The sequence below is a fragment of the Myxocyprinus asiaticus genome, chromosome 39 (genome assembly GCF_019703515.2).
Source record: "Myxocyprinus asiaticus isolate MX2 ecotype Aquarium Trade chromosome 39, UBuf_Myxa_2, whole genome shotgun sequence".
Classification (NCBI taxonomy): domain Eukaryota; kingdom Metazoa; phylum Chordata; class Actinopteri; order Cypriniformes; family Catostomidae; genus Myxocyprinus; species Myxocyprinus asiaticus.
Window position 1 is genome coordinate 9,699,307 of NC_059382.1, and position 60,948 is coordinate 9,760,254.

Genomic DNA, 60,948 nt, shown 5'->3' on the forward strand with positions numbered 1-60,948 from the left:
CTGTGCTGCTCTGTGCTTTTTGGAAAAATCGGTTATAGGCAAATGTGTATGCAGATTGTTTTTCTTTTAAATTCCTTTGTGTTCCTCTGTGGCCAGCACTGGAGGATTGTACAGTTAAACGGCATCGTTCTACAATATAACAGCTGCCTGTAGAGTGTGGATTTTGGTTGCACAAGAAACTACATCTGGGATTTTGTTCATTTTGGACACTTGTAGCCTCTATGACTTTGCACATTATAGTAAGGAAATACTAAGATATTTTTTAAACGTTCTATAAATCGATTAAAAACTATCTGCCAAATAATCAGTTATCAGCCTTTTCCACCACTGTAGTTATCTGTATCTGCAAAATAAACTGTCGGTCGAACTCTAGTCCCCAGTATGGGATGCTGGTGTACCTATCAGGTTTCTTTAGCAAGTTTCCCTGATCAACCAGCTTAGAGACAGAAAGATCATGCTGGTCCACCTGCAAGACCCGCACCAAACCAGCCTGGAACAGCATGAATCCAGGTCTAGGCTGTTTATGCTGGTTGGTCTTTTCAGCAGGGATATCACAGCATGCAAAATGCTATCAAACATACATTAGTGAATGGAAACAACATGACCAGTTGACATTTCATTCATCTTCATCATGTTTGACAGTTAATCTGTTTTCCTTACACAGATGAGACTCTAGAGATCACAGAATTGGAGAACGGAGGGCAGTGTGATGTTCGTTATGGCGTCTGCTCCTCTGTTAGGGTTCTCGGTCAAAGCTTCAAAAAATCGTACCAGCTCAGATGTGAAGTTGCGAAGGAAAAGGTGATAAACATTCAATTCTCACATTAGGTGTGTACATTCGTGTATGGGTGTAATTATTGTTCTGTCTGCATAGATAGCAGATGGTGAATGGTTTTTGGATGATGCTCGGTTAGTGCCTGCTTCCTTTCAAAGCTCTTCAATGGAGTGCCAACTTCCTGTAGACGACTCATAATCCTTCACAGCTCCACACCCACCAGTCTCACGCTGGCAAATCAAAGTGCATTGGTCACTCTTTACTTTGTAATTGATTAATACTATTACATAAAAATTAAGTGTATTCAAAATTATTTATGAATCTTATGAAATGGTATAAAATATCACTTTTTTATTTTTTGCTAGGTTTCTAATGATGGACACAGCTTCAGCAATGCAAAAATACTGACTCTTTTTGATGGCTCATGTCAGATTTGTACAGTCAGCACTGAGGTTATCTGCTTCCTCAAGGTCTGTGCATTTTTAGATTTTAATTCAGACTGTTTTTAGTATGTTTATTAAGTTGTTTTGCCCACAATGTAGGCAAAACCTGACTCCCAAACACACAATTATTTAGACTGTATGAGCTGTTTTCTTAATGCTACATTACCTCAAAATTTCTCAAGACATACAGTAGTAAGAAAACAAAGTTGTATTTTCCACTGTGATCTGTTTGAAATTTGTTTAAAATGTGTTTCTCTATACTATTTATCATCACTTGTTACAAACTGAGTACATTTTTTATCTTTAACCCTTCCTTGTTCTTGGAAATTAAATACCACTGTTGCACTTTGAAGGTCAAATTGATCCTGCTGGTTAATTTAAGTTCAACAGTCACAATTTGCAAATTTTTTCATCTATTTTATCATCAATAACTAATCTTTCACTAATTTACAAATGTCAAATTTACTAATTAAAACTAATTATTATACAGTAAATGCTCCAAATTTGCATTAGTGTGTGTGTGTGTGTGTGTGTGTGCGTGCGTGTGTGCGTGCGTGTGTGCGTGTGTGCGTGCGTGTGTGCGTGCGTGCGTGCGTGCGTGCGTGTGTGCAGGTCAGGTCTTGCTTGAACTACAGACACACACATTTGATCCCATATTCCCCATTTGTTTCCATTAACTTACATTGGATTTATACTGAGCTAGTAATATTGTGACAAATTTTCAGGCCAAAAAGTTGATGTGAAGTTTATGTGTATCAGTTTTAAATAACAAAAAGGGTCAAACTGACCCTGACTTCCAAGTAGGAGTTAAGTGTTTACACACACTGTTCATTCTTAATCATTATGTGTACTTAGACTTTTTAAGTATTGGAAACAATTTAGCTAGACACATCATTATGTACAGCAAATTCATTTCAGGTCAACAGCAGTCAAACAAAGCTAGCACTGCAAGTGGTAGATGTCCCTGTGAAAGACAGTGCTAGATGGCAGTATATGTTGCTCCAAATTTGTACATATCTGTCTGCATTCATGGTGTTCTCACAGGTGTGAGAGTTACCCATGCCATGGGAACTGACACACCCCTGGCCCATACAGACACTGGTTTTTAGACCTGATGCTAATAACAGCTTGGATGGTCCTTTTCCTCTTTGGCCCGGATAACACGATGGCTTTGTTTTTCAAAAACTATTTGAAATGTGGACTCATCGGACCAAAAAACACAGTTCCACTGTTCTACTTTTCATCTAAGATGAGACCGAGCCCAGAGAAGTCGGCAGCGCTACTGGACAGTGTTGATGTAGAGTTTCTGCTTTGCATAGTAAAGTCTTAACTTGCATCTGTGGATGCAGCGGTGAGTGGTGTTGACTAACAAAGGTTTACTGAAGTAATCCCAAACCCATGTTCATGATATCCATGACAGATGAACGACGTCTGAGGGATCAGAGATCACACGCATTCAGAAATGGTTTTCGTCTTGCCCTTTACGCACAGAGATTTGACCATATTCCTTGAATCTTTTAACTATATTGTGCACTGTAGAGGGTGAAATGCCCAAAATCCTTCCAATTTGTCTTTGGGGAATATTGTTCCCAAAGTGCTGGATTATTTGCTGAAGCATCTGTTGGCAAATTTACAAGTCTTGAACGATCCTTGTTCTTGAAGGACTAGGCTGTTTTTTGAGGCTCCTTATACAGTATACAGTACTATGACACAATTGCCTCACCTGTTTAACATCTCCTGTTTCACATCGCCTTGTTATTTCAACTCGTCAAATTGTTATTAGTCTTAAATTGCCCCGTCTCAACTTTTCTGGAGCGTGTTGCAATCATCTGATTTGAAATTACTGTACATTTTTTTAAAAAAAACTATGAAATTCAAAAGGTAAAACACATAATGTGGAAAGGGTAAATATAATTTACAAATCACTCCTTTTTGTTTTATTAGCATTTTTCATACTGTCCCAACTTTTTTGGAATCGTGGCTGTATATGCAAAGTACTAAAAGGATAGTTACCCAAAAATGAAAATTCTGTCATCACTGACTCACACTCAGGTTGTTCCAAACCTGTAGGATGTTCTTTCTTCTGTGGAACACAGGAGGACATGTTAGGCAGAATGACAGCCTCAGTCACCATTCACTTGAAAAAAAAAAAAAGATTCAATGACAGTGAATGTGACTGGGGCTAACATCCTGCCTGTTTGTGTTCCACAGAGAAAAGTAAGTCATACGGGCTTGGAACAACATGAGGGTGAGTTAATGACAGAAAATTTATTTTTGGGCGAACTGCACATAATGATGCTTTTGATTTCAGTCAACCGACAGTCCATCAGTGTTTCACATGGATCCGACCGGTCTGAAGACGTTCTACAGAGGGAATTTTGTCAATCAGTTGTTGTCCGCTGACCCAGAGGGCTCTGCGGTTCTCTTCACAGTAGAATCAGGGCCCAGAGACCCTGTTCTCTCTCCGGCTTGTCTGCTCATCTGGAAAGCCCTGTCCACAACTTCAGTGACCTCTGAACTGGCTGTAACCAATGACTATAGTGCACAAACAGCAGCTGTGACGGTGAGTTCTAGAAAAGCTATCTGAGGCTGTATTATACAAACATCCAAGATAGAGGTAGACCAATAAACCGGTTTTACCAATTAATTGGTGCCAATAGTAGCTTTTTGGAACTATCAGTTATCTGCAAAAATCTATGTCAAATGTTGCAGTTTTATTATTATTATTATTATTATTATTATTCCTACTTGTTCCACTGTTGCCAACGATGGAACAAATTGGTTCTACAGCAGCCTCTAGAGGTGAAATATAAACAATCACTGACTGACAACATCCATATTTATATCCTCATTTCGATGCATATTTGGTTATTTTAAATGGATTAATCATGTTCTAAATTGAAGCGAGGGCATGAAGAGAAATATGTGACTTTATGGAAACGTGCCCCATCAGCCCATATACATCGTGTCTCTAACTTCATATCATGTGAATAATAATAATAAACGTAATCTGGTCAGATATATAAACAAAATCCTTAATGTGGTGAATATATAGGCTATAAAAATCTTAACTTGGTAAATACTTAAATATAGCGCATTTTAATGGAGCTAAATCTCTGTCATTTCAAAATAAGAGTCCCGGAATAAGTAAGTGTATTGTTCATAGTCCCGTGTTGCACCAAATCTTGGTTGGTTGAACAATAAACTGCATCTGAGATTTTATTCATTTTGGACTCTTGTTGCCTCTGTGTCTGTGCCTGTCATAGTATGGAAAGTCTAAGAATGTTTTTAACATTCTATAAATCGATTTTAAAAACTGTCGGCCTTTTCACCACCTTAGTTATTAGTAACTGCAAAATCCACTATTGGTCAAGCTCTAATCCAAGAATCAGATCTTCTATTATTTAACTTGAACTTTTAGATTTTAATTTAAAACTTAAGGAGTTTCTATAATACAGTCGCTGGTTAAAATAGAATGAAAGATTTATTAACAAATGAATTGTCACTCTGGAGATGCACTAGAATTAAAGGGATAGTTCACCCAAAAATGAAAATTCTTTCATTATTTACACACCCTCATGCCATCCCAGATGTGTATGACTTTCTTTCTTCAGCATAACAAAAACAAAGATTTTTAGAAGAATATCTCAACTCTGTAGGTCCATACAATGTAAGTGAATGGTGATCAGCCATTTGTAGATCCAGATATCACATAAATGAAACATAGAAGTAATCCATATGACTCTAGTGTTTAAATCCATATCTTTTGAAGAAATATAATAAGTGTGGGTGAGAAACAGATCCAAATGTAAGTCCTTTTTTACTCTAAATCTCCACTTTCATCTGAAAGCCACATGTGATGCCTGTTTAGTTTCACTTTCACATCTTAAAGTGAAAGTTAAAGTGGAGATTTAGAGGAAAAAAGGACTTAAATGTTGATCTGTTTCTCTCCCACACCTATTGTATTTCTTCCAAAGATATGGATTTAAACACTGGAGTCAAATGGATTACTTTTATTTTTCCTTTATTTGATTTTTGGAGCTACAAAGGTCTGATCACCACTTGCTTGCATTGTATGGACCTACACAACTGAGATATTTTTCTAAAATTCTTAGTTTGTGTTCTGCTGAAGAAAGAAAGTCATTCACATCTGGGATGGCATGAGAGTGAGTAAATGATAGGAGAATTTTCATTTTTGGGTGAACTATCCCTTTAAGGAAGACCTTTTACGTGACATTAAAGCGTGTGTTTCTAATGTCGACCACAAGGGGGTGCTAACTGGCTTCCAATAATGTCAGCTTCCTTAGATCAGTGTAACTCTTATCATTTTATTAAATTTGACTTCATTGATCACATAACACAAAGCCACCGGACAACCATAAAATAGAATTCTTATGATAAATTCTTATTGTACATAAATATAAATAAATATGGCAAAATGTGTCTAATTGCAAAAAAAGGATTTCAGTTTGTGCGTAATTTTACAAAAAAAAAGTGGGTTTGAAGAGCATAATTAACATAATAAATGTAATGTCATAATTATTTTGCCTTCATATGAACATTAAAGATATCGTGATTTCACATTGCATTTCGCAGGTCTCAGTTCACCCATGTGACTGTCAGAATGGAGCTTCCTGTGTGACCAACATTAACCCATAACGCAACATTGCTTTTGTTCAGTAGCTGTAACCAGATTAATTTTATTTTAAACATTATAATGTGTATTATTGGTGTTTATTCAGAAAGGGTCACATTACAAAGGGGACCATGATATTTATTTAACCATTACCCTCTCATGTTTAAGGAAAGACAACAGATAATATCGACCAAGTCAATTTTAGAATTACTTCTCAAAGTTAGACAAACATCAGCTCCATCAAACCCAAGCTTGGTCCAGGTGGGAGAATAAAATCAACTCTTGTGCTGTTTTTCCTAAAATGTAGCAGTTGTTCAATCACAGGTATTTGCTTTAAAAGGGGTCATGACACAAGAAATCAAATTTTCCTTGATCTTATAAAATATAAGAGGTAAAAACATACTGTAAGTTTCAGAACTCAAAGCATCCTCCTCGCTTCAAAAAGAGCATTTGTTGAAACCAAGCTGCCAAAACGACTCATATTCTACTTCCTCCACATTTGCATCTGACCACCTCCACAACAACACATCAACACCTACTCTACCTTATTACTTCCGCAGCACGCCCATCAGTGGCGATCATGTTTTACAAGTACTGTATATGATAGAGTAAAAAAAGTTCCTCATATTACAAGAGAACCTTTAAGAACATATTTCAATAATAAAAAAGGTAATTCATGACCCCTTTAAAAGTAACTCTTGAATTCAAGTCGAGTAATCTTGATATATTTATTTTCATGTTGACTGAAAAGTTGTACATACAGTATAAAGAATATAGAAAGTTTTGACAAGGGATTGGCACTTTGTGGTTTTGTTTCATGACTTGTTCCCCTTATTACTTTAAACACCTGACAAAAGCACAATCTGCACTATATTTTATATTTGGGAATAGTCCAAACGCATATTACTTTGTTTCTTCCGTGAAACACAAAATACGTTTTTTTTGTTTGTTTTTTTTTTTTACAAATTTTCCATTCGCTGATTTCCATACAGTGGCAGTTGATAGACACTCACTTTACAGATCCAGTAATGTTTTCCTCATTGAAACTGGCATTTAGCTTTGAAACTGCTAAAAAAAAGTAATAATTTTGAAACATATATATAAAATCATGACCACTCACATGAGATGAAGACTCCAGTCTTATTAGTAACCTTATAAATGCTACTTTATTCTACATGGAGAGGGTCCCCCCATGTTGGGATCACATGACTATCCAAATAGTACTCGCTTAATCTCAGTAACCGCCCTGTTATTGGACTTTTTTAGTCATAGATCAAATTAATCATGGCTGACCATGAATAGTGAGTTTGTACAATGGCATTGTTAACTGAAAACTATTGTTTGAATTAGGGATGTCCCGATACTGATACTGGTATTGGAATCGGGTCTGATACCACATTCATGTGTTTGTAATCATGCTTGTAAAAATGCTTCGACAACAAAAACCGATACAATCTATCAACCGCATGACATTCTGTAAACATTCAGCGTACAAATTAAAATCATGCTATGTCTTAATGAGATTATTTAACTGCTAAAGCTGCGATTTAAAGAGACAAATATATAGTTTGCATGTACAGCTGCCTTTAAATGTGAGCGCTTGTTTAATGTGTGTAGCTTATACACTGAAAACACCATCATGAGCATTGCTCGCTCTGTTTGTAGAAGATGACAGCGAGCAGAGTGCTTATTCATTTTGTAGTGTGAGGCTCATACAGTCTATGAATTTATTTAATTAAATAGCAGCCTTTTGCAGTTTAATATTCACTTTGAGTCACATAGCAACCGGCTTTTCTGGATTGAGAAGCTACCGTCATAACAACACAGAAACACTTCAAAATAAAAGCTCAATTTAATGGAAATTAGTAAGACAGAAATTGATCACTATTGTATAGTTATGTAATATTCACTGTAAAACTACTAAGAGTACTACTACTACTAATAATAAATCAATAGTAACTGTATTATATTTAAGCAAATCTCACATTTGTGATGCTCTGTTATGCAGCACTTTATTTGACAAAATATATCCCCAATGTTGTATTTTGGATTGCGCTGAATTGTATTAAAGCACATAATTTGATAAAAATAATACAATAATTATTTTTAAAACACCATTTTGATGATAAAATTGAAATAAACTGTTGATATGGAATTCAGAAAAAATAAAACAAAAAAAGGTTTTGGACTCAGTATCGGCAAGTACCAAAAAAGGAAGTATCAGTACTCTTACTTGTTGTCAAAAAAATTATATTGGGACATCCTTAGTTTGAATAATATTGCATCCAGGCCCATAGGTGTCACTGTAGGTCCAATACGACATGCATAAAACAGTGCACCTTTAAATCTAAAAAATAAAATAAAATAAAATGTCATACAAATTGTGCATCATATTTCAAGTTTTCTGAAGGCATAAAATGACTTTAAATGATGAACATACTGAAATTAAAGTTGTGATTCACTCTCAAATCAAATCACTCATCAACTTATTTAAACTGAGCACAAATTAAATATGGCAACACAATAACATCAAACCTCACTGGTTCTTGCACATCTTGTGACCAAATGTCATAAAATCATGACACAAGAACCAGTGAGGTTTGATGTTATTGTAATGCCATATTTGATTTGTGCTCAGTTTACATAAGTTGATCAGTAATTTGATTTCATTTGATTTGCGAGTAAATAGCGACTTAAATTTTGGTCTGTTCATCATAGTGATTGTATGCCTTCAGAAAAATTGGAACATGACACACAAGTTGCATTGACTGCTTTTATGTCACTTTCGGGTGCTTTTTAAGCTTTAAAGTGAGTCACTATCAACTGCTATTGTATGGAAATCAGCAATTGCGACATTCTTTAAAATATCTACTTTTATGTTCTGCAAAAGAAAGAAATTCAAAGCAGTTTAGAACATTGTGAGGGTGCATAAAATATGACATAATTTTCATTTTTGGGTGACCTCTTCCTTTAAGTTTGTTAATAAAGAATTTGCAAAGACCTTGTTTAAGATAATGTAATACAAACATGTTTCGCATTAACGTGTTTCCTTTTTTGACCACTGCGCAGTCCAGAAACCATGTTCCAATCAGCCCTGTTACCCTGGAGTCCAGTGTTTTGAGAGCACAGACACGTCTGCTGGATACATATGTGGTCTGTGTCCACCTGGACTCAACGGCAATGGACAAACATGCACATCAAGAATCGTAAACAGCTAGTCAGCATGATGCTTGGGAATCACGTTGTCTCTTTGTACGTTGTGTCATTGTTTTGGCCAATGATCACGTCCCTATGGAGTGTGTGCACGAGTGCGAGCACAAGCAACAGGTAGCTGGCTGCAGTTCACTTAACGGCCACAGGTGTCATTAATAACAAGGGTTTCTGAACTTACATACTGCACCTTTAATGTAAACACAGTTTTCTTGCGCTGTCAGGTTTTTAAGAGCTGATTTGTTTTTATAGTCGTCTGTGTTTTGTTGTACATGTAAATGGACTCAATAGTGTTTGATGACTATTTTAAACCATTTCAAACTTATATCAGTTAAATCTTATCCCCTCAACTGTGTGTCGAACAGACTGCAAGAACAGAGGGAAGTGTGTGAAGCCCAATTTGTGTGAATGTCCTGCAGGGTGCAACAGACCCACTTGTGAGGAAGGTACACTCTCTTATTAGTATCTAACAGCAATCTGACCCTCACAAGTTCATAAGCCTAAAACCAATTACTACACAGCTCCAACTGAAAGCATTTTTAGAGCTTTTAGGAGGAGAACAGTGCATGTAAAGTTACACTTTCTTTGTGATCTTTCCTCTCAGACATCTGTGACCCCCTTGTCAGCATGGCGGCTGCTGTTTGTCCAGAAATCACTTGCCCTTATGGCTACAGTGCATCCGGAAAGTATTCACAGCGCTTCACTTTTTCCACATTTTGTTATGTTACAGCCTTATTCCAAAATGGATTAAATTAATTATTTTCCTCAAAATTCTACAAACAATACCCCATAATGACAATGTAAAAGAAGTTTCTTTGAAATCTTTGCACATTTATTAAAAAAAAAAACGAAAAAATGTGGGTGAACCCATGTGCATGAATAATGGAAAGTGTGTTGGTCTAAACACTTGTTTCTGTCCATCTGGGTGGAGAGGAGGGGTTTGCAACATCCATTAGTACAAAAATCGACCAGATATGCACAATATATAAATGTTCATTTGTAATCAAATAAAACAATGAAATGTTGAATAATTAATCTAATTATAATTATACTATATAGTTACACACACCAAGCACTTTATTAGAAACACCTGTACACCTACATATTCATGCGATTATCTAATCAGCCAGTCGTGTGGCAGCAGTGCATAAAATCATGCAGATAGTTTCTGGAGCTTGAGTTAACGTTCACATCAACCATCAGAATGGGGAAGAAATCTGACCGTGGCATGATTTTTGGTTTGAGTATTTCTGTAACTGCTGATCTCCTGGGATTTTCACATGCAACAGTCTCTAGTGTATAGAAAATGGTGCGAAAAACAAAAAACAACCAGCGAGCGGCAGTTCTGTGGACGAAAACGCCTTGTTGATAAGAGAGGTCAAATGAGAATGGCCAGATTGGTTCAAGCTGACAGAAAAGCTACGGTAACTCAGATAACCTCTCTGTACAATTGTAGTGAGCAGAATAGCATCTCAGAATGCACAACACGTCGAACATTGAGGCGGATGGGCTACAACAGCAGAAGACCATGTCAGGCATTTAGTTCCTAATATCGACCATAGTGTTCCTAATAAAGTGCTCGGTGAGTGTATGTTATTTTCATTTATTATACAGTGTAATGTAATAAATGTAATTCAGTGTTATTTTATGTTGTTTTTTATTATTAGATGTTTCACAATGTAGTTGTACAGCAGTGTGTACCACAGCTTTGTCTGAAATATCAAACATAATTTGCTGTCAGTGTTGTGTGTTTGTGTAGCGGTGTGTTTACAGAAGTGTAAAAATGGCGGAGAGTGTGTTGGTCCAAACACTTGCCACTGTCCAGCTGGTCGGGAGGGTCTGCAGTGCCAAACTGGTAAGTCTTGAAGAATCCTGAATGTACTTTCTGAATTATCACATAGTCTACTGTCTAATGTTGTAGACATACAGTGTATTGAGGTTAATGCCTTTATTAATGGCAAGGTACGTATATGTTGATCTTTGGCTTAAAGAATATTAATTATTATTAAATGTTTAATTTAAAAATAGATGCTAACATCTCAGCAATACTTTTTGCCACTAACAGCAATTTGTAAACAAACATGCCTTAATGGGGGAAGATGTGTGTTCCCAAATTTCTGCCATTGTCGCCAAGGTTACACTGGACCCTCCTGTGCTACTAAAATAAGCATTTCTCAAAGCATTGCCATCAATGATTTCAAAAGCAATTGGAAATTGTGTTCATTTCTCATTAAAATATTACCGTTTCTTAAGTGTTTTATTTTTTTTAATTTTTTTTATTTTTTCTTGACTCAACAATGGAAATCTTTAAATTTTGTGCTTACAGACAAGGTGATGAAGATGTGACATTGAAGACAACAACAATGAAGTGTGTGGGTGTGCTGTTGCGTGTGTGTAAGCATCAGTGCCCTAAAACTCTATACTGTTTTGAGAGTGTAATATTTGTGTATGTGTGTGTGTACTATTCATGTGTATTTCTCAAACAGCTGTGCACACGTGAAAATGACTTGTCATTTTTTATTTGATTTAATTTTGGTGATTTATGTAATACAGTGCGCACATTTTATAAAGTTTGTAAAAATAAATACGTTTCTGTTATTTTTAGGTGAAATTAGTTTTAAGAAATCCAACAATATATTTGTATTTCAATTTGACATAATCAATACTTTTGAAGTTAAAAAATGGAACTTAGTGTCATTTCACACAACAAAGGACTCAACAAGATTTCTCATTTGGAAATAAATCCGCACATAATTTTTATTTTATTTTTTTTATAGTATTTTATTTTTTTACATTGGTGTAATTTTTAAAACATTGAAATATAACAGTTTTCTAAACATACTACAGTACTTAAATGACACAAAATGTCATAAAGTCAATCCGTGTACAATTTTAATGTAAAAAAACACATGCTCAGTGAGGTTCCGCTAATAAACATGAAACTTTAGTACCACTTTGAAGAGTCATCAGTGAGGTCAGCTCATCAGTAGAGCATTCTCCTCTCCTCACACTGCGGGCCTGAGAACGAAGCTCGACAGTGACAGATGTTAGGTGACACACACTTCCCCCCGTTCTGGCATGTTTTTTTACACACAGCTGTAGATGTGAGCAGTCATTTAATGGTTAGCAGATTTTTCCTCTTAAAGGGATAGTTAACCCAAAAATGAAAATTCTGTCATTGTTAGTTCACCCTCATGTTGTTCCAAACCTATACGACTTGCTTTTTTATGTGGAACACAAGCAGATGCTAGGCATGTTAGCATCAGTCACACCATTCACTTTCAATGCATCTTTCATTTTATACAATGAAAGTGGTGACTGAGGCTGTCATTCTGCCTCCTTTTGTGTTCCAAGGAAGAAAGAAAGTCAAACAGGTTTGGAATTTTGGATTTATCCATGTTGGAGGCAAATTGCAACACTAGAGCAGTACAAATACACAACATACAGAAAATAAACAATGTACAGAAAATGTAGTAACCCACCTGTATGGCAGGCTCCACCTATCCATCCATCTGGACAGCTGCAGATTCCAGGAGCCACACAGCTGCCACCATTCCTGCATCCCTGTGGACAGATCGCTACGGAAACACAACCAAAAGACATTATAAAGCTGTGACCCAGATATCTGTTGCACAAACCTCTGGATCAAAAACCCAAGTGTACTATATGTATTCCTAATTCAAGACTGTGGGAAATAACTGCAAAACACCCCACAACAAAAACCAGATGAAGTCAAAAATCACAGAATGGGCTTCAAAAATCAGTTCATATTTCAAATTGGGCCAATATTCACTCAAGGTGTTTATATATGTGGGTTCATACATACTGTATGTTTTGTATATTCTCTTTTAAAACACACAATCATTATGGATTTGATTAATGTAAATAACTGTGTGAGATTAACAAACCGTCTTGGCATCTGGAGCCAGCCCAGCTTGAGGGACAGATGCATTTTGCCTCTCCATTTACAGCAGTGCACTCGCCACCGTTCCAGCAGCCACCATCACACACCACTGTCAATTACAAATACACACACATACATGCTTGTTTTTTTATGTTTTTGTTTTTGTACAAGTTTCTTTGAGGGTTAGGTTTAGGGGTAGGGTTAGGGGATAGAATCTATAGTTTGTACAGTATAAAAATCATTATGTCTGTGGAGAGTCATCATAATGATAGCTGCACCAACGTGTGTGTGTGTGTGTGTGTGTGTGTGTGTGTGTGTGTGTGTGTGTGTGTGTTTAAGTACATTTTCCTTGTGGGGACCATTGACTAGCCTCCACAATGTAGGGAAAACCTATTGTTAATAAAAATTAAAAAAAATTCCCCTATTGGTCATTGTGCAAACAACTCTTAATTCTTCATGGAAGAAGTGAATTCAAGTAGGCTACCTTTATGGCAATATTTCCCTCCAAATTCTGCAGGGCATCTGCATTTTCCAGGTCGAAGACACTCTCCGCCATTTTTACACTTTGGATAACAGTTTGCTGAAATCAACATGCAGGAATAATGTCAGTTTTGACCCTTAAATACAACGGGGTCTGACACCACTTGTAAAAATGCTACTATTTATTTTATTTTTTTTTCATAACAAGTATATTATATTGTGTTATACCATGTTATCCAGCATGATTTGAGAATGTTCCACCTTTCATACAAAGGAGTTAACATGGTCAATATCACAAATTTGCTTATTTGGTAGTGACCTAGAAATAGTGCAGAATCTTAAATATTTCTTATTTGAAGTCACAGAATTTCTTGTTTACATTTTTTTCAAAATCCTAAAGCTTTTTGTTTATTTCCAGGTTTAAATTAGATTTTGAATGCCAGACATGCAATGTGGTCTCAGACATTTGGACCACACTGGATGTACAGCAAGAATATCTCTCAACAAAGAATACATAATTTCCTTGAAATTTTCTTTAAACCCATCTTCACAACTGTTACAGAGTTATTTTAAAGTGTCTGCATGCGCACTCACACCACCAGTTCAATTCCATTGCAGAAGTTCAAGTAATTGGAAACATCACCATGTTGGCAGGTCTCTCCCTCATATCCTCTAGTGCAGAAGCAGGTGTTGTTTCGGATGCAGATGCCAGCATGTTTACAAGGTGGGTCACACGTTGCTTTGGGGTCAAAGACAAAAGGCAGAGCCACCCCACGGGGACCATCGGACCCTCCCAGACAGATCCCAGCCAGAGTGGCCAGTGTAACCAGCAAGAGCTGCATGGATGTACAGCAAAGCACTCCCATTTTCATATCCACTCTCTTACAAGCAACCAGAATGACTGAGACTGCAGGGGAAAGTGTCTTTGGACAGAATGTTGTACCATGCTCACATGTATCCCTGCTGCAGAGACACGGTACTGCAACATACAACAGCTGGGAAAGTACTAAGTGAGGAATGTGTGTTTTTGAGTGGTGTGTGCAGAGGCGGACTGGCCATAGGGAGAACCAGGACTTTTCCCGGTGGGCGGGCCGCGAAAAGGGGCCGAACAGGGCCGAATGCTGAAACGGGCTGCCACGTTATGCCCAATGGGCCGCGACAGGCTGAAGAGGGCTGCAAAACGGCGCAGTGATATGCAGAAGGACAGGGACACCACACATCACAGTTTGAGTTCTGTGTATGTTTTTTATGATGTTTGGAAATGAAAATACATCAGCAAGCATGAAACGGCTCCAAAAAATTTACTTATAGCCCATAGAAAGTCCACTCGTATGACTTTCTTTCTTTTCTGGAACACAAAAAGCTTATGTTAGGTAGAATGACAGTCTTAGTCACCAGTCACTTTTATTGTATGGAAAAAAGCAGAAATGAAAGTGAATGGTGACTGCGGCTAACATATCCCCATGTCTATGCTATTGCTGTTTAAAATAATTGTCCTCACATATATTTTAGTCAATTTGCTGATCCCAAGAAATGTGAGGAAATTGATTCTGCAGATGTCTTGAGAATTTCCCTCCTCCTAAATGAAATAACAGCTCAGTGTTTTCAGACTACAACTAGCATTTCCCCCTCTCATTCACACAATTGTCCATGGATTGAAAAATGAATGCAATACCTAGATGGTTGATGATATCACGGCGATGTTTCAAAACAGCCTGTGCTACAACTTGAAGAAGTCCCTTTGTTTTATATCGGCTAATATCCGTTGCTTGTTCAAGTTTGATTCTAACATACAGCAGATGTCAAACTTACAGGTTTTTTTTTTCTTTCAGGAGAAGGGAAATACTGTACTGTATCTTTATCTGTCTGAAATTGGTTGTTCATTCTTGTTTAATCAGGGCATGAAAAAAAATATCATGCTCAAGTTCTGAGACATGAGAGGAAACAAACATGAGTTTTAATGACATCAACAGATGTGCAGTATTTCCCTAAGAACAAAATGTAAACACTGGCACATACGCAGACTGGTGACCCATTTCAAGGAAATGGTATCATTTTGCTATAAAATTTTAGATTTTATTTATTTATTTATGACATTTATTTACTTGTTAATTTTACATTTAAATAAAATAATTGTTGTATTTCTTTATTTACGACTATTTATAGATACTATATGAGTCAAATGAGGAAAAAATATGCTATTCATTGAAAGTGACATTACATTAAAGAACAAGATCATCTATGCATTCATATTTATAATATGCAATGAATGTATAATTTCTGTGGTCATAATATCTTGTTAATATGATGTAGACTCATGTTTTGTATTGATTGTTGTGTGATTGTGTAAGCATCATCTAATTACACTGTGTATCAAATTATTTTATTTTTTTTCCTGGGTAGTAGGTGTTATTTTCTAATTGCTATGCCTCAAAAGTATAGAAAATGGCTATTATTTCCCACAAACTTTGCTTTTGTGACCAGGACAGTGATATTTTGAAATGTACCTATTTACAGGCAAATTTGTGTCTTTTCGTTCACATAAAGTCAGAAAAAAACAATATATGAATCCAAATTAACATGTATTTATACTAAAGTAATATTCAAAGCCGTGCTGCTCCATAATGGTAACAAGTACCTGTCTCTTCCCCTGGCTCACTCGGTGCACCTCAGAGAGGATTACAACAGCATCAAGACCTTGCTGGACGCCTTGAAGTATGAGTACGGTTAGGAGGTCATAGGAGACTTCAAAATGGTGGCATTCCTGATGGGCCTCCAAGGCGGTTTTACCAAGTTTCCCTGCTATCTTTGCCTTTGGGACAGCAGGGACACCAAGGCGCACTACCACAGGCGGGACTGGCCACAGCGGACCAAGTTCTCTGTGGGGAGGAACAACGTCAAGTGGGAGCCACTGGTGGACCCCCGGAAGGTGCTGATGCCACCACAGCACATCAAATTGGACCTCGTGAAACAATTTGTCAGAGCTCTAGACAAGGAGTCGGCAGCCTTCAAGTACCTTCAAGACTTCTTCCATAAGCTGTCTGAGGCAAAGGTCAAAGCCGGTGTCTTCGTCGGACTACAGATAAAGAAGGATTTTGGATTCATATGTTGTTTTTTTCTGACTTTATGTGAACGAAAAGACACAAATCCGTTTTCTCATTGGAAATAGGTACATTTCAAAATATCACTGTCCTGGTCACAAAAGCAAAGTTTGTGGGGAATAATAGCCATTTTCTATACTTTTGAGGCATAAGCAATTAGGAAATAACACTTACTACCCAGGAACAAAAATTGTTACATAGTGTTATGATATAAGCGCCCTCTTGTGGAATATTGTGACAGTTACACCACTTTTTGCTTAAATATCTATCCATCCATTCATCCATCCATATATATATATATATATACACGTGCAGTATTTCCCTAAGAACAAAATGTAAACACTGGCACATACGCAGACTGGTGACCCATTTCAAGGAAATGGTGTCATTTTGCTGTAATATTGTAGATTTTATTTATATATATATATATATATATATATATATATATATATATATATATACATATATATATATATACTTTCAAAACTTTTTTTATTATTACATTTTAGTTTTATAATTAAATAAATTAATATGGTGGCACAATTATATTTTTGTCTACAAAACTAATTTCAAACATTTAAGCATATGCCTTCAGATCAAAAGGTTTTTAAGATTATGAGAAACATTTCAGTCAAGTGTTTCAAAACTTTTGACTGGTAGTGTATATATATATATATATATATATATATATATATATATATATATATATATATATATATATATATATATATATTAAATATATTTTATTATTAATAGTAAAAACTAATACTAATAGTGTTATTTCAGACTACTCCACAAAGTATTTTTTTTACATGATTACTGTAGGTACGGTATGTTGCTCATTTGTATTGTTCAGAAATTACCAATGTAATTACAGCCTAAAGAACAAAATTGTTTAAAGATGGGAAAAAATATTCGATTGGTCTCATTTTGATGGTATGTTGAAAAGAAAACATGGACACAAATTTCATAAAAGAAATTCTGTTTAATTGATAAATCATTCCCTTACAATTTTAATTAATCCAATCAAAAGAAATAATGTTAAAGACCAATTCCAACATAAACAAGCAAAGTACATTATAAAGTGACAGAAAAACATCTAAGTTTTAAATTGTCAACTTCAATGTCAAGGGAAAAAATAAATAATGGTGGGCATCCAGTGACCCATGAATCATGAGGGACAAAATTACAATAAAGAGAATTTCTTGCAAAGCAACAGGCTGCCCTTGCAAACCATATTAACAAAAAAACAATGATATCAATCAAAATAAGTCTTAATAAAAAACTTCTTTCAAATAATATTTTATTTTTTCCAAATTACTTTTTCCATTCCCCCTTTTTTTCTTGGACTGAGGCTGATATCAGTGTATTAATTTCCCTAATATGGTATTCCTCAGTTCCAATTAAGAGTAAAAAAAATAGTAATTTATTTAATTATGTAACCTGATCCATGTTCCATCTGGTACTGGTGTAAGAATTACCCACTTAAAAAAAAATAGGTGTGGGATTAGGATTCACAGTGTCTTTAATTTTCATAATTTAGAAACGTGTGGTACATCATTCTAGCACACATCTAATTGTTAATCACACAGACCTTCTTTTAGACATCCCTTTGAACAGAAATCCTTTATAGATTTAAAGAAGATTTAAAGCTGAAGTATATAATTTCTGCGCCACCAAATGGAATTGCAAAAATGAACTTTGTTTTCAAAACAGCTTTCCGAATAACAGCCATCAATCAAACGAAGAGATAGTCCCACCCCAAACTCACGCCATTGGTCGAGTCAATGTCATTGTGTTTGTCACTGGTCACTCAAAATAAACAGAGGATTTACATAGCACCACAGAGACCAAGTGTTTACTGTTTTAGAGAAAATTAACCTATGAATGGCTTACTTAAAGTTGTTTCTGCATATTAAGGTTGGATAGGAGAAAGAATTTTTAACACAGAAAATGTTACATACTTCAGCTGTAATCAAAACAAAGAGACCATCTGGGAGGCTGAAAAATCCCCAAAATGAATCTAAGTGAAATTCTCATAACCCTGTGACCTTCTAAATGCTGGAGCCTAAGTTGCCAAGTAACTTCACATCATAAAAAACACTACATCCACTAAATACTCACTTTTAAAAAGGTGAAAAATATAATGATATGTGCATGACTGAAAATTCTGTCATCATTTACTCACCCTCATGTCGTTGCAAACCAGTAAGCTGTTTTACTTGCATCCATGGAATTCAAAAGGAAAATATTTTAAGAATATTGACTAATCTTTCCTATACAATGACAGTCAATGGGAACTAAAACTGTGAGTCTCTAAGATTCTGACTAAAACCTTTTACGTTCCACAGAAGAATGAAAGAAAGTCATACAGGTTTTGAAGAACATCATGGTGAGTAAATAATTCCAGATTTTTTACTTTTTGGTGAACTATCCTTTTAATGAATTAAAAATTACAGCACACGGTTTAAACCTACAACAGTCACAAGAACAAACAAACAAAAAAGAAAGATAAACAAACACAAAATTTTAAAGGAGTCCAAGTGAATCAAGTGTTTGCATCCCTAAAGGGGGCTGTTTACACTTGGTCACTATATGCATTTTTCCTGATCGAATTGCTGTCCGGTTGAATAAGCACATTTAATTTACATTTGGACACATAAATGTGTCTCCGCCAAACAGATATACTGTAAATCCGATCTTTAGTTCCTGCGCTAAATGCAAATATAACGGAGTTCACTTCAGTGATTATGCTAATGCCGGGCAGCGAATTTAAAAGATGCGATTCATATTTAATTCTAAGTGACTTTGCCCCGCACACGGGTATCTGTGTGTATGCGCGCTGTGTATTTTTCCCTCTGGGCTTGTCGTAGTCAAGATATATCCATGTGCATCAGCTACATTTTTGTCAGTGTTTAGTTTGAGTTTCTTCAGCGATCTGCATCAAATAAATGAAGTAAAAAGTTCTGTCTCTCCTACAACATGCATCCGTTTCTTACTTTGTTATTATTTATAGCACGACGCAAGCCCTATGTAAATACTCGGTAACAGCTGTTATGTTTCACATTTTCCTTATGCTGATGTAGCGCTGTTTGAACGGAGTAAAGTTTACAAATGTGTTTTGAACAGCCAGATTAATTTACACTTGACCGAGTTTTGAATAGAATGCGTCTTGAGTGATCATATTTATATCCACCTTGGAGGGCATTTACACTTATTTACAGATAGTAAATCAGCAAATCAGTATGAAATGACCAAGTGTATATACCCCCAAATGAATATTCTGTTGCTTGCCTCCATCCTATATTCTAAAATCAACCAAAGTGCTATCCAAACAAATCCCTCAACGTGGCTCTAAAGAATAAATAATAACAGTGTAATAAGCATCAACTCTCTGGTTTTAAGTTGCTCTGATCAATGCAGACATTGCCATCTTCTGCCACAGTTAATGCTAAGGACATAGCAGGTCGATTCTGTACCACCACGTGAGAAGTCATGGGGAAGATCATCACTGTATTACACTCATTGGTCCACGAGAGGAGGTCGTGTTTGAGCCACAGTCCACGTACAGGTACTTTTCCTGGGAAATCTGCTCAGCGTGGCCAAAGTACACAGTGGTTACAGTCATCCTTAAAGGTAACACATTTTAATTACAGGGTTAGGTGGAGTCAAGATATAGAATGTAAATGTAGTTTTGCTGACCCGATAAAGAATACTTACTGCATCATGACAACAATGTTATGCACTTTAATTGACTGCATGGTACAGTAGTCACTGTAAAAACAGAAAAGCAATCAATCATAACATACACATTTTTGCATACTGTAAGATGAACTGTCTTTATGAGAGTCAATATAGGGATAAGGCCAGATTGGTAAATACTCACAATATGTAGTTCATCTCATTGGCTATGATGGTGGGAACAGTGTAATCAATCTAAAAATGAGACAATGAAATTGATAACAGTTGTTATCTAAAATAAGTCAAATGTAACTGAATAAACTACTACCAGTATATTGGGAGGACAATGGTTATTTCTTTCTATATGTTATCGTAATCTATTGGGCACGGAGAAATCATGTGCTTATCCTCATTATGAGTAAATATTTAAAGGAATAAAAATTCTCTCATCATTTACTTTCCCTCATGTCATCCCAGATGTGTATGACTTTCTTTCTTCTGAAGAACACAAATTAAGATTTTTGAAGAATATCTCAGCTCTTTAGTTCCTCACAATGCAAGTGAATGGGTGCCAAAACTTTGAAGTTCCAAAAAAGCACATAAAGGCAGAAAAAGTAATACATAAAACTCTAGTGGTTAAATCTATATTTTCAGAAGTGATTTAATAGCCGTGGGTGAGAAACAGATAAAAATGTAAGTCCTTTTTTATTATAAATTCTCCTCCTTGCCCAGTAGGTGGCAATATGCACAAAGAATGTAAATCGCCAAAAATAAAAGTAGAACTCTTAGGAGAGAAGTGAGCGCTTGGGAGGGCTGTTTGAAATTGGAGATTTATAGTAAAAAAGGACTTAAATATTGATCTTTTTCTCACCCACACCTATCATATCACTTCTGAAGACGTGGATTTAACCACTGGAGTCATATGTATTAATTTTATGCTGCCTTTATGTGCTTTTTGGAGCTTCAAAGTTTTGGACCCTGTTGACTTTGCATTGTATGGACCTACAGAGCTGAAATACTTTTCTAAAAAAAAAATGTTATTCAGCAGAAGAAAGAAAGTCATACACATCTGGGACGGCATGAGGGTGAGTAAATGATGAGAGAATTTTAATTTAAGTCAAAACCAAAACAGTCAGGCATTTCTTAAAGGGACAGTTCTCCCAAAAATGATATGTTTGCCATAATTTACCCTAATTTTCCAAACCTGTATGACTTTTTTCTAAGCTAAGACTATCCCTTTAAGCTAAAGGTAGCTTTAAGCTACATACAGTTGTATTTTGCACATTTATTTAGTCTATTTTGTAGATGAGCATGCTCAAGTAAACATCATATGACATGCTTGTCCAGAAACGATGACAGACATTTTTTGCTGCTGTGATTTCCTAAAGTTATCGTTACAATGCAATGAACCCAAAAGAACGATTTTACACCAGTTATCTTAGTAAAATAACACACCTGTCGCATATCCAGTGGGATAATAGTGGTTATATTACTGATGAGAGACTTTCCGATGACAGTCTTGTAGAACTGCACCTGTGCTGTGATGTTGGCCACATGTATCGGGTAGTAATTATTGTTGGTGATGTTTAAAGTATTCTGAGGGAGAAAACATGTTGTTATTTAATAGAATTCAATCAAAGCATGACAACAAAACAGAAATAAATCTCTGACTCTGACAGCAGTCTTAGTTAGTTTACATCCAATGTGTTTCTGTCCATCTGCACTGTTTTTTTTTAATTGTTTTTCTATATAAATATGCACTAGATGGACGTCTATGACCCCTGCACCACGTCTTGCTGTTTTTTCAGCATCTGTTTATCAGTGTAGCCGCTGTGTGAAGTTAAAAAGAACGTTCATGTCTCGAGACACTTGCATTCTGCTCTATTCGTTCCTTTTAACCTTACTAACCATATATTTATTAAGTCCAATCTTTCTGTTATATTAAAAGAGAATACATTAGAAAGGGATTTGAGTCCTACTTGGTTAACATATTCAAACAACACTTAAAAAGGGTTTTATAGAAATTACCGTGATATTTAAGTAGATTATTCGTTGGTCTCTATCATAGGTTACATAGGCTGACTTCACGCCAACATAGGAGACATCAATCATCCGGGGGAACAGGAAGAACACGGCCAGACCGGAAAGCAGCAAACACACAAAGACTGACACGAACACATACAGCGTCCTGTCATAGTGCAAGAACAGACAAACAGACAGAGTCAGGCAGAGTCTCTGCAACATGGTTGACCTCTCATGTGTTGAGACCTATACAGTACCTATAGAGCTGTAAAGTCAAAGTCCAGTCCAGAGTCAGCATGATTCCGCTTTAACTAATTTTCCACCTTATAATAATGTACAGTGGTATGAAAAAGTATGTGAACCCTTTGGAATTACCTGCATTTATGAATAAATTTGTCTTACAATCTGGTTTGTTCTTCATCTAAGTAACAATAATGAACAAACACAACCTGTTTTATCTTATAACACACCAATTATTAGTTTTTTCTTGTACATAATAAATACATCATTCAAACATTCACAGTGTAGGTTGGAAAATGTATGTGAACCCCACAGCTAATGATGTCAACAAAAACTTATTAGAGTCAGGAGCTGGCAAAACTGGCATCCAATTAATGAAACGAGATTGGAGGTGTGGGTTAGAGCAACTTTGACTTATAAAAAGCACCAAACATTTTGAGTTTGCTATTCACAAGAAGCATCTGCTGACGTGGACCATGCCTCACAAAATAGATCTCAGAAGACTTACGATCAAGAAATGTTGCTTTGCATAAAGATGGAAAGGGTTATAAAGTTATCTCGAAGAGCTTAGATATTCATCTGCCCACAGTTAGACAAACTGTCTATAAATGGAGACGATCTAGTACTGTGGGTACTCTCCCTAGAAGTGGTCGCCCAGCCAAGATGACTCAAAGGGCACACTGCAGAATGCTCAATGAGGTAAAAAAAGAACCCTAGAGTGACAGCTAAAGACTTAAAGGAATCACTGGAACTGGTTAGCATCTCTGTTCATGAGTCTACTATAAGGAAAACATTAAACAGGCATGGTGCCATGGCAGGACACCACGAAAGCCGCTGCTTTCCAAAAAACAAAAAAAAAACGTTTCCCAAAGACCACCTTGACACTACACAAAATGTTTTGTGGACTGATGAAACTAAGGTTGAATTGTTTGGGAAGGACATGCAGCACTGCATATGGTGTATAAAGGGCACCGCATACCAACATGAAAACATCATCCCAACGGTGAAGTACGATCGAGGTAGCATCATGATTTGGGGCTGCTTCAGGGCCTGGACCGCTTGCCATCATCCAGGGAAAAAATAATTCCCAAGTGTATAGATCTATCTATCCATCCATCCATCCATCCATCTACACAAATGGAAAAGATATTGATTGAAATGCAGAACTTACGTTCGTCTTGGCTTCAGTCTTTGGTCACTGTATGGTATCAAAGCAACCAGCTGGTTTTCTTGGTCTATGAAAATATCCAGGACAGGACATAAAAAATAACTGATTTTATTCTATGAGAGCAATTTATTAATGTCCTTAGCACACTGTTAGATAAATAATGTCTTAAGCATAAATTTTTTTTCTTTCTGATTTAAAGGAAATGGCATTTTGAAGTAAAATACAAATTATATTAATAATAACAATACAAATTGTGTATATATTTTTAAATAACAACTTTTTAACAGTCCTTCAATGGGGCAACTAGATAGATTAGATAGATAGATAGATAGATACATAGATCGATAGACGGATGGACGGACGGACAGACAGATCTGTTCTTACCTCTTGGTATCCTCCCTGTCCCTTGACAAGTTTGACAGGTGACACTGTCCCTGCCTGTGAATTCAACATATGGAAACTGTGACACATCATGTTTATCTTCCTCCGTGTGAGACTCAGAGTCTTCAGTCAGGCTCTTCTGGTCCTCGTTTTGTTTTGGCAGGGAAAAGAGTGACTTTCCCATGGTTGGACCTGCCTTCAAAGACAAATAGCAACATATTTGTAATTAAAAGCATTGTTATGCAAGTCATATCTTGCACATGACTGAAAGTATGAATGTGCAGTTGGTTTTATGATCAAACAATTGATTTAAAAAAACACAGAAAAGCAGACAAATGTTGTACATGAATTTGTTACATTCATCAAGCACTTTCAATTACACAATCAGGGCCCAAGGTCTGTGCATAAATCGTAGCAAATTAATATCTCATTAGCAAGAATTGCTATTACACAGTAAACAATACATTTTCTGTTGATACAATCATGCATGCATATCAACGTATTCTGATTTTCCACTACAACACAATATATTTTCTGAAGACTTTAACCTGGCGAAACTGCTTTCTGTTTTTCTATCTAAACACATTGGCATGCAAATGATAACAGCTGATACGGGAACACCATGTACCATCGACGGCACCGTGTTCTCTTGCTTGATCAGGTGCAGCACTGATGCTATAAAACAATACACACGCAATTGCATTAACTTGATCTCACCTTAATGCAATAAGATCGAGGCTTTTAATCAGCATTAATAACAACACGCACGCGACGCTGCTGCTGTCAATTCAAATAGGACTAAAAAACTGGTAATGTCCCTAATAATATATCTCAAACTTACTTTAAGGTTTCATATGAAAAGATTGTGGAACAATAATTAATTATTTTACCTTCTTTACGGGTCTCTCTTGGCCTCTTGAAACAACCGTCGCAATAATGTCATATACTGTGTCACAACCGTGTTGTTCGCTTCCCCACCCGTTTTCCGACAAGCTCCACCTCCTATCCTAACCAGGGGGCAGTCGCTACGTTTTAGACGTCGTATTATTGGATAAGAGTTCTGTACGTCACTATCACTAGCCAGTTGTGTCGTGGGAGGTGGGACTTGTCGGAAAACGGGTTGGAAATTCACGTAATCTTGAAAGCCACACCTCTCTTGTGTTTATTAGTGGTCGCAAGGCAATAGGGATGGGCGATACCACTTATTTTCTTTTCCATCCGATACCAAGTACTTTTAGGCTAGTATCGCCGATATCGTTACCAATACCGACACCTCTAATAAATATAATTTTTACTAATTCTCTGGATAAAATTAGTAACTTAAATTATTACTTACATTTTTATATATTTATAGGCCTAAGCAGAAAATTATTAGGCTGCTTTGTTTACCTTTTAAAAATTAGTAAGTATAAGCAACATATAAAACCACAAAATTAACCATAGATATTATTGTATGGTTACTATTACTAAAACCAAGTTACAATATGGATACTACAGTAATGCTGTAGCAAAACCATGGTTAATTGTATCAAAACCATGGTTACTGTCAAAACAAAAACAAAAACAAAAAACATGGTTACTACAGTCGTGGTTACTAGTCATGGTTAATACAATATTACTACAGTAAATCCATGGTAAGTTTTCATAAGGGTATCATTTATTAACTAGGATTAAAGATCATTATCAATGTTTTAACACCTCTGAATTTAATTAAACCTGTAAAAATGGTAACACAAGCCCATTATAATACATGTTATGTCTAGGTTTGTCATAGTGTGAATAACTCCAGATGCTGTTTTTCTGTCATTACCTCAGGAAAGCTCTGCTCCCTCTCTGAACGAGTACTATGACTGAAATGGTGAGTGCTGTCTGTGTCTGATGGTGTGTTTTAGCATTTCTGTGCGTCAAGATGAGTGGAAGAAAAAACTGTTCTGATGCCATGCAACTATTAGATTATATAATTATTCTTTTCCACTTCAAAGATTATGAGATGCATTAATATTCATGTTATCTAAAAAAATAAAATAACTAGTTAAAAAAAACTTCAGAATCGATATTTTTATGTGAGGATCGATATTCTTGATATCACATCAGTATCGGAAGTATCGATATTTTAGTTTCCGCCCATCCCTACGAAGCAAGTCCTGCAGTGTTTTCTTTGCGAGATTATGATAATGAAATGTTTAAGCAGTGATGCTACTGTATTTAAGCATTGAAGCAAGTAATGCTTGTGCCTTTTAGACAAAAATGATTCAAACATCAATTTATTCAATCTTTTCAACCATCAGGTGTTCCACAAGTTTCCCAAGCAGGGATAGATCAATACTTGGTTTTATTTTTAACCGATATTTACACCTAATCAGTAATCTGTTCTTTAATATTGTGTTTACTGATAAAGTTAGACACAAATGACTTTACATTTTAAACTATTAACCCTTGTGCGACCTTCGGGACATTTTTGTCTTTTTCATTTTTGTTTTTCGATCATTTTGGTTGTTAATTCCAACAGCATAAATTTTGCCAAAGGTGTGTATTTTGGGGGGAATTTTGATATTTCAACCTCAGTTCCTAAAATACATCTATAATACACTGTGTACACAAAATAGCTACACTCAGGACCTTCAGGACTAAAATGTCCCCATTGAAACCCATTAAAACTGCAATAATTGATCCCAGTGCCATTAAAGCATAAAATCATGAATTCTATTATATTATTACATTCACTGCACTGGCTTCAAAATTAAAAAATTACATATTTTTCACCAGATGGTGCCATTCTTCTCATGTTTAGCCTATGGAGCAAATACATGCTTTTTTCCTATTTTCTGTTTGCTGTATTATAGAGCACTGCAGGCCAATTGAATAAATGATGCAGCTAAAATTTTGTGGGTGTGTTGGTATGGATGTCAGAGTGTGTTTTGTATGCGTGTATTGAGAAATGTGTGTGTATGTGTGTGTGTGTAAAAAACAACAGTGGCATTATGTAAACAAACTGGCATTTAAAGGGTTAAAATCCTGAAAATGAATGAATACTTGGTAGTTATGATCAGGACTGATGTTGGTTAAAAAATCTAAGTCAGTGAAAGTGGAAAATAATATTAATATATAATATTTTTATGGCAGTTTTTTTGACACCGGCATTTTTGTCCTCAAAGGACCTCTGAGTAACTTTTTATGTTAATTGAGTTTGGGGCTTTAATAACTGTACATTGACTAAAAAATATATATATTTGTTGACTTTGCGCAGATTAGTTTTGTAAAGCAATTCACTCAGCAGTTCAAGTTGTTTGTTTTTGCCTAAAATGAGAAAATTAACAAGAATTAAAAATTCTGTTATGTCGGTCATCGGACTCTTAAACAAAAATAATCGGTATTGTTTTGGTCATTAAAAAGCAATATCGGTTGATCTCTATTACCCGCCTTAATCATCTACAAACAATTAGGCATGTACAATCCAGGGGTGTAAGACCCTACAGTATATGTAATAACAGTAGTTATTCATACATTAGCCTCATTATATGATATATTATATTGGTGAGTTGTTTGTGCATTCAAAATGAAAAAAAAAAAAAAGAAAATAGTGTCAAACCACCAAAGCATGTGATTAAGACTTCTAAAAAATGACTTATGATGTTTTAGGCTTTGCAAAGTTGTAATGAAAACTACAAAGTGTCATGTAAAAGAAGGTGAACATGACAGAACAGCAGTCAAGTATATGCCAGACTGTCAAAATGCTACGGTATGCTACTCCCAAAAATAGTACAGAGCAGGTGGCGCAGCTGTAAAAACCTAAAAAACTGAGATCTGGGAATCCCAAAATGTTGAACCAAATCTTCAAAAGATCTCAACACTCCGCTCTCATATAGGTCACCAAGTGTAGTAACCCCCCTCACAATCCACTTTGACCAACAGAAAGGGGACTTATTAATACATGATTTAGGGTTCAGCCATATGCTTGAGGCAACATTTAAATAAATGTCCGAATTAAACATTCTGGACACTTTTGTTCATACTGAGTGCAAATGCGAGATAACGGGGTGTAACTTAACTTCTCCGATTAGTTTGATAGAAAGGCTTTGCAATGGCGAAATAGGGGCAAGAACTTCCTGTTCAATACAAAACCAGGGAGGGGCTCTCTCAGGTGGAAGAGACCAATGACCCAAATGTCTAAGACCGAATGCATAATAATAAAACAAAATCGTGGGTAGGCCTAGCCCACCTTTGTCGATCGGCCTATGTAACTTATTAAAATGTAATCTAGGACGCTTACCATTCCAAATGAAGGACTTCGCTATGCTATCAAATTGCTTGAAATAAGAGAGGGGGACATCTACAGGGAGAGACTGTAGCAGGTAGATGAATTTTGGAATACAATTCATTTTAATATCATTAACCTTACCAATCATCAATAACTGTAATGAAGCCTACCTGCCCACATCGCTCGAAAACCTTTTTATTAAAGGGTCAAAATTAACTAACTAAATCAGACAAATTTTCTGGGAATAAAATACCCAACTACTTAATGCCCTGTTTGGGCCACTGGAAGGCACCCAGCTGGAAGGCCTTTACTGGGCAGTATGCTGTCAGAGCCAAAGATTTGGATTTAGACCAGTTGACTCTGTATCCTGAGAATTTAGAAAAAAATTAATAATTCTGTGGAGGCAAGGCATAGATCTAGTGGGGCTGGAGACGAATAATAAATATCACCTCCTGCCACCACCCCTGGAAAATCATCCTCCTTTCTTATCGCGGCTGCTAATGGTTCCAGGGCAAGACAGAACAATAATGGGGAAAGAGGGCAACCCTTCCGGGTGCCCCTAACCAGAGTAAAATAATCTGAAATTAATCCATTTGTTTGTACCGCCGCTACTGGGTGTCTATAAAGTAACTTAATCCATCCAATAAAAGTATTCCCGAACCCGTATATTTCCAAAATCTTAAAAAGATAATCCCATTCTACCATATCAAGCGCCTTTTCAGTGTCAAGTGAGATGGCAGCAACCGGAGTCTGATCATTCGCCACTGACCACATGATATTGATGAAATGCCTAATGTTATCAGAAGAGCTACAGCCCCGAATAAATCCCACCTGATCTATGTGTATAAGAGACGTCATAACTTTAATTAATCGGTTAGCCAGGATTTTTGACAATATTTTTACGTCTAGCTGGATCAGGGAAATTGGACGGTAACTCTTGCACTCGCTTGGATCTTTGTCCTTTTTAAGAATCAGACTGATCCGGGCTTGTGTCATGGTTGGCGGAAGCTTTCATGAAATCGAAATGTTTAAATCTTTAATTTTGTTGAGTGTATGTACTATTTTAATAAAGATTAGGCCTACATTTGCATGCTGTAGGCCTGTTGTATTAAGCCAAATCCTAAAATAAATAGCTGTCTGGTTAAAATAATTTTAAACAACACGACTATAGCATGTTTTTTAAAAAAGCCATCTACTTACATAATTGTGCTAGGTTGATCAGTCCTTGCATCAAATATGTGAATTAAGAAACAATATGTCATTGTTACATATGTAATTGTTTTGCATGTCTACATATGTCAAATCTTGTCATATTTTATTTTTCTACATAATTTTGAATGAAAGGTATAGTTCACCCAAAAATGAAAATTATCTTATAATTTCCTCAGCCTCATCCCATCCCAGATGTGTATGACTTTCTTTCTTCTGCAGAACACAAACAAAGATTTTTAGAAGAATATCTCAGCACTGTTGGTTCATTCAATGTAAGTGGTGGCCAGAATTTTGAAGCTCCAAATTGGACATAAAGGCAACATAAAATTAATCAATACGGCTCCAGTGGTTTAATCCATGTCTAGTGATATGATAGGTGTTGGTGAGAAACAGATCAATATTTCAATCAATATTACTATAAATCTTAACTTTCACATTCTTCTTTTTTGTTTTTGGCAATTTGCATTCTTCCAGTATATTGCCACCTACTGGGCAAGGAGGAGAATTTCTAGGTAAAATTACTTAAATATTGATCTGTTTCTCACCCACACCCGGGGGGGACAGGGCCGATTTTTCTTCCCAGTCCGCCCCTGTCCAACCTATCATATTGTGAAGACATGGATTTAACCACTGGAGTTGTATGGATAAATTTTATGGTGCCATTATATGCTTTTTGGACCTTCAAAGTTCTGGCCAGGGGCGGACTGGCCGTCGGGAGCACCAGGCGTTTTCCTGGTGGGCCGCTGGGTAATCTGGGCTGGCCCGTTGCAGCACAAGTACCGGCCCGCCCTGGGCTCCAACATGCCCGCACAGATATATACAAAATTAAATCTGTAAACTAATAGAATTACTTTTGTTTTGAAATTACTTACACATCATAGCATATTTCAACGTGACTCCGTACCTTATTATTTGACATACAAATCACAATAATGGTGACAACCAAAGACAACATATTAAGTATAAGATGAGCTCTGAATAATCACAAAATAACAAATGACTGCAAGTTACAACAAATACAATAACAGGAGCATAAATAAAATCAGCAAACAGTGAAACTATGAGCAGTACATAGTCATTTGCATCATTTATTCATACCGCAGGGAGCTGAAGTGCAGCTTGCTGAATAATGCTCACGCCTGATAAAAATGCAGAAAATAAGTCATGAAAAATATATATTTGTGGCTATTTGAGTCTTTGAGGCTTACTTTGTTTAAAGAATAACAGAAACACTGTTTGTCAAAGCATAGGGCTTTTCACTTTTCCTCAAGAATAATCTGAGGAAGGAATTAAAACACTGCAGGTATAAAGATGCAACAAACTCACATAGAGTGAAAATATGAGCAATTAATCTGCATAATATCTGCAGTTCTTTTTTTTAATTTTATATATATATATATATTTATATATATGTACATATTCTGGCCAATTTTGTTTTCATAGATTTTTTTTTTAATATACATTTACAGTTATGTGAGTAATTGAAATGAAATTTTAAGCATTGTCATCAGTGTCCTGCTGTGTGATACTTTCTTCATCTAACTATTTTAAACAACATTTTATGATCTTGTATAGCTATATATACATATATAATATATTATTATTATGCTTGTTGTTTCCACAACCTCATATTAACTAAGACAATAGTTTATTTGCACTTCTAGAAAGAACTTGAAAGGTGATTAAGATCTTTAAAATCTTGTCACAGCACGTAAAATACACACTTTCCTCTGTACTTTCATGTACATTTTAACCTAACATCTGTATGTTAGGAAAAAAGTTTTCAGACATGTTATTTGTCTGATCTATAAAGTACTTATTTTTAGTTCTTTCTCTAATAAAATCCACTCATCACATTTACAGTAGTTTTATATGTTTTAAAGTTATGACCATTTTTGCACTGTGGGGCCAGTTGTCATGACTAGCAATCAATAGAAATGTCTTTTCAAATACAAAATTTGAAATTGAGCCGGAAAATGAAATCAGTAAGCCATTGTGTTATGGTATGGTGTGTTGCGGGCCAAGTTTGTTGGGCTGCTCTGGGCGAGAAAGTCCAGGGCCACTTTTTAGTCCAAGTCCACCCCTGGTTCTGGCCACCATTCACTTGCATTGAGTGGACATACAGAGCTGAGACATTCTTCTAAAAATCTTTATGTTCTGCAGAAGAAAGAAAGTCATACACATCTGGGATGGCATGAGGGTGAGTGAATTATGAGAGGATTTTCATGTTTGGGTGAACTATCCCTTTAAATATAAAATTTTCATGAGAGAGGAACGACATGTGTGTGTGTGTGTGTGTGTGTGTGTGTGTGTGTGTGTGTGTGTGTGTGTGTGTGTGTGTGTGTGTGTGTGTGTGTTGTCTTGTCTTGTGTATTCTATATATACTTTTCTCTTTTCAATATTTATCTTTTTTTATTTATTTTTATTTTTTAATAAATTATTTTTTAAAAGTCTTGTTGCTGTTTTTGTATTGTTGTGTACTGGAAGCTCCTGTCACCAAGACAAATTCCTTGTATGTGTAAGCATACTTGGCAATAAAGCTCATTCTGATTCTGAGTAGGGAAACAGTTAAACAGAGTTTTGAATCTGTACAAACGTTAATGTCAAATAAATGTGATGACCTCGGCGAGTCGGCGATCATTAACCGAGGCCACAGTGGACTAAACCATTTCTCCGTTCAGTGGTGGATGGAAAGGCGTTATGCTATCAGGTGTTTGGGATTAATCTTGTCGGACCTGGAGTTTAGTAACGGATTACTGTTCAACAAGAGTACTGTTGTTGATTAAGAAGCAAAATAAACGTATAACAGGCAATGTTTTTGAACACAAAAGCTATTGTTGTCCACTGGACCCCTATGATTATAAGTGTGTTTGCATTGGCCCTCGTGCTCACCTGAGTTTCGGGTTACACTCTCAAACCTTCCTGCTGCAGGAAATGGAAGTCGCACCTGTCTGAGAAAACAAACCAACATTATCGACACTTTACTCGGACTTTCTTTACATCTTTTCGGCATTTTAATGTTGTATATTTTTATAGCGCTTATGTTGTAAAGGATTTTGGGACAATATGCCGCAGGGTATAATCTTTACGCTGTTCATGCTAACAGGTAGAGGCGTTTTCATGTTTTTCTTCAACAAAGCTCAGGTGTGACTATGAGAGTTTGTGCTGTATTATTTACACTTATTAGTTAATGGATGTACAGGTGTAGGAGAAGCCCAACATTAGATCAATATATTTTATTTGATTATAAGACTGGATCTTAGTAGGCCAGATGTTTGGGGCCTATGAATATTCTAGGAATTGATCTTTCAAAAAACATTTTACCAAAAGCTAGGCCTACGAAAGTAATCTCTTATGCTTTATTATGTTGGCTTGGAAAGAAAGCCAACATGCTGTTTTGCACTTTAGGCTTATTAAGGTTTTTTCAAAATCCTTAAACAAAGGCAAAATTATTAATTGTAATTCCTAGAGCTTTAATCTTACCATTACTAAGGGGTGTAAAGTAATTGAGTAAAAATACTTAAGTGTTATTTTTGGGGATTTGTACTTTACTCGAGTGCAATTTAAAGGAAATACTTTTACTTAATAACATTTCCAAAGAGAAAATAGCCATTTTAAACTTGAAAAGTACTCACTACATTTTTTCAGATAATTTTCTTTCATTTTACTGAACTGAAGCTGCCTTTTCACTGTATCCGACACACAACAGGTCAGTCATTTCGACTGGAGCGTCGATTGGAGGCTGTGTGGATTTCTGACCATCTGCAGAGTTGGAATTTCGGATCTGATTTGAGCTTTGGATACATTGAAATATTTGTGCGACTAGACCGTATCTGACAGCCCAACTGAATGTAATGTACAGTACTGTGCAAAAGTTTTAGGCATTTGTGAAAAATATTGCATAGGATGTCTTCAAAACATAATGAAATAAATAGTGTTCATTTATCACATACAAAGTCCAGTAAACATTAAAAAAAGCTAAATCAATATTTGATGTGATCACTTTTGCCTTCAAAACAGCACCAAATCTCCTAGGTACACCTGGACACAGTTTTTCTTGGTTGTTGGCAGATAGGATGTTCCAAGCTTCTTGGAGAATTTGTCACAGTTCTTCTATCTGTTTCGGCTGTCTCAATCGCTTCTGTCTATTTATGTAATCTCAGACTGACTCGATGTTAATTGGGGGGGCTTTGTGGGGGCCATGACATCTGTTGCAGGGCTCCCTGTTCTTCTATTCTAATCTTCTCTAATTGCAAAATTAATGTTTGGGAGTAACATTTATATTTCCTATTGACACACTAAAGCTGAAGATATAAATAACCATCTTAAGACAAATGCTGTTGTGAAACATCTTATGTGCCTAAGACTTTTGCACTGTACTGTATTTATTAAAAACTATGAACACGAAGTGAGAAACACTAACGGTTTTTGTCCTAAACTTTATTCTAAACGCCTGCTACTTCTACAGATTGGACAGTTATGAAGTCAAAAATGATCATTCACATTGCAAATATATATGTAAACAAAAGGCTTTTGTAATGAAATGTGTACATGTCATTATTTCTACGCTTGCCTTCATATTTAAATCATATCTATACATTTCTACTCCCTATTCGCTGAATTATTGTTGTTTTTGTTAGGGAACTATTCATTATAATATTAAAGGTGCAATATGTAATATATTTACTGTACAAAAGCATAAAATTATCATAATATGTAATCAGAGATTTAGGAAACATGCTATGTTGAAATACTGGCTTCTCCGAAAACAATGCTACAGCCAGTATATTCTACTTTGAAATGTCTGTGGTAAACCATATTTAGTCAATAATATAAGTATTACTTGGTTGCTTGATTACTTAATTTTTAAACAGTTGTTGGAATTTTGCTACAATGGGTCTCTGGATTTATAAATATAACAAATCAAACTAAGTTATTACTAGGCTATAACAACTAAAATAGTTGTTCAACATGACTAAAACGAGATGAAAAAATGAAGTTGTTGTTAGTCTTTATACATCTTTTGTTGCTTTTATGATTGAATGCATGGTCTCTTTAAAGAAAACCATGGTTTTCCTGAACATTCTAAATGTTCACAATTGTTATTTTATAGAATTGCATGTAACATGTTATTTATTTCAGTCTAGCTCATTAAAATCAGTTAGTCTTGAGCTTTTTCAAGGTCTTAGTGATGTCCCAAAACCTTTCATTTGACATTATACTTCCTTTTGTCATGGTTTGGCTCTTTGTTACAACCATAAAAGGAGTTTGAATCCAGTCTGGATTGTTTTCCATCTCCATTTATTCTTAACTGCCATCTTCAAGTTGTTGGGAATGGCTTAAATCACCCTCTGTTGCAAATAATGTTTGTAACGTATTTGTGGATGCCATTATATTCAAATGTGTTTCCTCTCCCACAGGCTTCACCACAGCCATCAATGTAATCTGCCCTTACCCACGCTATGTGGTCATATTATTCCAGCCAGTCACACTCCGTTGTGAATTCACCACCACGTCTACAAGCCCACCACTGATCACCTGGAAGTACAAGTCCTACTGCAAAGACCCGATTCAAGCTGCATTGAACCCCAGCAGTGCTGACAATGCCATTGCTCAATCCAACCCAAACTACAACCCAAACATAGAGTGTGCAGACAGCTTCAGGACCGTACGCATAGTGGCTTCAAAACAGACTGAAGTCACACTTGGCAAGGACTACCAGGGCCGCCAGATCAGCATCACTAATAGTAAGTTGAAATTGGTGGCGTCACTAAATGTCTCGTGGGCTAAATGGACTAAAGATTTTGAGTTAAGTCATAGCTGTCCAAAAAATGTAATTTATGTAATCAGTGACTAAGTTTACATGCACTTAAGAAAACTGTTTATTGTAGTTTTTTTGTGTGCAGAAAGCAGCGTTCTGATCCATCATGTAAATGAGAATGCAGTTTTCCTTACGCCGCTTAAGGGATTAAGAGAAAGCCGTTTAACGCACCTGGGTTTCTCCTCGAACGCGGCTTATGTGGTCATGTAAATGCATATGCGCAATTCTTACATGTTTTCGAGGAGTGCGCATGTGCATAAACAGACCGGATGACAAACGTCACAGGACGGAGCCCAACAACATGTCAACACAGTGGAAAGAATTCAGCATTTCTGGAAGTACAGTGGGAAAAGCACATGCACTATAAACTATATCCATTTATACACACCAATGTAAAAAATCGACTGTCCCTCAGTTCCAGTATATGCGCTAGTACATTGGGGGAATCCCGAAGTTTTACGTAAGAGGGAAACCCCACTATTGCAGCGCAGTTCCTTTGCAGGTTGCAATAGAAATGTAAAGAAACACAGCAAAAACTCTGGAATATCTGGAAATAAAGTGATGCAACGGAGAATGAAATGGCGAAGTCTTCCTCGGATGCCTTGTTTGTTATATATACAAGCTTCACAGGGAAATTATGTTGCTCTGGTGAGCTGCTTAATGACCAAGCCATATATATATATATATAGGGGAGTAAAGAGTACGCTGATTATACAGTGCAAAATGGGAATGTCACATTCTTGCAATAAACCACTTTCTTGCAATAAGCTAATTTCTGGTGTCCATGTAAACATAGCGATTTACTCACCCTCTCATATTGGTTCAGACCCAAAAATGGTTTTTTTTCTTCCGTGGAACACAAAAGGGAGATCTGTTCAAATCTCACTTGTGCACATTCAAATCTGGTGTGTTTTGTGCACAAATGCAAGAACCAGTGATGTTTATGTAATTTATTTCAAACCAGGCATCAACTGCAAAGAAAATTTGAGCAACCTCTTGGTATTTCTGGGGGAAAAAAACATAGGGGTTTGAAACTACAATGGGGCGAATAGCTGAATGATGACAGAATGTTTCAGTTTGGGGTGATCTGGGAATTTAATGGAGAAATTTTTTTTCTTGGTGAATAAAACTTTGCCTGTTCTTTAATTTTAGATGCAGACCTTAATTTTGCTCAGACTGCATGGGGTGACAGTGGCGTATATGTCTGTAGCGTCGCCTCAGCACAGGATCTGTCAGGAAATGGAGAGTGTTTCACAGAGCTCATTGTGCTTGGTAAGTGTTTATCTTTCCACAAACTCCCAAACATTTCATTATGTGGGATTTTTTTTTCTAACACAGGCACACATGATCACTCATTCAGTTTTAATTGGGCTTGGTAGAGCTTTGCTGCTCAAATGAAGGATTGGGTCTAGTTTAATTTTATCTATTTATTTTGCATGATTTTGTCTGATATTTGTTTGTTTTTTGGCTTCGAGGTTGACTTCTGTCTGCTTGTGAAGGATTCAAGAGTGGTCTATATAAGAGTGGTCTATGTTATGGATGTATATAAAACAACAACAAAATAATAATGTATATAGTAATGAAATACCAAAGTATGTCAGATAATATTTAGGCTATTCCTTTTTTCCTTGGGCCAATGCAGTAGGGCCTCTTAGTAATTATGGCTTTATCTTTCTTTCACAGAGAGAAAGTCAAATACTACAGACCTGCTGCCTGGCATTGATTTACTGATCATGGAAGGTAGAATAAGTGCATCTCTCTAAAAGTGTGGTTAAGTTTGGGGCTGAACTTGAATCCTTCACCAGCCTCAGTCAGGTCTTATTAATCTTGTGGTTGTACTTGCACCAGAAAAGTAACAACAAATATAGATCATAATCAAATTAGATGCCATAATTAATTCGATGTGAATAAAAATGAGGCTCTGAAGGACAGGTGTACAGACCTTTAGTTGGTAATTTGCTTACCTGAGTGTCAATCTAAATCAAAAGTTTGTTGCTCATGAGACTCAGTTTATCCTCCATAATTTGGTTAAGGTGATATCAATTACTTTAACTGAACAAATGATGATGTTATTAAGAGAAAAATCCCAGAGATATTTGGATTTGATGGTAAACCCATTTTCTTGTTTGCATCAGATTGTGGAATAGTTTCTAAGGATTATGTCTGTGCATGAGTCATGTTGTATCTGTGCATGTAGAATGTTTTTATTGTTTCATGTTGGAATTGAGCCCTGGCTGAGTATTATGAGGCAAACCTGCCCGGCTGGTTTTTCTTTGTGCGTCAAGTACTTTTTTGTATTATTTTTTATGCGCTAGCCAAAACCACATGTTCACTGACATCTCCGACAGGAATATGACATTTAAATAAGGGTTGTGAAGAGAGAAGTTTGCATTCTAAAAGTTAGTGCAGGCTTTTCCAAACAGTAGAATCAGTGAGAATCAGTAATAATTCAGTGTTTGTTTTTTGCAACCTTTGTCTTCCTCTGTGCTTTCTTTTTAGCTTGTTTTTTGTTTTTTTATGGGTGAGGTGTGTTATAATGGGTTTTAAGTGTTATAAAACTTTCTCCCATCCCTGCTTAATATGTGAGACAACTAAAAGTAATCAACTGATAGGCTGATTTTCACAAAAAGTATAAACTCTGGCTCTGTGGTGTTATCAAAACATTGCTCTGTTCATTTGAGCACCCTGACCTGCCCAACTCAGCGATATTGTCTCAACCAATGACATCAGCCCATGACATCAGGGCCAGGGATATTTTTTTTTTCTTGGCAATGATGTTTGGTGTCGCTAGAGGCACATAAATTGCACGTATTAACTTTAAGTAAGGAACCATTTCAAAATGTTTTAATGAAAGTGATTTTGTTGTTAGTTACACAGGATTCTGTCTCTAGTTTTCAGTTTCATGCCTATTGTGTGCTATGTAGCAACTGATGCAAGTGGTTGGTCTTTTCCACCCAATTCTTTATGGGATTTTTTTTCTCCAGACTGGTTGTTAGTGGTGTTGGTGGTCCTGGGTTTCCTGTTGCTGTTGCTGCTGATCGGGATTTGCTGGTGTCAGTGTTGTCCTCACACCTGCTGCTGTTACGTCAGCTGCCCCTGCTGCCCGGAGCGCTGCTGCTGTCCCCGTGCCCGTGAGTCCTCAATAACTTCACTTCCTTTTCCCCTTTAGGCAGAAATATGGTGTTCCTCATTAAGAGAGGATGAGAGTAAATCAAACTGAATGAGACGCCAGAGAAAAGTGAAGTGGTTAAACAACAAATGGGGACAGTTTTTAAAATGCACTTTTATTATTTCAAGTTTTTTAATGAAAGGTGTCATAGCAAACATTTATTATTTTGGTGTTTTTTTTTCCCCAAGGTCCACTTATTAGTAAAAAAAAGTATTTATTTATTTTTTTTAAGGGATGCACCGATATGAAATTTTTGGCCGATACTGATTTTAACAAAAAAAAAAAAAAAAAACTATATGCAGATACGATATTTTGTAACTCACCTTATTTTGTCATCAGATCACTGTTTTGCTCAGGAATAATACTTTAAAAATGTACAGTTCAAAAATTTACAAAGAGGTACAAAAGCTTTTTTATTGTTCTAACAACAAATAATTCTCATTGAACATGGATTGTATCTGTTGAACACATGACCAAAATTGCAACAATGAAAGATAAATAGAAGATAAAAGATAAAAAGACTAAAAAATAACTAAATATCATAGCATGATGGTTGATGTGAAAGAATGTACTTTTGTACTTCTAATACATTTTTGCACTTGTTTTTGCAGTTCAAAACAACAGAACTCACATTTTACATGTACGTACTATATATGATAGATTACAAATTCATATTATGCATATGTTGGGCAATTCCATGGAAATGTCAACCACATCATGGAAAAATAAAAATAAACAAAACACCCTTTTAAATTCTATCATGGTGTAACAAGGTTCTGGAAAGGAAGAAGCGGGAACCAGATTAACAATTAACAAGACTTTAATCAACACAAACGCTGGTCTGAAAACATAACAGATTGACACACACAGTGGCCACGTGCATCTCTCTCTCTCGCGCGTCCCCGGCTCCTCCTTTATCTCTCTCCCGCTGATTGGGCAGCTCAGCGCTGGGTGTGCATCCTCTCGGCCGGCCATGCCCTCATCATTAATGGATATTGGCGTCGAGACCAGTAGAGGGTGCAGCTTGCTCACATAGCACTCAAACTCATTTTAAAATGCAGCCTTTTAAAGGAATTGTTTACCCCAAAATTTTAATTATATCATCATTGACTCATCCTCATGCCATCCCAGATGAGTATGACTGACTTTCTTCTGCAGAACACTATTGAAGATGTTTAGAAGAATATCTCAGCTCAGTAGGTCCATACAATAAAAGTGAATGAGTACCAACATTTATGAAGCTCTAAAAGTCACATAAAAGTAGCATAAAAGTAATCCAAAAGACTCCAGTGGTTAAATCCATATAGTTAGAAGTTATATGATGAGAAACAGATTCAATATGTTTGCTAGAAATTCATCTCCCTGCCCAGTAGGGGGTGTATGCATGTGAATCACCAAAAACACAAGAGGAAGAATGTGAAAGTGAAAGTTAAAGTGGACACTGACTGAGCAGGGAGGAGAATTTCTAGTAAAAATGTGCTTAAATATTGATCTGTTTCTCACTCGCATCTATCATGTTGCTTCTGAAGACACTGATTTAACCACTGGTGTCATATGGATTACTTTTATGCCAATTTATGTGATTTTCTTTGGAGCTTCAAATTTTTGGCACCCATTGTATGGACCAAAAGAGCTGAGAATTTCTTCTAAAAATCTTCATTTGTATTCTGCTGAAGAAATCTTCATACACATCCGGGATGGCATAATGGTGAGTAAATGAAGGGAGAATTTTCATTTTTGGGTGAACTATTCCTTTAAGGTTTAGTAATTGTGATTTTAATCTTAACTTGATCAATCGTGCAGCCTTAATGGCTACCATACCAATGTCTCAGAAGTCAAAGTGAGTCAAAGCATTTTGTATGGTTTCCCTCATCATGTACAGGTAAATGCCACTTTCAATTCAAGTCATTTTTATTTGTATAGCACCTTTCACAACACACATCGTTTCAATGCATGATTTTCTGTAAAGATGCTTTAACAGAAAATGAAACCGTAATATCTATAAAGTCTTACAGTCATCATTGTGTAGTTTGATTAAATAAGATTGTGAATTGTGTATGAAAATAAGTAATAATTGTATTTAGAAACCCAGTGAGCAAGCTGAAGGCAACTGTGGCAAGGAACACAAAACTCCATAAGATGTTGGTTAATGAAGAAAAATAACATTGGGAGAAACCAGGCTCACTGTGGGGCCAGTTCCCCTCTGGCTAACAGCATGAATATAATGCCAATATTACTTAATTATGTGTAATGCAAGTCATGGTTTAAAATTATTAAACTAAGTAAGTGTTAAGTGTCAGTGTTTAAACAAAGATCTTAAAAGAACTGTAAGATTAATGACTAATGTCTTTTGAATACATCCTGGATTTACTGCAAAAGTTCACATAGATGCATTGTCCTTTGTTAGTTGGCTGATGAAGGTTTTTGTTGGCAATTGATAGTCTATGTATTCCATTTTAAGAGTGTAGTCCATCTAATATTCATGCGCCTAACATTGATGATCAGGGCTTTTTTTTTTTTTTATAGATCTTGAAGGTATGTTGCAAGCTGCTGGCACCCCTCATTATATAATATTGGGAGGAGACTTTAATCTTTTGATGGTCTCAGTCCTTGATCATAGTGAAGAAAAAGTGTGCAAGCCCCCTAGAGCAACATTGACGCTTCACAGGATGTGTAAAAATCTTGGTCTTACAGATATTTTGAGACTTTTGAACCCATCTGGTAGGGACTATACATTTTTTTCATCAGTCCATAAGATTTACTCTAGAATAGTTTTATATATATATATATATATATATATATATATATATATATATATATATATATATATATATATAATATGTCCCTCATTTCATCTGTTGTTGATTGCTCAATTGGAATCATTTTAGTCTCAGATCACGGTGTGTTTAGAGGTGTCGTCACATGGAGAAAAAGAAATCATATAGTTGATGCTTTAATGTATCCCTTTTGTAAAATCCTGAATTCCAACAAATGATAAAGGCTGAAATCAATGTTTATATGGAGACCAACTGGTCATCAGTATTCTCTATAGGCATGGCTTGGGAGGCACTTAAGGCAGTTCTTAGGGGCTGGATCATACAATATGCCTCATTCACCAAAAAATCCAAAGCACAAGAACTTGTGGAATATTAAATATTAAAATGTGAATATTATGAATATTAAAAGTGCCGAGGCAGAGCCTGAAGCGTAGAATGTTGTGTAATGGCCTCAGAGAATTGACCCGATTGAAATACAAATATAATACTATTTTGTCGCAGAAGGTGGAGTTTTGGCTAATCATGGCAAGGCAGTCATACTTTGAGTCAGGGGACAAGGCAGGAAAACTTCTGGCTAGATATATAATACAGAGAGAGTCCTTTTCTACCATTCCCTCTGGTGGTGAAATATTTACCTCAGCCATTGATATTAATATTGCTTTTAAAGAATTCTATCTTGATCTCTATAGTTCCATGTCTTTGTCTACTGATGAGGATATTAGATACTCTGTGGAACCATTAGAACTTCCTAAACTGATGGCTGAGCAAAAAAATTCTCTTGATTCTGAGATAAACTTGGAGGAGCTTGGCGAGTTAATTAAGGCCTTGCCTACAGGCAAGGCTCCGGGGCCAGACGGCTTTGCCGCTGAATTTTCTAGATCTTATGCTACAGAACTGGCTCTACATTTACTAGAAGTTTATATGGAATCATTAAAGAATGGAAAGCTTCCGCCAACCATGACACAAGCCCGGATCAGTCTGATTCTTAAAAAGGACAAAGATCCAAGTGAGTGTGAGAGTTACCATCCAATTTCCCTGATCCAGTTAGACGTTAAAATATTGTCAAAAAGTTTGGCTAACCGATTAAGTTATGAGATCTCTTATACATATAGATCAGGTGGGGTTTATTCGGGGCCGTAACTCTTCTGGTAACATTAGGCATTTCATCAATATCGTGGTCAGTGGCGAATAATCAGACTCCAGTCGCTGCCATCTCACTTGATGGCGAAAAGGCTTTTATATGTAGAATAGGATTATCTTTTTAAGATTTTGGAAATGTATGGGTTCGGGAATACTTCTATTGGGTGGATTAAGTTATTTATAGACACCCGGTTGTGGTGGTTCAAACGAATGGATTAATTTCAGATTATTTTACTCTGGTTAAGGGCACCTGGCAAGGTTGCCCTCTTTCCCCCTTATTGTTCTGTCTTGCCCTGGAACCATTAGCAGCCGCGATAAGAAAGGAGGATGATTTGCTTTACACAGATGATATTTTATTATTTGTCTCCGACCCTACTAGATATATGCCTTGCCTGCACAGAATTATTAAATTCCTTTTCTAAATTCTCAGGATACAGAGTGGATTGGTCTAAATCCGAAGCTTTGTATCTGACAGCATACTGCCCAGTAACTGCTTTTCAGCCACACTACACTACATTTTCTAGTATTTTCGACATAAACAGGAGATTTGAAATCTGTCTATAATTAGCCAATTCTCCAGGATCAAGTTATGGCTTCTTAATCAGTGGTTTGATAACTACCATTTTAAAGTTTCTTGGGACATGCGCTAAGGGTAGCAAGGAGTTAATAATATTAAGAAGAAGTTCTGATGTTACAGGGAATACCTCTTTTAAGTGCTTAGTTGGTTTTGGATCTAACATACATGTTGTGGCTTTTGATGTTTTGATAAGTTTTGTTAGCTCTTCATGACTTATGACAGTGAAGGATTGAAGTTGCACGTGAGGAAAATTATGAGACGCTGTATTCTGAGGTACTGTGACAGATGATTGCATAATTTCAATTTTATTTTTAAAGAAATTAATGAAGTCATTACTATTGTGCTGCTGCGGAATATCTGGTTCAGCTGAGGCTTTATTCCTAACCAGTTTAGCCACAGTACTGAATAAACTGTTGTTGTGGTTATTTTCTATGAGATTGCTCAAATATGCTGACCTGAAGCTTTTAGTGCCTGTCTGTAGCTACAGACACTATACTTCCATGCACCGCTAAATACCTCTGATTTTGTTTTCTTCCACATGTGCTCCATTTTCCGAGCTGCTCTCTTGAGAGCATGAGTGTGATCATTCTACCATGGTGCAGGGCTTTTTTCTTAAATTTTCTTTAATCGAAGGAGGGCGACACTATCAAGAGTGCTAGAGAAGACTGTATTTATATCTTGTTATTTCATCAAGTTCTTCTAGACTTTGTGGCTTACTGAGTGTATGAGATAGATCTGGAAGGTTATTAGTGAAGCTGTCTTTACCTGAACGATAGTGTGGTTTAGATTGAGTAACATTAGCTGATCATAGCATACAAGAGACGAGGTAATGATCTGAGATGCCAACGCTCTGCGGTAAAATTTCTATAGTATCGACATCAATTCCATATGACAGAATTAAATCTAGCGTATGATTATGCCGATAATTTGGTCCTGTCACATTTTGTGTTCAACATTCTTGACTCAAAGAGAGTTGAGAATATTGATAAATGCTAATCCCAATGGGTCATTTTCATTATCTGTGTGAATATTGAAGTCACCAACAATTAAAGCTCTATATACAGTAACTACTAGATCTGATAGGAAATTAGAAAATTCACCAAGGAAATCAGAATAAGGCCCGGGTGATCTATATACTTTAGCAAGGGCAAAAGATGACAGGTTGTTTATTTATATCTGACGGTGTCACCTTAAGCATTATTAGTTCAAAAGACTTAAACTTATATCCTGTCCGCTGAGTAACACCAACAACTTCACCGTAAATTGTAGCAACACCTCCTCCTCGACACTTAAGACGAGGCTCATGTTTATAACAATAACCTGAGTAGATTCATTTAAGCAAATATATTCATCCAGTTTAAGCCAGGTTTCAGTCACACAGAGCTCATCCAAACTGTGATCTGTAAAACTTAATTTACAATTAGTGCTTTGGTTGAAAGAGATCTAATGTTTAGTAGCCCTGCCTTTTATATGGTGTTTGTCTTCAGATTTTTTTTTTTTTTTTTCCAAGTTTGACCTTAATCAGATTTTTTCTAGATGATTTAGTGAGGGGTATGTGTTTGGTAGTTCAGGGAACAGACACAGTCTCTATATGATATCTAGGTGATACAGTCTCTATGTGTTGTAGTTTATGTGACCTGTGTGACATCTCAAGGCAGCTAGCAGACGTTCAGTTAGCCAGTTTGTCTGCATCCTGACCTGGGCCCCAGTTAGTCAGATACTATCACTATTATGACTATGAGCCAATTTACTAGAGAGGAGAGCGGCATCTTCCCTGGAGGGATGGAGTCCATCTCTCTTTATCAGGTCAGGTCTACCCCAAAAAGTCTTCCAGTTGTCTATGAATCCTATGCTATTCTCCAGACACCACTCAGACATCCAGCCATTCAGTGACACTAATCTACTATAAACCTCGTCACCATGATGAGCAGGGAGGGGGCCTGAGCATATTACAGTGTCTGACATCATTTTTGCAAGTTCACACATCTCTTTAACATTATCTTTAGTGATCGCCGACTGGCGAAGCCAGACACCATTAGTGCCAAAATGAATAACAATTATAGAAAATCTACGTTAACAATTGTGGATGGAGTCTCTATTTCCACGTTCTTTACAATAGAGTCACCAATAACAAGGGCTCTTTCAACATGATTCTCACTGGGTGCATCACTGAGGGGGGAGAACCGATTGAAAACCCTAACAGGAATGGGAGAGTGGTGTCGCTTTTCTGAGCGAGTATGCTGCCGAGATGTCACCCAGACGCCTTGCAGCGGGGACTCTAGAACCGGAACCAAAGTGTGTGTTGCTCGCTGTACTATCTGCATCCGAAACAGTATCTATTGGCTTCTCTTTCTCACTGACCTCCACTAGCGTTCATATGTGACTAACTCATTAACCTTCTCCGTCAGCCTGACTAATTCCTTACATTTATCACATGTGAATCCCTCACTGCTGACGGAAGAAGCTGTAGTAACACCAACATGCAACATTGCATGTGACGTGCAACGCAGGAAGCAATAACGAGCATATGCCATGACTTACCGCAATTGTTTGTAGTTGCTGGTTGTTCCTGAGTGGCGAGGGTTTGAGATCGATGTGATACCCTCACGCATTTGTATTTTTTTTTTTATAGTTGTTCTTCATAAGCGGTGCTTTGAGATCGATGCAATAATCCGTGTAACACAGAGGAGAAAACGGGTGTGCACTGTAAAATGCACGCAGTTTAATTGTGATAAAAATAGAAAGCGGATGCATGAGGAAAATGCACGCAGTTGTATCACGATAAGAGGATAATGCGGGGGGGATAACCACTCACAACTGTCACATCTGTAACGCCGGTTTGTCCTCATTAATGTGAGAGAGAATAAAAATTCAGGGCTCAACGCTAAGGATTTTTTCTACTGGCCCGGATGGGCCAGTGCTTCCGAATTTTACTGGCCCTGCCAAAATTTTCACTGGCCCCAACACAAAAATGACAAATAGCTTTTTTTACCATCATGGCTTTAAAAAAATATGTCCGAAGATAAATATTTTTTACATATCTTATATTTTTAATACAATGTACCCCAGGGGCCTGGGTAGCTCAGCAAGTAAAGATGCTGACTACCACCCCTGGAGTCTCAAGTTCGAATCCAGGGCGTGCTGAGTGACTCCAGCCAGGTCTCCTAAGCAACCTAATTGGCCTGGTTGCTAGGGAGGGGAGAGTCACATGGGGTAACCTCCTTGTGGTCACTATAATGTGGTTCGCTCTCGGTGGGGCGCGTGGTGAGTTGTGCGTGGATGCCGTGGAGAATAGCATGGCCTCCACACGCGCTAGGTCTCCACGGTAACGCACTCAACAAGCCACGTGACAGAATGCGCGGATTGATTGTCTCAGACGCAGAGGCAACTGAGATTCGTCCTCTGCCACCCGGATTGAGGCAAGTCACTACGTCACCACGAGGACTTAAAGCGCATTGGGAATTGGGCATTCTAAATTGAGGAGAAAAAGGGGAGAAAAAAAAATACAATGTCCCCCAAAGTTTAACCACATTTATAATTTGCAAGATATGATTTATGCCTTATGTAATCCCATATATGCGCTTTACAGATATAAATTAATAAATACATCATATTAACTTCAGCCGTCCTACCATTTACACGTGCTTTTAAGCCAAGAGTTCTGTGGAGGAGATGATGGGCTTTCGGTCACATGTTTAGTCATGCTGTCATGCAACTTTTGCCCATGTGTAGTGTTTTCACAAGAAGGATCAAAGATTTAGTCACTGAGTTAAAGATTTGATTATTGGCTGAGAGAACAGACTTGCTACTAAATCGGTTGTGTTGTGTAATATACAGTAGGTAGATATTAGGCCTAATCTGTGAATTAACAATGTGTATATAACATGAAATCAGACAACCCAAACAAGACCAACACTGACTGATATACAAAGAACAAAAACAAAAATACCTGTATGGTTCAGAAATGAGAAATGTAACAGGTGTTTTATGAAGATGATATGAAGTAGATTGTTTCAAATATTTATCTTCACCCTGCAGCTGAACAGCTCTGATAATAATAGCTTAATAGCCATAGTGATCTTGCTTCTTTTCATATCAAATGCCATTATCATGTCAAATTAATGTTTACATTTTGAAACATTACCTAATTAAATGTATACTTACATTTTGGATATTGAGCAGCGTGATTTCCAGACACGTGTATAACTGGGGTTTAACAAAATGTATTATGTCTCATTCGGCGCTTCATTTCTAAAGGCGAATTAATGAGAGAAAATGTTTGTTTTTTTACAGTGGGAATAAAACTAGCGCTCTGTCCCTTTACGAGAGCACATGCATGTTAAAAAGTCTATGCTGCACGGAGAGAGATGATGACGAGACCTATGCACGGAGAGACATGGATTTTCAGTCCTATAGAAAGAAACTGTTGATTTCTTGTGTTCCAATGTGTGGATTACTAAATTTCACCAACATGTAAAAACGAAAAATGTGGGGATTTCGCGCACTGTGAACACGGAATGTGCGGGGATACTTAAAATGTTGCACAAGACGTTAAATCCCGCTACGAAATTCATTAAGTGGGTTTTTTTCCTGCTATTTTCTACACATTGGTAATAGCTGCTGCTAAGACACTTGGAAAAGAGCGAGGACAGTGCTAGGAGAGTGCGCTCGGCGTCTGCACGATCTTGTGCGTGCACGCGACTGTACCTTGGCACGTCCAGTATATTATGCATTTGCGCGTCTTTGCGAGATAAATATACTCACGCTCGTTCCTCGGTTAGAAGACTTCGTTCGCGCCATGTAATTTTTGTGCTCTCTCGCTTGTTGTTTGCTTGCACTAATGTTATAAATGCAGCACTGGCCCAATCAGGCAAGTGACAGTTCTAGCAGATGGCTTAAATCTTTCTCACACTGGCCCCGGGCCATCGGGCAGTCCTTATTGTCGAGCCCTGAAATTAAATATTACATGTTCTTAGGAGTGCCAACCATTCTACATTTTTTAGCTGTCGTTACCTCTGAATTGTGCATTTGAATTCACAAAGTTTTAACAAAGTGTTGATAATTATTATTATTTTTCATTTTGACATTTTCATGCTAATAACCAATATGCCAATGGTTTTAATTTGGCCAATAATTGGCTGAAAAATATCGGCAGCCAATACTTCGGTGCATCCCTAGTTTTCTTTGTTAGTCACGTCTGGTGTTTATGTATAATAATTTCTTTCATGCTTTCTTCTTATTACCTTACCATGACTGGGTGGGCCAAGTTTCTGTTCGCCAATGTGTAAATGTGGATGTCATGTGTTGATTCATTCATGTGTGTGTGACAGTAACAAATGGCAAATGAGAAACACTATGTAACACTGATGTTAAGTGTCTCTTGTTTACAGTATATGAGGCTGGTAAAATGGTAAAATCGGGTGTGCCAAGTCAGTATGCACCCACTGTCTACGCACCAAGCATGTATGGCCAACCAGCCTATGGAGTGGGTGGGGTTGCGCCAGGCATACCCATGCTGCCTATGCCAGCAGGCGTTACTGGCGCTCCATCCAATGGCTATGGTAGAGAATATGATGGGGCCAGCTCTGGTAGGCTTTCATAAAAATACAAAATTCCTAATTCACCTTGATTGATTTTGCATTTATTTATGTAATTGTTTCATTCTTTCACAACAGTTGGTCAGGGATCTCAAGTGCCATTGCTGCAAGAGCACGACAACGGAGGAAGTGAGTGAAAATGTTTTACTAAATCAGAATGTTGGACCTATGTTTATATTAGTGTCTCATTTTTTCCACTGTGTATACATGGTTTGACTTTGCACTGACAGTGTGCATTCAAACTTAAGGCTTAGAATATCTAGAAATAGGTATGTGATAAATGTCTAAGATCTTAATTGTTTTCAGCCCGTAGTGGATACCGCGTCCAGGCCGACCAAGATGGAAACCCAACTCGGGTGCTTTACTACATGGAGCGAGAACTGGCCAACCTCGACCCTAGTCGCCCAGGAAATGCTGGAGGCAAATACAGCCGTCGTGAGTTCTGGGGATGGAGTTCTGTCCTTATAGTGGAGTCTGGGTTATAGCAGAATGGTGTAAAACCCACTTTACGTGGTTTAACATAGTAGGACATATTCCTGGATCAACATTCTTTGCGATCACAGAAAACCTGTAAATATCAAGGAGTTTTAAAATGGTAATTTCCAGACCAAGAAGAGTCATGGAAATATATTAAATCTGAATATGATGTATTGAAAATTTTGTGAGTACTATAAAACCTTTATTATTATGTAGAATAGGACCGTACTATATTTTTTCCTTTTTAAAAAAACAATCTTAAACCAGAAATCATGAACATCTTAAAGTCATTTAAAAGTCATGGAAATTAATTGGTAAAAGGGATAGTTCACCCAAAAATGAAAACTCTCCCATCATTTACTCACCCTCATGCCATCTCAGATGTGTGTGACTTTCTTTCTTCTGCTGAACACGGACAAAGACTTTTAGAAAAATATGTCTGCTCTGGTGGACCATTCAATGCAAGTGAATGGTGACCAGAACTTTGAAGCCCCAAAAAGGACATAAAGGCAGCATAAAAGTAATTCATATGACTACAGTAGTTACATCCATGTCTTCAGAAAAGATATTATAGGTGTGGATGAGAAACTGATCAATTGTTTTAAAATCTTTTTTACTATAAATGTCCACTTTCACCAGCCATCCTAAGCGCTCTTCTCCCCTAAGTGTTCTACTTTTGTTTTTGGCGATTCACATTCTTTGTGCATATCATAAAAAAAAAAAAGGACTTAAATATTGATCTCTTTCTCACCTACACCTATCATTTTGCTTCTAAAGATATGGATTTAACCTCTGGAGTCATATGAATTACTTTTATGTTGCCTTTATGTCCTTTTCGGTGCTTCAGAGTTCTGGCCACCATTCACTTGCATTGAATGGACCAACAGAGCTGAGATTTTTTTCTAAAAATCTTTGTGTTCAGCAGAAGAAAGAAAGTCAAACACATCTGGGATGGCATGAGGGTGAGTACATTTTAAGAGAATTTTCATTTTTGAGTGAACTATTCCTATCACAGATCTGGGAATTCTATATGTACTACTTAGGTAAATCACTTTATGCGTGGAAACCCACAGGCAATCTAAAGAAAACAAAGGTCGTTTTAACCTTGTTTCCTATAGATTCTCTTTTTTTCCAAGACTGGGGGAAAATTATGTTTGTTTGTTTGTTTTTTTGTAATTGTTTCATTATGTAACTCTTCATTAAAACCTTCCTTCTCTTTTGGTCTTTCTGGTTTTCCCTCTTCTGGTACTCGTTTGCTCACTCACTCACAATCACACTCACCTAATCTAAACTACACTTCCACTCCTGTTTATCTTGGCTGTCTTTCCTGTTTCTCTTTCTCATTCTCTCTCCTATTCTCCAGTGGATGGTATGAGTGAGGTGAGCTCACTGCACGACGGTCCAGACTCTCGAAATCGAGGTCGGGCTAGACCCCCTCAGCTCACCACGGTGTATGATGATGTGGACGAGAATATGAGCACCATCAGCAGCGTTTCTCAGCACATGCGGCGGGACGAGCCCAGGCGAGGCCCTGATTATCGAGGGCGTGCCCGATCTATGGAGAACTTGGATGATATTGGCCGCAATTACAGAGACCGGGATGACTATCCACCTGCCCGCCGAGACGGTGGGCCTAGGGGCGGTGGGAGAGGGTGAGTGAGTGAATCGTATAGTTATTGGAAAAACAAGAACCAGCAATAGTCACGATAGACAGACAGCATGCCTCCGGACCACCCATAGTCCATTCACTGATTGTCTGATGTATTTTTCAAAGGTTCCCATGGTCGTGGAAAACCAGGAAATATCTGGGAATTTTAAAATTGTGTTTTCCAGGCATAGAAAAGTCATGTAAATTTATAAAATCAAAAAGTTAATTGGTCAAAATGGTTCACAGATGGGTCTAAATTATTCATTACCATATCAGTCTAAATCAAAATTTAAAAAAAAATAGTTTTTTTCAGAATTCATGATTAACTGGAAAAGTCATGAAAATTCAATGATTAAAAAGGGTGGAAACCATGGGGCCTGGGTAGCTCAGCGAGTATTGATGCTGACTACCACCCCTGGAGTCGTGAGTTTGAATCCAGGGTGTGCTGAGTGACTCCAGCCAGGTCTCCTAAGCAACCAAATTGGCCCGGTTGCTAGGGAGGGTAGAGTCACATGGGGTAACCACCTCGTGGTCACGATTAAGTGGTTTTCGCTTTCAATGGGGCGCGTGGTAAGTTGTGCGTGGATCGCGGAGAGTAGCATGAGCCTCCACGTGCTTTGAGTCTCCCGTAGTATCGTGCACAGCGAGCCACGTGATAAGATGCGCGGATTGACTGTCTCAGAAGCGGAGGCAACTGGGACTTGTCCTCCGCCACCTGGACTGAGGTGAGTAACCGTGCCACCACGAGGACCTAGTAAGTAGTGGGAATTGGGCATTCCAAATTGGGGAGAAAAGGGGATAAAATTAAAAAAGGGTGGGAACCCTATATTGCACTCTTAAGTCACAGTCTGACGTGATCTGGCAAACTCTAATCTGATTGGCTGACATTTACGCAATTTCTGGCAATTGGGGTGCACTTTTTTGCAGTTTTGTTTTTAGGCAATTAAAAGAAAGGAAACTGAATATCCAAGAGCATAACTGTATATTCCACTTAATTTTCTGAGTTTTGTCTCTCAACTAATCAGTACTTATTACTTGTGTACAGACCTAATTTCTGATTCAAAAGTCTACACATTTCTGCTAATTACTCACGTGTTGTCTGTTAAACTAATTGCGGACTGATACTACTATGTAGTCATTAGTTTGAGTTTATGCACGCTGGTTTTTTTTTATTGTGGTATGTGGTTACGCTGTATACCAGTACTAACAAAATATTGCGATACCCAAAATGTTAAAATAATACAATATTATCTCATTGCTAATTTCGGAACCTTACTACAGTATGGTGATGATACAATTTTTTTAAGGGATGTGATATTTTTGAGATGAACGAAATTTGACAATGAATTAAATTCAAATCTCTATATGGCCAAATGTGAAAATTAAACAGCAAAAGGGTGACATTTAATTAATAATATACAGTCTGCATGTGCTGCCCAGTGCATGCTTCAGAATGAACTAGAGGTGCCGCTCTCTGCTCTGTCATTTACTACACACACAGATTGCATTCACGTGATGCTTATGCAGTGTTTTCGGTGTATGAGCGGCTGTGAACACTCACACGAACTCTTCCTCTGGTGCAGCTCTGAGAGTTCAGCTCGCAAGTATTTAATATACTTTGGAATGAAACTACCATCAAATCCAAACAGGAACTAAAAGGTCCGCCAAATTAAAAGCTGCACGACAAAAATATTACTACTGTATAGAAAATATTTATGTATTTATAGTAGCAATAATATTAATAACAATAATTAACATCAAGTGGTTTTATATTTATTATTATTAATTTATATATACGCAATATCACAAAAGCAAGTGTACTGAATGTCAGCGTGCTGTGATTCAGCCATAGCAGCCTTGTGCCAGAGGTAATCAGATTTTTTTCATTTATACTGTGAAGCTATTTTATCCAGCATTTTATATGATCAAATATAAAATAGCAATTTTTTACATTTTTTATATAAGATTATATTTAAATTTTATTAAAGCTTTATGTATTCATTTCATTAAACATTGTTTTGATGATAACATTTAATTAAAACTTGAAATTCAGACAAATTTTAACTTAAAATGCAGAATTTATTGCTGCAAGACTTTGTGCAGTGCTTTTACATGCAGTTCTTTAAAATGTTTACTACTACTTATTTTACATGCTTTGTGAAGTGTCCTTGAGTCCTTGAAAGGCACTATATGCAAAAGTATTATAATTATTATTATTTTAATCAAGTAACTTTTTTTGTCATTTCATCAGTAATCTGAGGCCATTTATTTGTTGCCCAAGTATTGATTAAATATCGATACTGAGGTACCAGGGCTGGTATCGTACCGAAGCCTAAATTTTGGTATCGGAGCAACTCTAATGTGGTATCAACTACCATATTTTAGATACAGTGTTGTGAAAAAGTATTTGCCCTTCCCGATTTCTTCTATTTTTGTGTATTCATACTAAATTGTTTTAGGTCTTTAAATGAGATATAACAAAGGCAACCTGAGTAAACACAAAATACAGTCAAATATATATATATTTTTATTGAAGCAAAAAAGTTATCCAACACGTATATCCCCCATGTGAAAAACGTAACTGCCCCCTTAAACTTAATAGCTGGTTGTGCCACCTTTAGCAGCAACAACTGCAACCAAATGCTTCCAATAACTGGAAATCAGTCTTTCACAACGCTGTGGTGGAATTTTGGCCCATTTTTCTTTGCAGAAATGCTTTAGTTCAGCCACATTGGGGGGTTTTCTAGCATGAACTGCCTGTTTAAGGTCCTGCCACAGCATCTCGATCGGGTTCAAGTCAGGACTTTGACTAGGTCACTCCAAAACTTTCATTTAGCTTCTTTTGAGCCATTCAGAGGTGGACTTACTCCTATGCTTTGGGTCATTGTCACAGTCATGCTTGAGCTTCAACTCATGGACTGATGACTGGACGTTCTCCTTTAGGGTTTTCTGGTAGAGAGCAAAATTCTTGTTTCCCTCAATGATTGCAAGTCGTCCTGGCCCTGAAGCAGCAAAGCATCCCCACACCATCACACTACCACCACCATGCTTGACTGTAGGTATGATGATGATGTTTTTGTGGAATTCTGTATTTGATTTACGCCAGATGTAACGGGACCCCTGTCTTCCAAACAGTTCCACTTTTGACTCATCAGTCCACAGAACATTCTCACAAAAGATTTGAGGATCATCAAGGTGTGTTTTGGCAAAATTCAGATGAGCCTTAATGTTCTTCTGGGTTAGCAATGGTTTTCATCTCGCCACTCTTCCATGGATGTGATTTTTGGCCAGTGTCTTTCTGATAGTGGAGTCACTAACAGTGACCTTTATTGATGCGAGAGAGGCCTGCAGTTCCTTGGATGTTGTCCTCAGCTTTTCTGTGACTTCCTGGAGGAGTCATCCCTGTGCTCTTGGAGGAATTTTGGAAGGTCGGCCACTTCTGGGAAGGTTCACTACTGTTCCAAGTTTTCTCCATTTTGAGATAATGGCTCTCACTGTGGTTCTTTGGAGTCCCAGAGCCTTTGAAATAGCTTTGTAACCCTTCCCAGACTGATGTATTTCAATCACCTTTTTCCTCATAATTTCTGGAATTTCTTTCAACCTTGGCATAGTGTGCTACTACAGGTGCATCTCAATAAATTAGAATGTCGTGGAAAAGTTCATTTATTTCAGTAATTCAACTCAAATTGTGAAACTAGTGTATTAAATAAATTCAATGCACATAGACTGAAATAGTTTAAGTCTTTGGTTCTTTTAATTGTGATGATTTTGGATCACATTTAACAAAACCCACCAATTCACTATCTCAAAAAATTAGAATATGGTGACATGCCAATCAGCTAATCAACTCAAAACACCTGCAAAGGTTTCCTGAGCCTTCAAAATGGTCTCTCAGTTTGGTTCACTAGGCTACACAATCATGGGGAAGACTGCTGATCTGACAGTTGTCCAGAAGACAATCATTGACACCCTTCACAAGGAGGGTAAGCCACAAACATTCATTGCCAAAGAAGCTGGCTGTTCACAGAGTGCTGTATCCAAGCATGTTAACAGAAAGTTGAGTGGAAAGAAAAAGTGTGGAAGAAAAAGATGCACAACCAACCGAGAGAACCGCAGCCTTATAAGAATTGTCAAGCAAAATCGATTCAAGAATTTGGGTGAACTTCACAAGGAATGGACTGAGGCTGGGGTCAAGGCATCAAGAGCCACCACACACAGACGTGTCAAGGAATTTGGCTACAGTTGTCGTATTCCTCTTGTTAAGCCACTCCTGAACCACAGACAACATCAGAGGCGTCTTACCTGGGCTAATGAGAAGAAGAACTGGACTGTTGCCCAGTGGTCCAAAGTCCTCTTTTCAGATGAGAGCAAGTTTTGTATTTCATTTGGAAAGCAAGGTCCTAGAGTCTGGAGGAAGGGTGGAGAAGCTCATAGCCCAAGTTGCTTGAAGTCCAGTGTTAAGTTTCCACAGTCTGTGATGATTTGGGGTGCAATGTCATCTGCTGGTGTTGGTCCATTGTGTTTTTTGAAAACCAAAGTCACTGCACCCGTTTACCAAGAAATTTTAGAGCACTTCATGCTTCCTTCTGCTGACCAGCTTTTTAAAGATGCTGATTTCATTTTCCAGCAGGATTTGGCACCTGCCCACACTGCCAAAAGCACCAAAAGTTGGTTAAATGACCATGGTGTTGGTGTGCTTGACTGGCCAGCAAACTCACCAGACCTGAACCCCATAGAGAATCTATGGGGTATTGTCAAGAGGAAAATGAGAAACAAGAGACCAAAAAATGCAGATGAGCTGAAGGCCACTGTCAAAGAAACCTGGGCAGGTGCCACAAACTGATCACCTCCATGCCACGCCGAATTGAGGCAGTAATTAAAGCAAAAGGAGCCCCTACCAAGTATTGAGTACATATACAGTAAATGAACATACTTTCCAGAAGGCCAACAATTCACTAAAAATGTTTTTTTTATTGGTCTTATGATGTATTCTAATTTTTTGAGATAGTGAATTGGTGGGTTTTTGTTAAACGTGAGCCAAAATCATCACAATTAAAAGAACCAAAGACTTAAACTACTTCAGTCTGTGTGCATTGAATTTATTTAATACACGAGTTTCACAATTTGAGTTGAATTACTGAAATAAATGAACTTTTCCACGACATTCTAATTTATTGAGATGCACCTGTAGGTGTGACCTTTTAGGCAACTTCATGCTGCTGAAAAAAATTCTATGTAGGTGTTGATTAGATTGAACAGGGCTGGCAGTAATCAGGCCTGGGTGTGTCTAGTCCAGCTTAACCCCATTATGAATGCAGTTTCATAGATTTGGGGATTTAGTAACTAAGGGGCAAATACTTTTTCCACAGGCCCAGTTGGTACTGGATAACTTTTTTGCTTCAATAAATAACATTATCATTTAAAAACTGTATCTTGTGTTTACTGTTTTATGTTAGTTTTTGATTGAATTTCTGAAACAATTTAGTATGACATATACACAAAAACAGAAGAAATAATTTTTCACAGCACTGTAAATCTTGCCCTAAATGGCAAACAAAAACAAAACAAATTTTTGTTGGTTGCATTGCATGTTGGTCAAATAAACCCTCCCTGGTTCTTGGCCAGAAGATTCTGCAATATGGATGGACCCATATTTATGCTGTTTGCAAGTGGTGTTTTGGACGCAGGTTAAATTTTGTCCAGGTTTCAAAAATCTATAGGTGTAGAACGGGTGTTAAAAGTAGAACTTTACTTGCATTATTCCCATCATTATACGATGGCATCTCTTAAACGTTCTTTGTTTCAATCTGTCCAGTTCGGACGATGAATGGAGTAGCAGCGGACGAGGATATGATCGTGACTTCGATGACCGGCAGCGCCGTGACTACACCCCAAGTCCCCGTCATGGGGACTCCTTCCGTGGGGCTGGCTTCCAAGGTCGCCGTGCCCACAGTCGTGATGACCTAATGCATCTAGAGAATGATCGTGGCCGCGGGGGCCGGGACGTGTACGATGACAGCTTCTTGCGGGAGGCCATGGAAAAGAAGAAGCTAGGCGAACAACAGAGGTCCCGCAGCCGAGAGCAATTGGACAGCGAGAGCGACCGTTCTGACCGCTACAGAGGGGTGCACGGGGGACCGCCACCTCTACCCCTCGCCCCACCCTCTGGAAACCCTAATCGCCATGGTAACCATAGCAACTTCCCTCCTCCTCCCCCACCCTACTCGGAGGACAATGAAAGTTTGGCATCATCCAAAAAGAGCAACTTAAAAAAGGTATGAACCAGACTTTAAAGTTTGAGAGAGGTAGTTTATTCTTTCATTTCTTTGATGTTTCTTATGTTACAGGCTGTTATATTGTGAATAAGGATTCTAATTTTTTTTAAGTAATATATTTAGATATTTTTTAGTGATGCTTGCTAAGACAATCTGAAAATCTACTTATTTTAATTTTAAAATCATGCATCTTTTCTTACTAATAATGCTGCTGTTTTTTTTTTGTGTTTTTTTTTTTTGTGTTTTTTTTGACAGAATGGAGCAGTGAGCAGAGAGAGTTTGGTGGTGTGACAGTGGATGCTCGGATGAAAATAATTCTTGTGTGTTTTAGTGATGTAGCTTTGTGTTTTCATGGTCATTCAGTCCTTTATGTGTATCATCTTTTGTGAGTCATCTTTTGTACAATCTAAGACATTAGATTGTAATGTCTTTTACAGCCCTGGCTTGTTTATGAACTTGAAATAACTGATTAACGTTTTTCCTGGTTTGTTGCCTATCATGAACATCATAACAGTGAATGCTGAAGTTATGACTGCTATCTGACACACAGCATCAGCGTTAATGTTTTTCTGTACAAATATGTCTAATAAATATTTTAATAGATTTAGATTTTTATACATGTTCGATTATGTCATGGAAAAGATCAACAATAGAGCCTTCTCTGTTTTCAGGTATTTTTTGAGTTATTTTAATGTAATATAAAAAAATAAACAATTTGCTCTTGATATGAACTGATATTATATTTTTGTGCCAGCAGTCTGAGGTATGTAGTGTCTGCAAATTAGTGTGCTCTAATTTTGTATTTTTTACGTGTTTAATTTTTAAAATGCAACAGATTTACAAATGAAATGTATTGTTAGTAAAAATCCAATGAGTGTTTTTATGCTGTGTACATTTTTTATACATCTTCCTTCTAATATTAACCCTAACATCAGATGTGGTCGTATGGTGCTTTACCATTTTTAAATTTTTGTACAGTCATGTCATAACCTCATATAGTTTAATTGTGTAACAACTGCAATTTACAATAAAGCATTTCTATTACACTCAGGTGTATTGTCTTTTTAGGGATCAGTGTTAAGAATACCTTGCTGTTAACGCATAAGTCCTTTGGTGCTTCTGTGGCCACTGGATGGCAGTCAACTATCCATGTACCACAAATTGAAATAGTGGGAAGGAATGACACACTTGATTAATTTGTGCATTTGTTAACACATTTGTGATATTGTTTGTTTACATCATGAATATGCCCAAAATTTGATGTTAAAAAAGGTTCCGTTAATATGAAGATGACGTTAATCTGTCTTTAGCAGCATTGTTAGGTGTAGATGACACTGAATTGCTATCTCTAGAGGATGCAATATCCTTAACAGGTAGGCCTGTAAGTGCAGCTATGCTCGTTTTAGGTATTTGTGTTTAAGAGCTAGATTTTAAGGTTGACTGCATAGTTCCTTGTTGTGATATCTGGTGGTTTTAAAGGAATAGTTAACACAAAAATTTAAATGTTAATGTAATTTACTCACCCCCATGTATGATTTTTATTTTAGTTTTTAATTTTTTTTATACCATCTTCTGAAAGATGGTGGTGGTGTTGATAGTGACTCTCTTTAAATCTTAAAAAGGATCTTTAAAAAAGTACCATAAAGTCAAATGAAGGCATATTTTGTTTTTGGTGAGCAACAATCAGAAATTTTGGGGTGATGCTTTACAGTAAGGTTCCATTTGTTAACATTAGTTAATGCATTAGGCATTATGAACAAACAATTAGCAATATATATTTTTTACATTTATTAATCTTTGTTGTATATTATTATTATTTTAAATATACTATTGTTCATTGTTAGTTCATAGTGCATTATTTAATGTAAAGAAGTACATCTTTTAATTTTAAACATGTATTACTATATATTATGTTGTAATTAACATTAACAACTAAGATTATTACATGCTTAATAAGTATTGTTCATTGTTAGTTCATGTTAACTTATGTTGTTAACAAATGATACTTTATTGTAAAGGGTTACCAATTTTGGTTAGTTTACAATGAAAATATTAATGTCCGTTCATGAAAACTATGAGAATATTCCGGGTTCAATACAAGTTAAGCTCAATCAACAGCATTTGTGGCAAAAATTAATTTTGACTTATCACTCCTTAAAAAAAAAAAGGTTACAGTGAGGCACTACAATGAAAGTGAATGTGGCTAATTTCTGGAAGGTTTAAAGGCAGAAATGTGAAGCTTATAGTTTTATAAAAGCACTTACATTAATACTTCTGTTAAAAAGCATGTATTATTTGAGATGTAAAGTTGTTTAAATGGACATTTTTACAGCGTTTTAGGGTTTGTTGACATTACATTGTCATGACAACGAAGTTGTAAAATAGGCTATAACTTTACACAGAAATGGTTAGTAAGTAATTTATATCACACAAAAATCTTGTTTACATGCATATTGTTTATGTCTTGTGGCTATACTTTTGAAACGGAGTATTTTAACATAAAAAAAAAAAATTGGGCCCCATTCACTTCCATTGTAAGTTCCTTTTGGCGATAAACATTGTATGTTCTCACATTAACCGTTATTTTAAAGCCACTGCTCTCTTAAAGGGGTCATGACATGAGGAATCAAATTTTCCTTGATCTTTTGACATATAAGAGGTCATTGTACTAGAAAACACTATGTTTCAGAACTAAAAACTTCCTCCTTAACAGAGAAAGAGCATTTATTTAAACCAGACTGTTGAAATGGCTCGTTTGGAATCTGTGGAACTTGTGATGTCACAAGGACCAAGTACATTTGCAAATGACTGCCTCCTCAGCAAGACATCAATGCCTATTTTTCAGCATTGCACCCTTGGCTCTGCCCGCTGGAGCTCAGACAGTCAGTCACATGTGAAGAGGAGAGAGGGCCTGTCCTGGGAGAATCATCTACACCAAAGAGGAGTTACATGGGATACCTTCATGTGCTTATCTTTTTACATAAACATGCACTAATTTAATGGCTTTGACTGTTATCATACATCTCGCACCGCTTTTAAAATACGCGTCAAGACACAAGTTACAACTCTAAAAAGGAAACTCGTATTGTTACATTTAGTTATCTTGCTGTTTTGAAGGCATTGTGGACCGTTTTTGCATGCATCTATGCTATTTTTAATTATTGGTCTGTTGTAAACATGCACTAGATGGATGTCTTTTATAGTTTTGATGTGTTTCCGGTGATGTGCGCCGCGTTATAATTTTTAAAAATATCTCATTCTGCTGTTGCCACTGACTGGGAGAAACACATGCCATTCTGTGTGTAAACAAACACGGGAGATGTGTGAGATGTCACACCTGTGAAGACCAGCGTCTCTGGTTTGGCCTGTTGAAGCCGGCTGAAGCACCCCAACATCACCGTGGATTGTATTATGCTTACGTATTCAGAACATTTCAGCGTAGATTGCTTGTGAACAAGTCACAATATGATTCAAGCTGTTATTGAAAGATGGGGCAGTTAAAACACTACTGGACCGCAAAACCATGAGTAAACAGTGTCATTCATGAATGTTTCAAATGTCATGACTGTTTGATAGTTGCTTTGCTTGAGTGAACAGTTTGATACATTCAGATTAAATGTGTTGGGTGTACGTTATGTGTTAAAACTGAAATGTAGTTTTATAAATTATAATGTGAAGCCTGTTCTTTTTCTTCAGATTGCATTTCAAATTTATTCGAAATGTATTTTAGGTGCTGGACGAAGTTAGCCAATCATAGCAGTGGGCATTTACATTGAAGTCTTAAAGGGCCAGAAAGCTTAAAACCGAGCATTTCAGAAAGAGGGCCAGAGACAGGGTGGAAAATTTTCATATATTATTAAATTATGACTGTTTTGGTGCAACAAAAAAACGTTACTAACATTATAAGTGGACCTCAGGGAAGACAATTGTGATGAGGAGGAGGGCGTGGCCAGGCC

At 36.9% G+C, this 60,948-nt stretch overlaps 3 protein-coding genes and 1 pseudogene across 6 annotated transcripts; 2 read left to right on the plus strand and 2 right to left on the minus strand.

The window, feature by feature from the left end:
* LOC127429640 (von Willebrand factor D and EGF domain-containing protein-like) overlaps positions 1-1,581 on the plus strand; it is an 8,310-nt pseudogene extending 6,729 nt beyond the window's left edge.
* Positions 1,582-11,814: 10,233 nt separating this feature from the next.
* On the minus strand, positions 11,815-14,370 carry LOC127430117 (von Willebrand factor D and EGF domain-containing protein-like). The gene is made up of 5 exons (XM_051679613.1): positions 14,092-14,370; positions 13,453-13,548; positions 12,973-13,077; positions 12,547-12,642; positions 11,815-12,160 (listed from the first exon to the last, which is right to left on the minus strand). The coding sequence occupies exons 1-5, from the start codon at positions 14,318-14,320 to the stop codon at positions 12,048-12,050; spliced, it is 639 nt and encodes a 212-aa protein (XP_051535573.1). The 5' UTR covers positions 14,321-14,370; the 3' UTR covers positions 11,815-12,047.
* Positions 14,371-17,514: 3,144 nt separating this feature from the next.
* LOC127430115 (transmembrane protein 106B-like) lies at positions 17,515-25,036 on the minus strand. Its single transcript, XM_051679611.1, has 8 exons — positions 24,932-25,036; positions 24,045-24,237; positions 23,664-23,727; positions 22,259-22,418; positions 21,686-21,826; positions 20,436-20,485; positions 20,270-20,323; positions 17,515-20,178 (listed from the first exon to the last, which is right to left on the minus strand). The coding sequence occupies exons 2-8, from the start codon at positions 24,223-24,225 to the stop codon at positions 20,058-20,060; spliced, it is 771 nt and encodes a 256-aa protein (XP_051535571.1). The 5' UTR covers positions 24,226-24,237; positions 24,932-25,036; the 3' UTR covers positions 17,515-20,057.
* A 7,392-nt stretch (positions 25,037-32,428) lies between these two features.
* LOC127430105 (lipolysis-stimulated lipoprotein receptor-like) lies at positions 32,429-58,038 on the plus strand. 4 transcript variants are annotated; one of them, XM_051679585.1, is made up of 11 exons: positions 32,429-32,617; positions 34,932-35,258; positions 36,485-36,604; positions 37,016-37,072; positions 38,317-38,463; positions 48,386-48,583; positions 48,671-48,721; positions 48,899-49,027; positions 50,433-50,721; positions 56,533-56,992; positions 57,248-58,038. In XM_051679585.1, the coding sequence occupies exons 1-11, from the start codon at positions 32,578-32,580 to the stop codon at positions 57,281-57,283; spliced, it is 1,854 nt and encodes a 617-aa protein (XP_051535545.1). In that variant the 5' UTR covers positions 32,429-32,577; the 3' UTR covers positions 57,284-58,038. The 4 variants fall into 4 exon arrangements, with proteins under 4 accessions (XP_051535545.1, XP_051535547.1, XP_051535548.1 ...); XM_051679587.1 differs by having other exon boundaries at positions 48,899-49,012; XM_051679588.1 differs by lacking the exon at positions 37,016-37,072.
* Positions 58,039-60,948: the final 2,910 nt, after the last annotated feature.

Coding starts and splice junctions, on each gene's coding strand:
- LOC127430117 (XM_051679613.1), bottom strand. CDS start 14,320: ATGAAAATGGGAGTGCTTTGCTGTACATCCATGCAGCTCTTGCTGGTT. Junction 13,078..13,452: donor AGGGAAATATTGCCATAAAG/GTAGCCTACTTG, acceptor TGTAATTGACAG/TGGTGTGTGATGGTGGCTGC. Junction 12,643..12,972: donor TGGCTCCAGATGCCAAGACG/GTTTGTTAATCT, acceptor GTGTTTCCGTAG/CGATCTGTCCACAGGGATGC.
- LOC127430115 (XM_051679611.1), bottom strand. CDS start 24,225: ATGGGAAAGTCACTCTTTTCCCTGCCAAAACAAAACGAGGACCAGAAG. Junction 21,827..22,258: donor TAATCTACTTAAATATCACG/GTAATTTCTATA, acceptor TTTCTCCCTCAG/AATACTTTAAACATCACCAA. Junction 20,324..20,435: donor AATGAGATGAACTACATATT/GTGAGTATTTAC, acceptor CTGTTTTTACAG/TGACTACTGTACCATGCAGT.
- LOC127430105 (XM_051679585.1), top strand. CDS start 32,578: ATGCCGCAGGGTATAATCTTTACGCTGTTCATGCTAACAG. Junction 36,605..37,015: donor CACAGAGCTCATTGTGCTTG/GTAAGTGTTTAT, acceptor TTTCTTTCACAG/AGAGAAAGTCAAATACTACA. Junction 48,584..48,670: donor ATATGATGGGGCCAGCTCTG/GTAGGCTTTCAT, acceptor CTTTCACAACAG/TTGGTCAGGGATCTCAAGTG.